The sequence below is a fragment of the Triticum aestivum genome, chromosome 5B, assembly GCF_018294505.1.
Source record: "Triticum aestivum cultivar Chinese Spring chromosome 5B, IWGSC CS RefSeq v2.1, whole genome shotgun sequence".
Classification (NCBI taxonomy): Eukaryota; Viridiplantae; Streptophyta; class Magnoliopsida; order Poales; family Poaceae; genus Triticum; species Triticum aestivum.
This window is the reverse complement of record NC_057807.1, coordinates 522,140,171-522,212,259: the sequence shown is the minus strand read 5'-3', so window position 1 is coordinate 522,212,259 and position 72,089 is coordinate 522,140,171. Positions and strand designations below refer to the sequence as shown.

Genomic DNA, 72,089 nt, shown 5'->3' with positions numbered 1-72,089 from the left:
AAGTTTGCACCAACTCTCAAGGTGAGAAAGGGCAATGCACGGTACCGAAGAGGCTAGCAATGGCGGAAAGGTGAGAGTGCGTATAATCCATGGAATCAACATTAGTCAAAAGAACTCATATACTTATTGCAAAGATTTAGAAGTCATCAAAAACCAAGTACTACGTGCATGCTCCTAGGGGGATAGATTGGTAGGAAAAGACCATCGCTCGTCCCCGACCGCCACTCATAAGTATGCCCAAGCCAGGTACACTTCATGTTTCAAATTTGTTACACAACTTTAACCATACGTGCATGCTACGGGACTTGCAAACTTCAACACAAGCATTTCTAAAATTCATAATCACCCAACTAGCATGACTTTGATATTATGACCTCCATATCTCAAAACAATTATCAAGCATCAAACTTATCTTAGTATTCAATTCACTCAAAATAAAGTTTCACATATCTTGAATACCAAGTATATTATCATTAAGCAAATTACCATGCTATTAACGACTCTCAAAATAATCTAAGTGAAGCATGAGAGATCAAATAGTTTCTTTAAAACAAATCCACCACCGTGCTCTAAAAGATATAAGTGAAGCACTAGAGCAAAAACAAAAACTACTCCGAAAGATATAAGTGAAGATCAATGAGTAGTCGAATAATTATGCAACTATGTGAATACTCTCTCTCATTAAAGAAATTCAGATCTTGATACTTTATTCAAACAGCAAGCAAAGATAAATAAAACTACAATGCAAGGATAGCACAACTCATGTGAAGAAGCAAAAACTTAAGCTCAACCGATACTAACCGATAGTTGTTGAAGAAGAAAGGTGGGATGCCTACTGGGGCATCCCCAAGCTTAGATGCTTGAGACTTCTTGAAATATTATATTGGCGTGCCTTGGGCATCCCCAAGCTTGAACTTTTGTGTCTCCTTAATTCCTCTCATATCATGGTTTCTCTTCTTTTTATCAAAAGCTTCATTCACAACAAACTCAACAAGAACTCGTGAGATAGGTTAGTATAAACCAATGCAAAACCTTATCATACTCTACTGTAAAAAATCACTTAAATTATTATTCAACATTGCATACTAAATGACTCTGTATATTTAATACTCCTATCCATCAAATAGAATCATTGAACAAGCAAACATATGCAAACGATGCAACCATAACAGCAATCTGCCAAAACAGTATATTTTGTAAAGAATGCAAGAGTATCAATACTTCCCTGACTCCAAAAATTATGAAATAAAATTCCCACTGCAATAAATTTATCAGATCTCAATATGCAAAAATATTCAACATTATACCACTCTCTGACTTTTCTAGGGAATTTTTGCAACAGCGGTAAACTTTCTGTTTTCAAACAGCAACATGTAAACTAGCAAAATAAGCATGGCAAAGGCTATCCTTGACTTTTTTATTAAAACTAAAGAAGAAAAACATTATTCTAACTAACAGAAATCAAAAACTAACAAAAGAAATTGATGCTCCAAGCAAAACACATATCATCTGGTGAATAAAAATATAGTTCAAAGTAAAGTTACCGATGAACGAAGACGAAAGAGGGGATGCCTTCCGGGGCATCCCCAAGCTTAGGCTATTGGTTGTCCTTGAATATTACCTTGGGATTACTTGGGCATCCCCAAGTTTAGGCTCTTGCCACTCCTTATTCCATAGTCCATCGAATCTTTACCCAAAACTTGAAAACTTCAACCACACAAAACTCAAAACAAAACTCGTAACCTCCGTTAGTATAAGAAAATAAAACAACCACTTAGGTACTGTAATGAACTCATTCTAAATTCATATTGGTGTAAAATCTACTGTATTATAACTTCTCTATGGTTCATACCACTTAATACTAGCCATAGATTCATCAAAATAAGCAAACAACACATAGAAAACAGAATCTGTCAAAAACAGAACAGTCTGTAGTAATCTGTATAAAACGTATACTTCTGGAAACCCAAGAATTATGAAATAAATTGCTGGACCTGAGAAATTTGTCTATTAATCATATTCAAAAACAATCAACCTAAAAGCACTCTCCAGTAAAAAATGGAAGCTAATCTCGTAAGCGCTAAAGTTTCTGTTTTTCACAGCAAGATCACATAAACTTCACCCAAGTCTTCCCAAAGGTTCTACTTGGCACTTTATTGAAACAAAAGCTATAAAACATGATTAATACAGTAGCATAATCATGTGGACACACAAAAACAGTAAGGATTAATATTGGGTTGTCTCCCAACAAGCGCTTTTCTTTAATGCCTTTTTAGCTAGGCGTGATGATGACAATGATGCTCACAAAAAAGATAAGAATTGGAACATAAAGGGAGCATCATGAAGCATATGACTAGCACATTTAAGCCTAACCCACTTCCTATGCATAGGGATTTTGTGATCAAACAACTTATGGAAACAATAATCAACTAGCATAGGATGGCACAACAAGCATAGCTTCAAGAATTTAAGGACATAGAGAGGAAACTTGACATTATTGCAATTCCTACAAGCATATGTTCCTCCCTCATAATAATTTTGTCACATCCCTGGTCCTGTTATGCACTAGGCTAGACCCTCATGTGAGCATCATGTTTTAATTCAAGTGAAATTTGAATTGAGGAATTTTCAAAGCCTCAGAAGACCTCTAAAAATAACCAACATTTAAATTTCATCAAATGAGTCCAAAGAAACGTTCCTGTTACTCTGTGAAAATATTGGTAAGAGGTAAAATTCAAACCAATATTTTTGGAATCACAGAATTATTTATTTTTGGGCCTTTGACTTAAACCAATGACATATTTGAGTTGAATTTATTTCTATTATATAAGAAATAAAGTTCAAATATTTTTGTAAGTTGCCTGTGACCTTGGACTAGTTCCTGAGCTCACATCCAATTTACAGAAAGTTTTAGAAAAATGATTTGATATTTTAAATCAAATCAAAACCAATTGCAGAAAATAGAAAAGAGAAAGAAAGAGAGAGAGAATCTTACCTGGCGCTCACCTGGTAGCCCAACCGGCCCAGCACTGCAGCTGGCCGGCCCAGCCCACCACTGCAACCCCTCCGTCGTCTTCCTCCCCTCGCCCCGAAGCAGCTGCGTGCCCGGCGCGCAGGCGAGCCGCGCCAGCTCCTCCCTGCCTGCCTGGCTACCCCCTCGTCGCCCTGGTCGCCTCCCGCGACGCCACGCAACCCCCCCGACGCTCTCTCACTCTCTCTGGATCTCTTCCCTTCCTTTGTTCTCCCCACCGAGAGCCACCACCGACGTCGCTCGCAACCACCGCGGCCACAGCCACTTCCTCGCTCCCTCTCTGCGTACCCGAGCTCAGCCCGGACCCCAAGCCCCTCTACGTCGACCCACTGAAGCCCGGATGCCCCAAGACGATGCCGCGGCGCTTCTTCCCCGACCACGGCCGCCGGATGCCGCCGTCCGATTCATCCTCTCCGCCGTCTCCCCGAGCACGCTGACCTGCTCTTCAAACTCACCGTGAGCCCCTGTCCATTTCCCCTCTCTCCCCGTGCCCGTCCACGCCTTCTAACCACCGTGGCTATCGGAGCCGACAGCTCCTCGCCGCCGGCCATGGCGCTGCCGTGGCCAGAGGCCGAACCAGCCGCTTCCGCATGCGTCATCGTTCTCCTCACCTCACCAGGAGCACGCCGAACACACCAGCGCCTCTCCTAGTGCACTTCCACGTCGAAACGCCCGACGCCCGAACTCCGGCCGCCGCCAGGAGCTCGTTTCCGGCGAACCCCGGCCTCCCTGTGCCCAGCTGTGTGCGCCCCTAGATGCGCGGGAGCACGGGCTCCCTCTTGGTGCCCTCAGCGCGACCAGCCGCGGGCTATAGCGCCATCCCGAGCAACTCCGGCGAGGTCTCGCCGTCGCCGTGGTCGCCGGCGTCACTTGCTGACGTGGCTGGCTTAATTAGCCACTAAACACCGCACCGTGTCACTGGCACTGGGCCCCACGCTTTAATTAATCTTAGTTTATTTTCTGTTTAGTTTAATCTAATTGCAGTGGCCCCACGCGTCAGTTTTGACCGTGCTGACGTGGCCGTTGACTCGGCCCACACGTCAGCGGCACTAACCAGCCCCAGTCACTGACCAGTGGACCCCACTGGTCAGGTTTGACCAGCAGCAGCGTCTGTTGACCTGCTGACGTCATAGTGACGCAATGCTGACGCAATAAGTATTTTCTGGATTTATTTTTATACAGGAAATTCCAGAAAATGCCTAAAACTTCTAAAATTCATAGTAATTCAACCGTAGCTCCAAATCAAACAAGTTATATATGAAAAATTATCAAAAAAATTCAAGGAATCCATCTGTACCATTTTCATGCATGTTTGAACAATGTTTGCCCTCTGTTTTGGACAAAACAAATAAAGGGCATTTAAATAACCATATATGGAGTCGGAATTTGAATCATGTATTCAAACCAACTTCATTTAAATCTTAGCTAGGTGCATTAGCCCAAAACACATTCATATTGCCATGTCATAGCATGCATCATATTGTGCATTGCATTGATCGTGTTTCTTCTGTGTTTGCCGGTGTTGTTCCCCCTTGATAGACGTTGTACCGATGATGTGATCGTTGACACTGATGAAGACTCAATGCTATCTTCAGAAGTGCCAGGCAAGCAAAACCCCCTTGTTCATTCCGATACAATCCCACTCTCTCGCTCCTGCTCTCTTTTACTGCATTAGGACAACAACGATTCAACTGTTACTTGCTGCGGTAGCTGAACCCCTTTATCCTCTGCATGACCTGTCATTGCCACAGTAAATAGATGAAACCCACTAGCATGAGTAGGAGTTGTTTGAGCCCTGTTGTGCCTACTCATTCATGCTTGTTTGTCATGCCTGCTATTGCTTAGAGTTGTGTCAGGTCTGATTCATCGGGAATGAATCAGAGGTGTATGAACACGTCCTACTGTGTGTGAGCTAAGTGTGTGAACACGATTTGGTAAAGGTAGCGGTGAGAGGCCATGTAGGAGTACATGGTGGGTTGTCTCATTGCAGCCGTCCTCAGGAACTGAGTTCTGTGTTTGTGATCCATGATTCAGCTACTACCACGCATTGGGCCCGAAACCAATGGACCCTCTCGGCTTCTTAATCACCCTTGTCCTCTGTCCAAGAGTTGCAAGTAGTTTCTGGTGTTTGTAGTATGCTGGAGGCCGTGGGCAGCGCTGACCGGAGGGGTGGGCTGTGATGCGGTAGGCACGTGGCCGGGTATACCGGGCGCCCGTTTGGTGTCACGGAACCCTGTTCACATCGTTTGGGGCTGTGAGCGAAACTCCGGCCGGATCTCCTCATGGATGGAACCCGAATAGGCGATAAACCTGGACTAGAGACTTGAGTGTTTAGGTAGGCCGTGGCCGACACCCACGTTGGGCTTCCGCTTGAAGGTTGCCGAGTACATGTCGTGTAAACGGCGGTAAGTGGTGAGAGCGTGTGTGAAGAAGTACACCCCTGCAGGGTTAACATCATCTATTCGAATAGCCGTGTCCGCGGAAAAGGACTTCTGGGTTGCTTATATCAGTTCATAGACAAGTGAAAGTGGATACTCTAAAATACGCAAGATAAGCGTGAGTGCTATGGATGGCGTTCTCGTAGGGAGACGGGAGCGGATCCATAGTGGTGTACTGATATGGTGAATATGTGGACTCGTGTGCGCCACCTCAAAAGAGTTACTTGCAGTCGTAGTTCAGGATAGCCACCGAGTCAAAGCTGGCTTGCTGCAGTTAAACCCCCACCATCCCTTTGTTGATAATGATGCATATGTAGTTAGTTCTGATGTAAGTCTTGCTGGGTACATTTGTACTCACGTTTGCCTATTTTATGTTTTTGCAGAGAGACTTTAGTCTCACTAGTAGTTCCGCGTGGACTTCGACGTTTAGCTTGTTACCTCAGCTACGATCTTGTGCCTCGGCAGGATCTGGTAGATAGTCAGGCTTCTCAGCCTTTTTCATTTGTAGATGTCTGTACTCAGACATGTTAAGCTTCCGGTCGTGCTTGACTTGTTTGCTCTGAATGTTGGGTCATGAGACCCCTGTTTGTAATATCTCGCTCCTCGGAGCCTAATGATTAAATACTTGAGTTGTAGAGTCATGTTGTGATGCCATGTTGTATTTGCACATATCGAGCATATTGTGTGTATGTTATTGAAATGCTTGGTATGTGTGGGATCTGACTATCTAGTTGTTTATTCTTAGTAGCCTCTCTTACCGGGAAATGTCTCCTAGTGTTTCCACTGAGCCATGGTAGCTTGCTACTGCTCCGGAACACTTAGGCTGGCCGGCATGTGTCCTTCTTCGTTCCTGTGTCTGTCCCTTCGGGGAAATGTCACGCGATGAATACCGGAGTCCTGTTAGCCCGCTACAGCCCGGTTCACCGGAGTCCTGCTAGCCTAGTGCTACAGCCTGGATTCACCCACTGATGACCGACACGTTCGATGCTGGGTCGTGGATGCCTGTCCCTGTAAGTTTGTGCCACTTTGGGTTTACGACTAGCCATGTCAGCCCGGGCTCCTTATCATATGGATGCTAGCGACACTATCATATATGTGTGCCAAAAGGCGCAAACGGTCTCGGAAAAAGGTAAGGCGACACCCGTGGGAATACCGTGCGTGAGGCCGCAAAGTGATATGAGGTGTTACATGCTAGATCGATGTGGCATTGAGTCGGGGTCCTGACAAATTTTCAGTAGCATCATGAATGAATTCAACAATATAACCAGCACCTAAAGCATTCTTTCCATGATCTACAAGCATAGAAAATTTTCTACTCTCCACATAAGCAAACTTCTTCTTTATAGCATACGTATCATCACAATAATCATCATGAATAGGAGGCATGCTTTGATCATAGTAAATTTGCTCATCAAAGCTTGGGGGACAAAAAATATCATCTCCATCAAACATAGCTTCCCCAAGCTTGTGGCTTTGCATATCATTAGCATCATGGATATTCAAGGAATTCATACTAACAACATTGCAATCATGCTCATCATTCAAAGATTTAGTGCCAAACATTTTAAAGATTTCTTCTTCTAGCACTTGAACACAATTATCCTTTCCATCATACTCACGAAAGATATTAAAAAGGTGAAGTGTATGAGTGCTAAAACAAGAAACAAAAAGATTCGATTACAAGATCTAAAGATATACCTTCAAGCACTCACCTCCCCGGCAACGATGCCAGAAACTGCTTAGTTGACGGGGTGTGAGTGAGTGCCCTTTACCTAGCCTCCTTGGCAACGGTGCCAGAAACTGCTTGATGTCTACTACACAACCTTCTTCTTGTAGGCGTTGTTGGGCCTGCAAGTGCACAGGTTTGTAGGACAGTAGCAAATTTCCCTCAAGTGGATGACCTAAGGTTTATCAATCCGTAGGAGGCGTAGGATGAAGATGGTCTCTCTCAAACAACCCTGCAACCAAATAACAAAGAGTCTCTTGTGTCCCCAACAAACCCAATACAATGGCAATTTGTATAGGTGCACTAGTTCGGCGAAGAGATGGTGATACAAGTGCAAAATAGATAGTAGATAAAGGTTTTTGTAATCTGAAATTATAAAAACAGCAAGGTAACAAGTGGTAAAAGTGAGCGTAAACGGTATTGCAATGATAGGAAACAAGGCCTAGGGTTCATACTTTCACTAGTGCAAGTTCTCTCAACAATAATAACATAGATAGAACATATGACAAGCCCTCAACATGCAACAAAGAGTCACTCCAAAGCCACTAATAGCGAAGAACAAACATAGAGATTATGGTCGGGTACGAAACCACCACAAAGTTATTCTTTCGGATCGATCTATAAAAGAGTTCGCACTAGAATAACATCTTAAGACACAAATCAACCAAAACCCTAATGTCACCTAGATACTCCATTGTCACCTCAAGTATCCGTGGGCATGATTATACGATATGCATCACACAATCTCAGGTTCATCCAACCAACATAAAAGTACTTCAAAGAGTGCCCCAAATCTACTACCGGAGAGTCAAGAACGTGTGCCAACCCCTATGCATAGGTTCCCAAGTGTCACGAAACCCGCAAGTTTATCACCAAAACATACATCAAGTGGATCAATAGAATAACCCATTGTCGCCACGGTTATCCCATGCAAGACATACATCAAGTGTTCTCATAAAAGACTCAATCCGATAAGATAACTTCAAAGGGGAAACTCAATTCATCACAAGAGAGTAGAGGGGGAGAAACATCATAAGATCCAACTACAATAGCAAAGCTCGGGATACATCAAGATCGTGCCATAGAGGGAACACGAGAGAGAGAGAGAGAGAGATCAAACACATAGTTGCTGGTACATACCCTCAGCCCCGAGGGTGAACTACTCCCTCCTCGTCATGGATAGCGCCGGGATGATGAAGATGGCCTCCAGTGGGATCCCCCTCCGGCAGGGTGCCGGAACAGGGTCCCGATTGGTTTTTGGTGGCTACAGAGGCTTGCGGTGGCGGAACTCCCCATCTATCTTCTGTTCTGGAAGTTTTAGGGTACAAGAGTATATATGGGTGCAGGGGGTACGTCGGAGGAGCTACGGGGGCCCCATGAGGCAGGGGGCACGCCTAGGGGGGTGGGCACGCCCCCCACCCTCGTGGGCACCCCGTATCTCCCCTGACGTGCACTCCAAGTTCCCTGGGTTGCTTTCCTTCCAAAAATAACTTCTCCAGTTGATTTCGTTCCGTTTTGACTCCGTCTGATATTCCTTTTCCTCGAAACACTGAAATAGGCATAAAACAACAAATCTGGGCTGGGCCTCCGGTTAATAGGTAGTCCCAAAAATAATATAAAAGTGGATAATAAAGCCCAATATTTCCTAAAACAGAAGATAAAGTAGCATGGAGCAATCAAAAATTATAGATATGTTGGAGACGTATCAGCTCCGCCCCGCCAACAACGAGGCAAAGGACATCACCGGCTCAGCTGAGGCCCCACCCTGCCGGCAATGAGGGGGAGGATTTCCACCGCTTCGCCGAGGTGCTGCCCACCGGCAATGACATAGAGGACATCGCCGGCTCCGCCGAGGCCCTGCCTCGCTGCCAACGAGGCCGCACCACACAAAAAACGAGGAAGAGTAGAACACGGTAGGTCGCCGTAGCTTGGGTCCAAGTAAGGCCACCGCTGCTACCCTCCGGTTGAAGCCAAGCTAGGCGGGTTGACCATTGACGACTGGTTAGCTTCTTGGCAGCTACGTGGAGTCAGAGAGTTGTGTTGGAGAAGAACGCTGCTTCTACTTAACTGCTGGTGTAGTTGGCTGACTGAACGTGGGCCCAACAGGCCACATGTCAGTTACGCAACAGCACCTGCAGTTAAGTCACTGAAGCTTCTGTTCAGCTCAGCGGGACACAGGTGGGTAGCTTCGGTTAATTAATTATACCTCCAGCGCACCCCTTTTTAGTTGAAGAATGTATGAAATGTAATGAAATCCGGGATGTTTATATGAATTTATTTCGATTAGTTCGAATTCCTGTATCACTGGCATTGGATGAACATGCAAAACAATACGTACTAGCATTATTCCCAGGGTGATCACCTCGTTTGCAGCAGTTTCACATGTACTCCCTCCGATCCTTTCTAGTCTGCATACAAGTTTTGTCTGCAGTCAAAGTATCTCTACTTTGACCAATCTGATAGAAAAAAGTATGCACTTCCACAATGTGCGGAGTAAAAAGGAACAGAAGGAGTACAAAGATTTTGAGCAACTTTTTAGCGTTTTTGTACATTGCAATCAAACAGACAGGGTTCATAGAGAACATTCAAAACAATCGATGATTATGCATTGATAACCCACAAGTGAGGGGATTGCAACAGCTTTCGAGGGTGAAGTACAACCCAAATTTATTGATTCGACACAAGGGGAGCCAAAGAATATTCTTGAGTATTAGCAGTTGAGTTGTCAATTCAACCACACATGGATAACTTAGTATCTGCAACAAAGTATTTAGTAGCAAAGGTGGTATGATAATAAAGGTAACGGTAGCAAAAGTAAAGATAAATGTTTTTGGGGTTTTGTAGTAGTTGTAACAGTAGCAACGGAAAAGTAAATAAGCGAAGAACAATATATGAAAAGCTCGTAGGCAATGGATCAGTGATGGATAATTATGTCGAATGCGATTCCTCGTGTAATAGCTATAACATAGGGTGACACAGAACTAGCTCCAGTTAATCAATGTAATGTAGGCATGTATTCTGTAAATAGTCATACGTGCTTATGGAAAAGAACTTGCATGACATCTTTTGTCCTACCCTCCCGTGGCAGCGGGGTCCTAGCGGAAACTAAGGGATATTAAGGCCTCCTTTTAATAGAGAACCGGAACAAAGCATTAGCACATAGTGAATACATGAACTCCTCAAACTACGGTCATCACCGAGAAGTATCCCGATTATTGTCACTTCGGGGTTGTCGGATCATAACACATAATAGGTGACTATAGACTTGCAAGATAGGATCAACAACACACATATATTCATGAAAACATAATAGGTTCAGATCTGAAATCATGGCACTCGGGCCCTAGTGACAAGCATTAAGCATAGCAAAGTCATAGCAACATCAATCTCAAAACATAGTGGATACTAGGGATCAAACCCTAACAAAACTAACTTGATTACATGGTAAATCTCGTCCAACCCATCACCGTCCAGCAAGCCTACGATGGAATTACTCACGCACTGCGGTGAGCATCATGGAATTGGTGATGGAGGATGCTTGATAATGACGACGGCGACGAATCCCCCTCTCCGGAGCCCCGAACGGACTCCAGATCAGCCCTCCCGAGAGAGATTAGGGCTTGGCGGCGGCTCTGTGTCGTAAAACGCGATGAAACTTTCTCTCTGATTTTTTTCTCCCCAAGACGAAATATATGGAGTTGGAGTTGAGGTCGGTGGAGGTCCAGGGGGCCCACGAGATAGGGGGCGCGCCCTACAGGGGGGGCGCCCCCCTGTCTCGTTGATAGGCCCTGGGCCCCCTGGTGTATTTCTTTCGCCCAGAAATTCTTATTAATTCCAAAAAGTGCCTCCATGGATTTTCAGGACATTCCGAGAACTTTTCTTTTCTACACATAAAACAACAACATGGCAGTTCTGCTGAAAACAGCGTCAGTCCGGGTTAGTTTCATTAAAATCATGCAAGTTAGAGTCCAAAACAAGGGCAAAAGTGTTTGGAAAAGTAGATACGTTGGAGACGTATCATGCATCTCAGTGACTCACATGTCAGAGGCAATATTTACTTCACAACTAAAGAATAAAGAAAAAATTGATCGACGCTGCTAACAGTAAAGGGCGTCCCATTCGAAAATATCAAACGCATGTCTTGCTAAAATCAATGAGCAAAATTTTACAAGGTTGTCCCATTCCAAAATATTAAATGCCTATGAAAATCAATGAGCAAAATTTGACAAGGTTGTCCCATTCCAAAATATCAAATGCCTACAATTGTGGAATGGGCAGGGTTTGCCATCAGTTCGGACATTGACATGGCACCTCGTGCTAAATAAAACAGCTGTTCTTTTTGTGCAGTTCCACCAAAATCAACCAAATTCACGCGTAGCTTGTATGATTTCGCCCTTATATGTTGCAATGCCTTGAACTTATCGGCACCTCCTTTCTTATGGTGGAAATGAATGATTCGATGTATTCATGAACATTTTGTGCAGTTCCCATTGAAATCAAGCTAAGCACCCTTGTTTGCACAAATACAAAAAAAGTGATTAGTATAAAGCAAACTGTACTGTGAATTGACAGTTTAAACAGGCACCTACATGGTCCATGTAGAGCACACTTTTAGAAAATGGAACTCACCAGAAAGAATCCTAGAACAACATTGTACTCACGCATCAAAACAAAAAAAATGGAGATTTGTCAGTCCTTCTGAGCTGAAGTTAGTTTGGTCTTGTGGGGAGTAATGTAACCATCCTTCAACTGCTCCTTCTGATGATAAGATAGACATGGCTTCTTCATACTGGCATAATCGGAACTAGTCACTTCACGTAGTCCATATTCTTCTTCAGAGGAAGATGATCCTGTTGTGCAAAGACAAGAGGACAACTAAATGCTAGCATCCATGTTTGCTCAAAAAAAGGAAAGGAAATATTTAAAACAACTCAGATGAAGCACTTCTCAAGGACAATACCACTTTTTCACGACAGTATATAAACAGTAGAACAACACCAATAGAGATGACAAAGCTCAAATCATATGGATGAAATCAGTGGGCGAGTACCAACCTTTCTCAGGAGGCTTATTGTGTAGAGCATACAGATGAAGCACTTCTCCGGAACCATCTGTTGCTATCTACAGTGGTGGCCATCCTTACTATAATCTCACGGGTATAGAAGGTTGCGGCGGTGGAAAAGTGGTTGAGTGGCTCTCCTGAATGTTTTTAGGGTATAAGGGTATATATAGGCGAAGGAACTAGGTCAGGGGAGCCACGAGGGGCCCATGAGGGTGGGGGCGCGCCTACCCCTTGAGCGCGCCCTCCTACCTTGTGGCTTCCTCATTGTGTCTCCGACTTCATCTCCAAGTCTTCTGGTTTGCTTTCGGTCCAAGAAAAATCATCACAAAGGTTTCATTCCATTTGGACTCCGTTTGGTATTCCTTTTCTGCAAAACTCTAAAATAGGCAAAAAAACATAAACTGGCACTGGGCCCCCGGTTAATAGGTTAGTCCCAAAAATAATATGAAAGAGCATATTAAAGCCCATTAAACATTGAAAACAGATAATATAATAGCATGGAACAATAAAAAGTTATAGATATGTTGGAGACATATCAAGCATCCCCAAGCTTAATTCCTGCTCGTCCTTGAGTAGGTAAATGATAAAAACAGAATTTTTGATGTGGAATGCTACCTAACATATTTATCAATGTAATTTTCTTTATTGTGGCATGAATGTTGGGATCCGAAAGATTCAAGACAAAAGTTTAATATTGACATAAAAACAATAATACTTCAAGCATACTAACAAAGTAATCATGTCTTCTCAAAATAACATGGCCAAAGAAAGCTATCCCTACAAAATCATATAATCTGGCTATGCTCTATCTTCATCACACAAAATATTTAATCATGCACAACCCCAATGACACCAAGCAATTTGTTTCATACTTTTGATGTTCTCAAACTTTTTCAATCTTCACCCAATACATGAGCGTGAGCCATGGATATAGCACTATAGGTGGAATATAATGGTGGTTGTGGAGAAGACAAAAAGGAGAAGATAGTCTCACATCAACTAGGCGTATCAACAGGCTATGGAGATGCCCATCAATAGATATCAATGTGATTGAGTAGGGATTGCCATGCAACGGATGCACTAGAGCTATAAGTTTATGAAAGCTCAAAAAGAAACTAAGTGGGTGTGCATCCAACTAGCTTGCTCACGAAGACCTAGGGCACTTTGAGGAAGCCCATCATTGGAATATACAACCCAAGTTCTATAATGAAAAGTCCCACTAGTATATGGAAGTGACAACATAGGAGACTCTCTATCATGATGATCATGGTTCTACTTTGAAGCACAAGTGTGGAAAAAGGATAGTAACATAGTCCACTCTCTCTTTTTCTCTCATTTTTTTATTTGGGCCTTCTCTTTTTTTATGGCCTCTTTTTTTCGTCCGAGTCTCGTCCTGACTTGTGGGGGAATCATAGTCTCCATCATCCTTTCCTCACATGGGACAATGATCAAATAATGAAGATCATCATACTTTTATTTACTTACAACTTAATACTTAGAACATAATATGACTCTATGTGAATGCCTCCGGTGGTGTACCGGGATGTTCAATTATTCAAGAGTGACAAGTATGAAAAAATTATGAATGGTGGCTTTGCCACAAATACAATGTCAACTACATGATATTCAAGCAATTCATACTAACAACATTGCAATCATGCTCATCATTCAAAGATTTAGTGCCAAACATTTTAGAGATTTCTTCTTCAGCACTTGAGCACAATTATCCTTTCCATCATACTCACGAAAGATATTAAAAAGGTGAAGCGTATGTGACAAACTCAACTCCATTTTTTGGTAGTTTTCTTTTATAAAATAAACTAGTGCTAAAACAAGAAACAAAAAGATTCGATTACAAGATCTAAAGATATACCTTCAAGCACTCACCTCCCCGGCAACGGCGCCAGAAATGAGATTAGTTGACGGGGTGTGAGTGAGTGCCCTTTACCTAGCCTCCCCGGCAACGGCGCCAGAAATGAGCTTGATGTCTACTACACAACCTTCTTCCTGTAGATGTTGTTGGGCCTGCAAGTGCACATGTTTGTAGGACAGTAGCAAATTTCCCTCAACTGGATGACCTAAGGTTTATCAATCTGTAGGAGGCGTAGGATGAAGATGGTCTCTCTCAAACAACCCTGCAACCAAATAACAAAGAGTCTCTTGTGTCCCCAACACACCCAATACAATGGTAAATTGTATAGGTGCACTAGTTCGGCGAAGAGATGAAGATACAAGTGCAAAATAGATAGTAGATAAAGGTTTTTGTAATCTGAAATAATAAAAACAGCAAGGTAACAAGCGGTAAAAGTGAGCATAAACGGTATTGCAATGATAGGAAACAAGGCCTAGGGTTCATACTTTCACTAGTGCAAGTTCTCTCAACAATAATAACATAGATAGAACATATGACAAGCCCTCAACATGCAACAAAGAGTCACTCCAAAGCCACTAATAGCGGAGAACAAACATAGAGATTATGGTCGGGTACGAAACCACCACAAAGTTATTCTTTCGGATCAATCTATAAAAGAGTTCGTACTAGAATAACACCTTAAGACACAAATCAACCAAAACCCTAATGTCACCTAGATACTCCATTGTCACCTCAAGTATCCATGGGCATGATTATATGATATGCATCACACAATCTCAGATTCATCCAACCAACATAAAAGTACTTCAAAGAGTGCCCCAAAGCTACTACTGGAGAGTCAAGAACGTGTGCCAACCCCTATGCATAGGTTCCCAAGTGTCACGAAACCCGCAAGTTGATCACCAAAACATACATCAAGTGGATCAATAGAATAACCCATTGGCACCACGGTTATCCCACGCAAGACATACATCAAGTGTTCTCATAAAAGACTCAATCCGATAAGATAACTTCAAAGGGGAAACTCAATTCATCACAAGAGAGTAGAGGGGGAGAAACATCATAAGATCCAACTACAATAGCAAAGCTCGGGATACATCAAGATCGTGCCATAGAGGAACACGAGAGAGAACACGAGAGAGAGAGAGAGAGAGAGAGATCAAACACATAGCTACTAGTACATACCCTCAGCCCCGAGGGTGAACTACTCCCTCCTCGTCATGGATAGCCCCGGGATGATGGAGATGGACTCCGGTGATGGGATCCCCCTCCGGCAGGGTGCCAGAATAGGGTCCCGATTGGTTTTTGGTGGCTACAGAGGCTTGCGGCGGCGGAACTCCCGATCTATCTTCTGTTCTGGAAGTTTTAGGGTACATAGGTATATATGGGTGCATGGGGTATGTTGGCGGACCTCCAGGGTGCTCACGAGGTAGGGGGGCACGCCCAGGGGGCGGGGGCGCGCCCCCCACCCTCGTGGGAAGCCCGGGACTCCCCTGACGTGCACTCCAAGCCCATCAGGTTGTTTCCTTCCAAAATTAACTTCTCCAGTTGATTTCGTTCCGTTTTGACTCCGTCTGATATTCCTTTTCCTCGAAACACTAAAATAGGCATAAAACAGCAAATCTGGGTTGGGCCTCCGGTTAATAGGTTAGTCCCAAAAATAATATAAAAGTGGATAATAAAGCCCAATATTGCCTAAAACACTAGATAAAGTAGCATGGAGCAATCAAAAATTATAGATACATTGGAGACGTATCAAGCATCCCCAAGCTTAATTCCTGCTCGTCCTCGAGTAGGTAAATGATAAAAAAGAATTTTTGATGTGGAGTGATACTTTGGCATAATTTCAATGTAAATCTTCTTAATTGTGGTATGAATATTCAGATCCGAAAGATTCAAGACAAAAGTTCATATTGACATAATAAATAATAATACTTCAAGCATACTAATCAAAGCAATCATGTCTTCTCAAAATAACATGGCAAAAGAAAGTTCATCCCTACAAAATCATATAGTTAGGCTATGCTTCATTTTTGTCACACAAAGATGTTCCCAACTTCTATACCCCCGATGACAAGCCAAGCAATTGTTTCATACTTAAATAATCTCAAACTTTTTCAACCTTCACGCAATACATGAGCGTGAGCCATGGATATAGTACTATGGGTGGAATAGAATATGATGATGGGGATTGTGTGGAGAAGACAAAAAAGGAGAAAGTCTCACGTTGACGAGGCTAATCAACGGGCTATGGAGATGCCCATCAATTGATGTCAACATGAGGAGTAGGGATTGCCATGCAACGGATGCACTAGAGCTATGAATGCTCAACAAAAGAAAACTAGTGGGTGTGCACCCCACTTGCTTGCTCATGAAGACCTAGGGCATTTGAGGAAGCCCATCATAGGAATATAAAAGCCAAGTTCTATAATGAAAAGTTCCCACTAGTATATGAAAGTGATAACACATGAGACTCTCTACATGAAAAGCATGGTCCTACTTTGAAGCACAATATATGAGACTCACTACATGAAGAACAAGGTGATACTTTGAAGTACAAGTGTGGAAAAAGAGATAGTAGCATTGCCCTTTTTATTTTCTCTTTCTTTTGGGCCTTTCTTTTTTTTACTTTTTTTGGCCTTTCTCTTTTTTTTCTTTTTTTTTCTTTGGGCAATGCTCTAATAGTGATGATCATCACACTTCTATTGATTACAACATAAGGATTACAACTCGAAACTTAGAACAAGATATGACTCTATATGAATGCCTCCGGCGGTGTACCGGGATGGTGCAATGAATCAAGAGTGACATGTATGAAAAATAATGCAAGGTGGATTTTCCACAAATACGATGTCAACTACATGATCATGCAATGGCAATATGACAAAAGTAATGTATGTCATGATGATGATGGTGGAAGTTGCATGGCAATATATCTCGGAATGGCTATGGAAATGCCATAATAGGTAGGTATGGTGGCTGTTTTGAGGAAGATATAAGGAGGTTTATGTGTGATAGAGTGTATCATATCACGGGGTTTGGATGCACCGGCGAAGTTTGCACCAACTCTCAAGGTGAGAAAGGGCAATGCAAGGTACCGAAGAGGCTAGCAATGGCGGAAAGGTAAAAGTGCGTATAATCTATGGACTCAACATTAGTCAAAAGAACTCATATATTTATTGCAAAAATTTAGAAGTCATCAAAAATCAATTACTACGCGCATGATCCTAGGTGGATAGATTGGTAGGAAAAGACCATCGCTCGTCCCCGACCGCCACTCATAAGGATGCACAAGCCAGGTACACTTCATGTTTCAAATTTGTTACACAACTTTAACCATACGTGCATACTACGGGACTTGCTAACTTCAACACAAGCATTCTTTAAATTCATAATCACCCAACTAGCATGACTTTGATATTATCACCTCCATATCTCAAAACAATTATCAAGCATCAAACTTATCTTAGTATTCAACGCACTCATAAGAAAGTTTCACATATCTTGAATACCAAGTATATTAATATTAAGAAAATTACCATGCTATTAACGACTCTCAAAATAATCTAAGTGAAGCATGAGAGATCAAATATTTCTTCAAAATAAAACCACCATTGTGCTCTAAAAGATATAAGTGAAGTACTAGAGCAAACGACAAACTACTCCGAAAGATATAAGTGAAGATCACTGAGTAGTCGAATAATTATGCAAATATGTGAGGACTCTCCCAATTAATAATTTCAGATCTTGATACTTTATTCAAACAGCAAGCAAAGCTAAAGAAAACTACATTGCAAGGATAGCACAACTCATGTGTAGAAGCAAAAACTTAGGCTCAACCGATACTAACTGATAGTTGTTGAAGAAGAAAGGTGGGATGCCTACCGGGGCATCCCCAAGCTTAGATGCTTAAGACTTCTTGAAATATTATCTTGGGGTGCCTTGGGCATCCCCAATATTGGACTTTTGTGTCTCCTTAATTCCTCTCATATCATGGTTTCTCTTTTTATCAAAAGCTTCATTCACAACAAACTCAACAAGAACTCGTGAGATAGGTTAGTATAAACCAATGCAAAACCTTATCATTTTCTACTATAACAAATCACTAAAATTATTATTTCACATTGAATACTAAATGCCTCTATATATTTAATACTCCTATCCTCAAATAGAATCATTAAACAAGCAAACATATGCAAACAATGCAACCATAACAGCAATCTGCCAAAATAGTACAGTCTGTAAAGAATGCAAGAGTATCAATACTTCCCTGACTCCAAAAATTATGAACTAAAATTCCCACTGTAATAAATTTATCATATCTCAATATGCAAAAAGATTCAACGTTATACCATGCTCTTACCTTTCTAGGGAATTTCTGCAACAGCGGTAAACTTTCTGTTTTCAAACAGCAACATGTATACTAGCAAAATAAGCATGGCAAAGGCTATCCTTGACTTTTTTTATTGAAACTAAAGAGGCAAAACATTATTCTAACTAACAGCAAGCAAATACTAACAAAAGAAAATGATGCTTCAAGCAAAACACATATCATGTGGCGAATAAAAATATAGCTCCAAGTAAAGTTACCGATGAACGAAGACGAAAGAGGGGATGCCTTCCGGGGCATCCCCAAACTTAGGCTCTTAGTTGTCCTTGGATATTACCTTGGGGTGCCTTGGGCATCCCCAAGCTTAGGCTCTTGTCACTCCTTATTCCATAGTCCATCGAATCCTTACCCAAAACTTGAAAACTTCAACCACACAAAACTCGTAAGCTCCGTTAGTATAAGAAAATAAAACCACCACTTAGGTACTGTAATGAACTCATTCTAAATTCATAATGGTGTAAAACCTACTGTATTCTAACATCTCTATGGTTCATACCACTTAATACTAGCCATAGATGCATCAAAATAAGCAAACAACACATAGAAAACAGAATCTGTCAAAAACAGAACAGTCTGTAGTAATCTGTATAAAACGTATACTTCTGGAACCCCAAAAATTATGAAATAAATTGCTGGACCTGAGCAATTTGTCTATTAATCATCTTTAAAAGTAATCAACCTAAAATCACTCTCCGGTAAAAAAAAGGGCAGCTAATCTCGTGAGCGCTAAAGTTTCTGTTTTTCACAGCAAGATCATATAAACTTCACCCAAGTCTTCCCAAAGGTTCCACTTGGCACTTTATTGAAACAAAAACTATAAAACATGATTACTACAGTAGCATAATCATCTGGACACACAAAAATAGTAAAGATAAATATTGGGTTGTCTCCCAACAAGCGCTTTTCTTTAATGCCTTTCTAGCTAGGCATGATGATGACAATGATGCTCACATAAAAGATAAGGATTGAAACATAACGGGAGCATCATGAAGCATATAACTAGCACATTTAAGTCTAACCCACTTCCTATGCATAGGTATTTTGTGAGCAAACAACTTATGAGAACAATAATCAACTAGCATAGGAAGGTAACACAAGCATAGCTTCAAGATTTTAAGCACATAGAGAGGAAAGTTGACATTATTGCAATTCCTACAAGCATATGTTCCTCTCTCATAATAATTTTCAGTAGCATCATGAATGAATTCTACAATATAACCAGCACCTAAAGCATTCTTTTCATGATCTACAAGCATAGAAAATTTACTACTCTCAACATAAGCAAATTTCTTCTTATGAGTAGTAGTGGGAGCAAACTCAACAAAATAACTATCATGTGATTGAAAATTAAGATCAAGATGGCACGTTTCATGGTTATCATCATTCTTTAAAGCATACATGTCATCACAATAATCATCATAGATAGGAGGCATGCTTTCATCATAGTAAATTTGCTCATCAACGCTTGGGGGACAAAAAATATCATCTTCATCAAACATAGCTTCCCCAAGCTTGTGGCTTTGCATATTATTAGCATCATGGATATTCAAGTAATTCATACTAACAACATTGCAATCATGCTCATCATTCAAAGATTTAGTGCCAAACATTTTATAGATTTCTTCTTCTAGCACTTGAGCACAATTATCCTTTCCATCATACTCACGAAAGATATTAAAAAGGTGAAGCGTATGTGACAAACTCAACTCCATTTTTTGGTAGTTTTCTTTTATAAAATAAACTAGTGCTAAAACAAGAAACAAAAAGATTCGATTGCAAGATCTAAAGATATACCTTCAAGCACTCACCTCCCTGGCAACGGCGCCAGAAATGAGCTTAGTTGACGGGGTGTGAGTGAGTGCCCTTTACCTAGCCTCCCCGGCAACGGCGCCAGAAATGAGCTTGATGTCTACTACACAACCTTCTTCTTGTATACGTTGTTGGGCCCGCAAGTGCACAGGTTTGTACGACAGTAACAAATTTCCTTCAAGTGGATGACCTAAGGTTTATCAATTCGTAGGAGGCGTAGGATGAAGATGGTCTCTCTCAAACAACCCTGCAACCAAATAACAAAGAGTCTCTTGTGTCCCCAACACACCCAATACAATGGTAAATTGTATAGGTGCACTAGTTCGGCGAAGAGATGAAGATACAAGTGCAAAATAGATAGTAGATAAAGGTTTTTGTAATCTGAAATAATAAAAACAGCAAGGTAACGAGCGGTAAAAGTGAGTGTAAACGGTATTGCAATGATAGGAAACAAGGCCTAGGGTTCATACTTTCACTAGTGCAAGTTCTCTCAACAATAATAACATAGATAGAACATATGACAAGACCTCAACATGCAACAAAGAGTCACTCCAAAGCCACTAATAGCAGAGAACAAACGTAGAGATTATGGTCGGGTACGAAACCACCACAAAGTTATTCTTTCAGATCGATCTATTAAAGAGTTCATACTAGAATAACACCTTAAGACACAAATCAACCAAAACCCTAATGTCACCTAGATACTCCATTGTCACCTCAAGTATCAGTGGGCATGATTATACGATATGCATCACACAATCTCATATTCATCCAACCAACATAAAAGTACTTCAAAGAGTGTCCCAAAGCTACTACCGGAGAGTCAAGAATGTACCCCTATGCATAGGTTCCCAAGTGTCACCAAACCCGCAAGTTTATCACCAAAACATACATTAAGTGGATCAATAGAATAACCCATTGTCACCACGGTTATCCCACGCAAGACATACATCAAGTGTTCTCATAAAAGACTCAATCCGATAAGATAACTTCAAAGGGGAAACTCAATTCATCACAAGAGAGTATAGGGGGAGAAACATCATAAGATCCAACTACAATAGCAAAGCTCGAGATACATCAAGATCGTGCCATAGAGGAACACGAGAGAGAACATGAGAGAGAGAGAGAGAGATCAAACACATAGCTACTCGTGCATACCCTCAGCCCCGAGGGTGAACTACTCCCTCCTCGTCATGGATAGCACCGGGATGATGAAGATGGACTCCGATGATGGGATCCCCCTCCGGCAGGGTGCCGAAACAGGGTCCCGATTGGTTTTTGGTGACTACAGAGGCTTGCGGCGGCGGAACTCCCGATCTATCTTCTGTTCTGGAAGTTTTAGGGTACGTAGGTATATATGGGTGCAAGGGGTACGTCGGTGGACCTCCGAGGTGCTCACGAGGTAGGGGGACACGCCCAGGGGGCGGGGGCGCCCCCCCCCCCCACCCTCGTGGGCAGCCCGGGACTCCCCTAATGTGCACTCCAAGCCCATCAGGTTGATTTCCTTCCAAAATTAACTTCTCCAGTTGATTTCGTTCCGTTTTGACTCCGTCTGATATTTCTTTTCCTCGAAACACTGAAATAGGCATAAAACAGCAAATCTGGGCTGGGCCTACGGTTAATAGGTTAGTCCCAAAAATGATACAAAAGTGGATAATAAAGCCCAATATTGCCTAAAACAGTAGATAAAGTAGCATGGAGCAATCAAAAATTATAGATACGTTGGAGACGTATCAATAATCCATGGACTCAACATTAGTCATAAAGAACTCACATACTTATTGAAAAAAAATATTAGTTGTCGAAACAAAGTACTACACGCATGCTCCTAGGGGGATAGATTGTTATGAAAAGACCATCGCTCGTCCCCGACCACCACTCGTAAGGAAGACAATCAATAAATAAATCATGCTCCAACTTCATCACATAACGGTTCACCATACATGCATGCTACGGGAATCACAAACTTTAACACAAGTATCTCTCAAATTCACAACTACTCTACTAGCATGACTCTAATATCACCATCTTCATATCTCAAAACAATCATAAAGAATCAAACTTCTCATAGTATTCATGCACTTTATATGAAAGTTTTTATTATACCCATCTTGGATGCCCATCATATTAGGACTAATTTAATAACCAAAGCAAATTACCATGATGTTCTAAAAGACTCTCAAAATAATATAAGTGAGGCTTGAGAGTTCATCAATTTCTATAAAATAAAGCCACCGCCATGCTCTAAAAAGATATAAGTGAAGCGCTAGAGCAATATTGTCTAGCTCAAAAGATATAAGTGAAGCACTAGAGCAATATTGTCTAGCTCAAAAGATATAAGTGAAGCACATAGAGTATTCTAATAAATCACAATTCATGTGTGTCTCTACCAAAAGGTGTGTAAAGCAAGGATGATTGTGGGAAACTAAAAAGCAAAGACTCAAATCATACAAGACGCTCCAAGAAAAATACATATCATGTGGTGAATAAAAATATAACCTCAAGTAAAGTTACCGATAGACGAAGACGAAAGAGGGGATGCCTTCTGGGGCATCCCCAATCTTAGGCTTTTGGTTATCCTTAAAATTTACCTTGGGGTGCCTTGGGCATACCCAAGCTTAGGCTCTTGCCACTCCTTATTCCAAAGTCCATCAAATCCTTACCCGAATCTTGAAAACTTCATAACACAAAACTTCAACAGAAAATCTCATGAGCTCCGTTAGTATGAGAAAATAAATCACCACTTTAAGGTACTGTTGTGAACTCATTCTTTATTTATATTGGTGTAAAACCTACAGTATTCCAACTTCTCTATGGTTCATACCCCCCCATACTACTCATAGATTCATCAAAATAAGCCAACAACACACGAAAAAAAGAATCTGTAAAAAACAGAACAATCTGTAGTAATCTATAACTTTAGAATACTTCTGTAACTCCAAAAATTCTGAAATAAATTTGTGGGGTTGAGTAATTTTTGTATTAATCTTATGCAAAAATAATCAACCTAAAAGTACTCTTCTGTAAAAAAAATACATCTATTCTCGTGAGCGCAAAAGTTTCAGTTTTTTACAGCAAGATCGCATTGACTTCACCCAAGTCTTCCCAAAGGTTCTACTTGGAACAAACACTAATTAAAACATAAAACCTCATCTAACCAGAGGCTAGATGAATTAATTATAACTAAATAGGAGCAAAAAGCAAAGAACAATAATAAAATTGGGTTGCCTCCCAACAAGCGCTATCGTTTAACGCCCTTAGCTAGGCATTGATAATTTTAATGATGCTCACATGAAAGATAGCAATTGAAACACAAGGAGAGAATCATGTAGCATGTTAAAAACAGATCTAAGTCTAACATACTTCCTATGCATAGGATTTTATAGGAAAACAAATTAGCAAGACAAGCAAGATCTAGCATATGCAAAGAAAAAGAAAGAGACGATAACAATCTTAACATGAAGAGAGGTAATTTAGTAACATGAAAATTTCTACAACCATATTTTCCTCTCTCATAATAATTACATGTAGGACCATAAGCAAATTCAACAAAATAGCTATCACATAACATATTCTCAACATGATCCACATGCATGGGAAGTTGACACTCTTCCAAAATAGTGGGATTAACATTAACTAAAGTCATGACCTCTCCAAACCCACTTTTATCAAAAATTTCATAAGATCGAACATTCTCCAAATATGTGGGATCTAAAGTTGACGCTCTTCCAAACCCACTTTCAATATTATTGCAAACATTATTATCAATCTCATATTCATCATGGGGCTTTAATAAATTTTCCATATCATAAGAAGAATCACCCCAATCATGATCATTGCAACAAGTAGTGGACATAGCAAAACTAGCATCACCAAGCTTAGGGTTTTGCATATTTTTAGCATAATTGACATCAATATAATTTATATTAAAGTCATTGCAATCATGCTTTTTATTCAAGGAGCTCTCGTGAATCTCTTCATAAAATTCTTCATCACAATTTTCAGATTCACGAATTTCAAGCAAAACTTCATAAAGATAATCTAGTGCACAAAACTCACTAGCAATCTTGTTCATAAATCCACAATTCATCGGATATCAGCAAACACACCACAAAAGAGTATTACATCGAATAGATCTCCAAGAACATCGAGGAGAACTTGGTATTGAGAATCCAAGAGAGAGAAGAAGCCATCTAGCTAATAACTATGGACCCAAAGGTCTGTGGTAAACTACTCACGCTTCATCGGAGAGGTGATGGTGTTAATGTAGAGGCCCTCCGCGATCGAATCCTCCTCCGGCAGGACGCCGGAAAAGGCCCCAAGATGGGATCTCACAGGAACAGAAGGTTGCGGCGGTGGAAAAGTGGTTTCGTGGCTCTCCTGGATGTTTTTAGGGTATAAGAGTATATATAGGCGAAGGAACTAGGTCAGGGGAGCCACGAGGGTGGGGGCACACCTACCCCCCTAGGCGTGCCTTCCTACCTCGTGGCTTCCTCATTGCGTCTCTGGCTTCATCTCCAAGTCCTCTGGTTTGCTTTTGGTCCAAGAAAGATCATCGCGAAGGTTTCATTCCGTTTGGACTCCGTTTGGTATTCCTTTTCTGCAAAACTCTAAAATAGTCACACAAAAAAAGAAACTGGCACTGGGCCCTCAGTTAATAGGTTAGTCCCAAAAATAATATAAAATAGCATATTAAAGCCCATTAAACATCCAAAACAGATAATATAATAGCATGGAACAATCAAAAATTATAGATACGTTGGAGACGTATCAGGCGGCAAGAGTGGTCAGCTCACCGCGTGGGAACCCTATCATGATGAGGGCCTGCTGCGTGGCCTTGGCAACGAGGGCCTTGTTTTCTGCAACGTAACGGTGACCTGCTGTTGCGTAATGGCGGTGGCGGCTGCTTTTTTTCTCCACCTCTTTGGCCCTCTGGCCAACCCTCTTGGATGTCTCCTTGGTCGTCTCCTCCGGCGTGCGTACCTTCCTGGGCTTCTTTGCACGCACAGGTGCGGCGCCCACTATGTCAACCGTGGCAACCGTAAGGCGGTGGTGGGGACTGGCGCGTCCGCCATGGCGAATGGGCGGGGGGAGGGGCAGGAGGGTTTTGGGAGAAGAGGGTGGATGTTCCACTATCGGGTGGGGCAGGGGGAGGACAAGGGTGGGCGACGCGTGCGTCTGTGCCTACACAAACCCGGCCCGAATTTGGGCCGAAAATGGGTCGCAGGCGGACGAAAAACAGACACTCCTCTGTTTGTGTCGACGCGTTGGGCCGCGATTTCTGACCGTTTCGACCCAAATAGACGCTCGAGAAGCAAATGGGTTGGTGCTAGGCCACCTACAACGCCCCAACCTTTTGTCCACCTGCCATTCGTATGCAGCCCGTCGGACAAAAAACATGGCCCAACACGCCGACACAAACGGACGAATGTCCATTTTCGTTTGTTTAGACCCATTTCGGAACCAAATTTGGGTCGAGTTTTCTTTCGCGCGAACACGCAAAAGGCGTCCATGGCGTCCTCCCACCGGTCTGTCCATCTGTGGCACAGGTAGGCACCATTCCATCCACTCTCTTACAAAACCCTCCCGCCTTCCCGCCATGGCCGACACTCCCAACCCCGTCGTCGCCCCCTTCGCGGCGGCCACTGTCCACGGCGTGGTTGCCTGAGTTGTGCGCCCAAAGAACTCGAAGAAGGTGCGCACCTTGTAGGTGACGGCCGCCGAGACGATGAAAAGGCCTGCCCGGAGGAAGGAGGCGGAGAAAAAGGAAGCCGATGAGGTCGCCGCCCTAGCCGTAGCTGCTAAATGCCAGGTCGTCGTTCCGGAGCGTGATGCCCTCGTTGCCAAGGCCGTGCTAGGGTTCCGCAGCGAGCCGAGCATTCTTGTTGTCGCCACTTCGGCCGAGGCGAGCACGGGCTCGTCGGCTGCCCGCCCACCGCGCCCAGAGTTGCCGCATAGCTTGACAACATATGGGTTCCTTTCTCAACACAACCCGTCTGCGACCCGCTTTGCCACGTCGTCTCGGGATGGCTCGCTAGAAATGGGTGAATTCATGTCGGCAGTGCCCGTGGTGGCAGAAGATCCCCCACGAGCAATTTTCCAAATGCCCGCACCTTTTTGCTGATGACGGACGACACGGCCCACTACAATGAATACATGGAGGAGTTTATTTTAAAGGGTGACCAAGCATATGATCCCGAAGAGAGTTGATCTTCGAAGGTGGCCAAGCATACGATCCCGAAGAGAGTTGATCTTCGAGGGGTGACTAGCCACGATTTTTTGTATGCTGACATGTATGCCAACATGAACTCTGGCCGACAAACGATCTTTTTTTTTTAACACGACAAACGATTTTTTGTATGTTGGCATGTATGGCGACGTGAACTGTGGCTGGGAGGCGTTTATTTGGCGTGAAATGCTAAAATCCTGCCGACTGGCAGATTGCAACAGATCCGCACGACCCGAGCTTCGTCGGATCCTGATCGCGTGGCTGTGTTTGTTCTCTCGATTTCGCATTGATAGCTCGTGACGTTCTCTTTCCCGCGGCAGAGAAAAATAAATACCCACTACGTTGCCAGGATTCAAACTCTGGTCGCTCTAGCTACAGGACATCTTGCTGACCAACTGAGCTATTTTGCTATTGTTGTCACGTACAGCAAGTTTAACAATTTGACCTTCTCTTTCTACTGCACTAACAAACATATGTCTGTTTTTTCTCCTGCCTTGCACTGTACCATTTTTGGTTCTTATTCACCATACAAAACCATTTGCTCCAAGTTTTTAAATCCAGATTAACTGGTATTTCTACCTAAGTAAATGAGAGCGAGAAAGAAAGACCACAACGCCTTTAACGAGGAGACAAAACCATTTGCTCCAAGTATCTAAAATGACCGATGCAACGTGTTTTATACTCCACTTGTCTCTTTGTTGTATTGATGAATTTTTTCTAGAGAAATAAATGTTTCATCCTATAGAATTTGAACAACGGTCTTTCTCTCGTTTGTCATACCTCGGTAAATTCTCCCTAATGAGCCTGATAATTATACGCACCACAAACCTGATAGCTTACGTACAAATATCGTAGTAGCTTTTTTGACCCAAAAAAACTAATGTAAACATACACTTATGAATAGCATGGTAACTCACACATCGGATACCTGATGACTTATGCACCAAGGTCCTGGTAACTTCAGCGACCGGGTGGGGGGGGGGGAGTTGATCAAATATCCCCCGATAACTTTTCTATGAATAGCATGATAACTCACACATTACAGACTTGATAACTTATGTACCCCAGCCCTTATAACTTTGGCGATCGAGGGGGGGGGGGGGGGAGTTGATGAACTTTTGTGTGAATAGCATGATAACTCACACATCGCAGACCTCATAACTTATGAACCCCATCCTGGTAACTTTGGCGGGGGGGGGGGGGGGGGGGGGTAAGTTGATGAAATATCCCCTCGGTAGATTTTGTGTCAATATCATGATAACTCACAAATCTAGACCTGATAACTTATGGGCCCCGGTCCTGATAACTTTGGCACGGGGGGTGGCGGGGAGTTGATGAAACATCCCCTCGATAGCTTTTGTGTGAATAGCATGGTAACTCACACATCGCACAAAACCATTTGTTCCAAGTTTTTAAAAGAGAAGGTCAGCGCAAGGGAGGAAATAACTTTGGCACGGGGGGAGATAACTTTTTCTCCCACAAATAAAAAATAATTTTTTCTCTGGGCCCAAAGTTACCGCAGTGTTTGTGAGTGAGTTATCAGGTTCGTGGCGTATATATTACCATGCTCTTTATAGAGAGTTATTGGCGTGTGTTACAAAAAAAATCCTATGGTCAAAAACATTACCGCGGTGTTTGTGCGTGAGTTATCTGATTCATAGCGTATAAATTACCATGCTCTTTTTACAGATAAGTTTTCGGGATGTGTTACAACAACATTTTTTTCTTCGGGTCAATAGTTACCACGGTGTTTATGAGTGAGTTGTCAGGTTCTTGACGTATAATTACCCCACTCTTTTATAGATAAGCTATCGGGGTGTATTACAACAATTTTTACCTACGATCAAAATGTTACAGCGGTGCATGAATTATCAGGTCTATGATGCACGAATTATTGTGTACAAAAGGGAAGAAAAATTGGTAAAAAGAAATAAAAGGAAAATGGCTTGTTCTTCTAGTCGCGTATGTACCAGTATAAATATTTATATCTTCTTTGTAATCACAAGTTGAAATTAGACCAGGTGGATATGACAAGTGACGATGGACCAAGAGGTAGTGAGTTTGACTCCCACTCCTACAATATTTTTATCACGTTTTTTCTACCACACCAGAAAATAAAAGGAATGGGAGAAGTGGTGGGATCGCCAGAAAAAACAGACGTGAGGCGAAAGAAGTACGTTAGCTAACGTCCAGTCGACCGGACGTGTGGATCTTTTTTTAACACGACAAACGATTTTTTGTATGTTGGCATGTATGGCGACGTGAACTATGGCTGGGAGGCGTTTATTTGGCATGATGTCATGATGCCGGCGTGAATTCTAGCTTCATTTGCGCAATCTAAAAAGCTATGGTAGATGGTGCAAATATATTTGTTGAGAAAAATCCGATCATGCCGATCAAATGGGTCGATCGGTTGGGGGCACTGGCATCATTGGCGCGGACAAGGACGGGCGCCACTCGTAAGTCTCGGGATGTCCGCTGCATCTCATCTTCACGCGTTCAGTAAACCGGCCGGTTTGTTGTTTAAGCCGTCGTCAGGCTGTCAGTTTTACACCACCGGTTCTGACGCCAGGCTGGGCGAAATGGGGCGCACGACGCAGAATGACCATTTCAGAGCGCCCTACAACCCACCTGGGCACGAGAGTACAGCGACGCCAGGTTAGGCCAACTCCACCGCGTGACCTCATCCTGTCCGGCCCCGTCCGTTTGAGGTAAAAGGAACAAGCCGGACGACCCAGCGCGCGGAAGCAAACAGACTTTTGTCCGTTTTGTGTCCGCTTTTGACCCATCCGCGGCCCAAGTTTTCCGCTTTTGGGGTGAAACAGACACCACGCGGACGCGGCGGCCGTCTGCGCATGTCCTCCCTTGGCCCGCCCGTCGGTGGCACAGGCGGGCCTTTTTCTATCCGTCCCCCTCCCTCCCTCCGGTCGCATCCCACTCCACTCTTCTGCACTCTTTCCCTCGCCGTCGCCGCCGCCGCCGCTGCCATTGCGGTCGTGCAGCTTGGACGCGCGCTCGCCCAGCCCCTTCCCCTCGGCGCCGCCGAGCTACCCAACCACGGCCACCTGGTTTGCGCATCCGCCAGCCGGATTTGGGGCGGATCCGGTCGGTCTTGAGCTTGCCCGGCTGTGGAAGGCCGGGTCGCGCCATGGACTGGCCGGGCACCTCGCCGAAAGGGCCTGGTAGGGCCGCAAGGCCACATGCAGACAGTGGCTCGTCCTCTAGCCGCTCGAATCTGCACCGTCGGTGGTCCGCCGGCAGATACACGAATGGCGGTCAGCCGGGCTCGGTGCTTGCCCAAAAGCTCGTCGGCGCACCGTTGCCACTCATTAAGTGCGACCATTGCCCAAGGATGGTCGTGCGCCGCGTGTCTACAACGCCGGAACATCCCGGATGGTTGTTCATCAAGTGCTTAAACGATGGGGTATGTGTTCTTTTTAGTTCGGTTTGTGCTCTTGGATTAGACTAGTTGTGATAACTTCAAATTTTATTGTGTAGAATGGATGCAAGTTTTGGTATTGGGAAGAAGAGTACATCGATATATCGATAGAGCGAAATTTAGTACATGTTCGTGCAATTTTAGCTAGCATAGGGGCTGTAGGTGAGACAAGTGCACTTGTTGCTAGATTAGAGGCCAGACACGAAACTAGGTGTGAGGAAGCAACATCGACTTCTGGCTTGAAGAAGAAAGGAGGATGCAACGTCGAGCCTCCTCCACATATCAATAATGAGTGCATCGAGAAGTCCCTAACCAACTCAAGGGAGCAGTTATGGAAGTTGGGTATCTTCTTAAATGTTTTCTTGTGGTTCTTGTTTTCTTTGGCCTTACTTTACTAGTCAAAATGTATAATGTATTATCATGTACCAAAAAAAATGATGAAAAAAGTTAACGACTTGCAAGGAAATATGCACACGGACAAGATGCGTTCGCGCGCTGGGCGCGCAGCCACCGCATCCCGAAAACTGCCCGGACACGACCCCATTGCCCTATCCAAACGGACAGAATCCGGGCAAAACGGACGTCCATTTGGGGTCGCGCGGTGGAGTTGGCCTTAGACACGAGCAAACGATTCAGGCCAGCTCATTTTTGCTGCTATTATACTACTCACTAAAATACCATATGATGTAGCCGTAGGTCAACTACATGGAAGATTCAATGCAAAAAACAAACTACATGGGAGATACTGTACTGTACGACGCACCAAGTAATCGAGCAGGAGCCAGGTGTACGGGGAGCGGACTAAACTAAGCCGAGCGATCTCCTGGCCAGCGCCGGGACACGATCCGCCCTTTGCTGCCGCCGAGCAAAGCGACCTGCCCCACCCATCTTCGTCATTAATCAATTTAACACTTTACGCGGCACGGTAGCCTCCCTTCCAAGCGCCGAGCCAAGCCTAATGATACAATGACCAACTTTCAAGTACAAATCTCCGATGCGCCCCGCCATTATTCATTCGCCTCAACTTTTTCCTTGCTGCTGCTGCTGCAGCGCATTGGACGACATGAATCGTCTTTTTCTTTCACGTGGCCAGAAATTTAGAATAGCGCTGAAAAAGTATATGAAAACAAATTAGACAGACCGTATTCTTCTGCCCCGGCCGGTGGTCAGGCTCAGGCCACTGCGATTGGCTCCTGTCCTGAGAGTAGTCGTCCGTGAAAAGCAAGCGAGCCTTTTCGTCTTGTTTTTGTGAGATCTTGTCTTGGCTTGGCTGATAGTCGGTCAAACGTGCTTGTGTTTCACGCCACGGAATGCCCGTTACGTCGAGTGACAAAACCGCCAGAGTAGACTGTGCTGTTTTTTTTAGGGAAGACTGTGCTGTTGTTTCACGCCGAGCCAGGACGGTGGTCTGGCCCACTGACATCTGAGCAGGCCGGCATGGAGAACAAATCCCACTGTACTCCCCTGCAGGTTCCAGGCATGCCTTGCTGTCTTGTCCTCTCCGTCAAAAAATTCAGATAACACAAAGACAGCACGGGCCATGGATTTGTCGGCACAGGCGTGTGGTACGCCGTTGATCGATATGTGTAATCTATCTTCACGGACGGAACACTCGTAGGATCTGAGGTGCACCCAACGTCTGAATCAAGCTGGTGGTACGTTTCTGTCTCTCTCTGTATCTGTAGCACTCCTACCTTGGGGGAGGCAGGCTCCACTCCACAGCGAAGGGAGCCGGCGACGGCGACGGCGACAGTGCCGGCCGTCAGCATCGTCGATCGAGTGCTCAGCTCAGCCCCCACGTACACGCCGGAGCGGTCGCACTCTCTTTGTCTGGCAAACAGCGACGCTCGCCCTCCTCTCCTGTCATGTCGGCGGACCACGGTAGATAGACGATGAATGGATCTGTCTCCAAGCGTGCTTAATTTGGCGCCAGAGCAAGCAGACGTGCCACCATCACTACGCACAATGCTTTACCCGTTTGCCAAATTTTAGCAAGTTTTTGGGAGTACGAGATCAAACATGTACAACATGGCTATTCGGGACTGCAAGCCGAACTCCCAGTCCCTTTCGTGCCTGCTATGCACTGCGGTCCAGAAGAATTGTTTTTTTAGATCCTCCAAGAATTGTAGGGTCATGGATTTTGGTCTGAGAACAGAGCGTAGCCCAGATGACAAGGCGCGGGAGTTCGCAGCTAGCCCACTTGTGTTCGAGTCTTGACTCAGGTGCTCACGGAGTTTTCTTCTATAAAATAATACCAACAGGCCCGGGTTGGTCTCTTTTTTTATGGAGTTTGGTCCACATCGCACTTTCGCCACGTTTCCACATTGCCTCGAGCGAGCACTCAACCAATTGTCTTGCTAATGGCTAGAAACCGGCCCATGGCCGTGCAAGTTTGACCAATTGCACGTCGATAGCTCCTATAGCTCATCGTTTTTAAAAACAGTTGTTGATTTTGAAAAAAGTTCATTCAATTGAAAAAAAATCAATTTTGAGAAAAGTTCATGGAATTTTAAAAACTTCATCGATTTTGATTTTTTATCAAAATTTTAAAAAGTTCATCAAATTTGAATAAAAAATCATCTATTTTGAAAAAGTACAAAAATGAAAAAAGTTCAGCGATTTGAGAACAAGTTCATTGAATTGAAAAAGGTTGTGCATTTTCAGAAAATAAGAGAATAAATAAAGGGAAAATGATTAGCGATTAAAGAAAAGAAATAGAAAAAAAAGATCCAAGAAACAACAATGAAAAGAATGAAAAACGGTCTATGAGCTCCGAGAAGCTTCCCAAACAGACTGTGAAGCTTCTAGAAGTTTCCCCAAAACAGAGCAGAAATCACATTACGCTCTTAAAATGGGTCGGCACATCTCGTGCAATGCGCATGGAAGGGGGTGTGCATCATTTCTGATTAACGTTGTACGTGGCGCTTTGGGCGCCGTATAGGAAATGGATTGAACGTTATATTACCAAAAGATGCGCGTGAATCCTATTTGGCACTTACGACACTACGAATACACCAGGAATATATCTCGCTCAACGCTTGTCGAAAGATAGTCTTGCCTGAAGCATTTCGCTTCCTGCTTATCACTCGGCCAGCCCATCTTCAGCAATCGTTCCCGCTCCCTCGCGCACTCGTGTTTTTTTTTTCGTATTCCTTCCGGGTTTTTACTTCCTCATGGGTTTCTTCAGGAAAGCGATCGTTACCGCTCCCTCGCACGCTCGTGCTTTTTTGTTTTCATTTTCCTTCTGGTATTTTGCTTCGTCATGGGTTTATTCACGTTTTTTTCGTTGTTTCTTCATTTTCTTCTGGTATTTTTACTATTTTTTCCTTTGGTTTATTTTGGTCCTTTCTCCATTTTACTAGGGTTCTCCTATTTTACTTAATTTCCTTCAGTTTCTTTATTTCTTTGTTTTTTAATTTTCTTTGGTTTTCTAATTTTCCTTGTGGTTTTCTTTGGGTTTTTAGTTCTCTTTGTTTCTAAAGTGTTTCTTTTGCTTCGGTTTTCACTGCTTTTATTCATTTTTTTCTTTTTGTTTCAACACATGTCCACGTTTTTCATACATATTTGTATATTTTATGTATACAACAGGACCTTTTTAAAAACAAGTGTAACATTAAAAGAAAGTTTGTTGATTACTTCTTTCATACACTTTGTTAATTTTTGGTATATATCAAGAAATCTATTTAGTACATGTTTAACATTTTTAAAATATATGATTGATATTTTTATATAAATGATCAGAAAATTGATCTATTTTATGTTTAAATATTTTAATACTGCTCTGCATTTTTCTTGTACATCACAAACATTTTTATATGTTTAATCTTCTAAGAAGATGATTTTCTTTTAAAATATTTGTGTTTAGTGCCTACTTGTTTCATACACATAATACATTTTTGATATATATTAGTACAGAGTTTTATACATGTTTAATATATGATTGAAATTTTCGGTTACACGATCGATATTTTTAAAATTTTATGTTCTCATGCTCAATTTTTTAATACACGTTCTACATCTTTCTATACATCAGCAATACACATTTAACAGTTTTTTAAATTTATGATTAACTTTTTTCCAAATATTTGTCTTTTAATATATTTTCATGCATTTTACAATTTTATTATATAGCATGATTTTTTGTTAAAGAGTACTTGGTTAACTTTTTTTCAAATGCTTCATTTTTTAAAATACATATTGAACTTTTTTTATACACATTGTATATTTATTGTATATACTTTTCGTGGACATGAGAAACATTTTTATACACATTTTAAACATTCTTCAAATGTTAGATTAACATTTTCTAAATGTTTAACGTATAGTAATTTTGTTATATATATATATATATATATATATATATATATATATATATATATATATATATATATATATATATATATATATATGTACAGACGGTCTATTCTGCTAATATTAGCAGAATAACTATTCCGCACACCACTTCGGCACTGCACGTTCAATAGAAGCGCACTGCATCATTTTGACGACGAGCACTGCAATAGAGACTAGTGAACTTCTCGTCGGAAAAAACTTTACGTGTTATTTTTTCGGTGCTGTTTTCGCTTTAATTTTTTAACCGTTTATCGGAATGAGGCGTGTAATATACCATTGAAAAGCTATGGATTAGACGCAACTTCGACATGTTGAATACTTTTCGAGATTCCACACGGTTTAAGAGCAGTTTTGAAAATAGTGCGGCGGATGACGAGTGGCAGCGAGCGTTTTTTCGCGTTTTTTTCTAAACCGCTTGTCGGAATGAAGCAAATGATACGCCGTTGGATAGATATCGTCGAGGCGCATCTTTTTTATATATAAATCTTTCTCTAATTTATTACGGTTTAAGAGCAGTTTCAAATTTATTAAATCACGGAACTTTGTTTTTCAAGTTTTTTCAAATTTTCGGTACTGTTTTCGCTCCAGTTTTTGAATCGTTTGTCGAAATGAGGCATGTGATACGCCGTTGGAAAGCTATGAACGACGCGCAACTTTCATATATTGAATTATTTTTTAGATTTCTTACGGTTTTAAGCGAATATTGAAAATCGTGCGGCGGATGACGAGTGGCAGCGGCTGTTTTTTCGTGAAATTTTTGCAAACCACTGGTCGTAATGATTCAAACAATACGCCGTTGGAAAGATATCGACGAGACGCAACTCTTTCATGTAGAACACTCTCTCTAATTCTTTACGGTTTAAAAGGAATTTCGAATTTACCGAAATGCGGACACTCTGTTTTTCGCGACACCCAAATCTACGTGGGTACTTCATCCGACTGAAAACCACACTGCATCGGACGAAACACCGCACTGCATCAGACGGGTAAGAGAACTGCATGATTTCTCTTTTGTGGGACGTAAATTTTTCCCAAACGAGGTAGAGTGCACTCCATGTCGAGTGTTGCTGAACCGCAATACTATGAAAAGTGAACCTCGAGACTACCGTAAAAGGGCCACGACACCGCACTTCCTCAGACGAACAAGTGCACTGCTTTGTTTTCTTTTTTGTGGGACGTAAATTTTCCCAAACGGGGTTGAGTGCACTTCATGTCAAGCGTTGATGAACCGTAATACTATGAAAAATGAACCTCGAGGCTACCGTAAACGGGCATGACACTACCGAAAGTAAACCGCGTGTGTTTTTTCCAAACTCAATTTTGTGTGTGTGTGCGTAGACCGTGCGAGTGGACCGCACGGACTGAGCGAGTGAACTACATATAATGAAAAACAAGCTTCATTTGACATGTTTTTGTTTCTGGCTTACCAAGTAAATCGCGAGGAGTTTTTTAGTGAACTACATGAGAGGACAAATTGAGCGTCAAAAACATATGTATCCAACTAATTGAAGCGCACTGCACTGCATGTGTGCACGTCGCATATTGCACACACTCACTGAAATAACCAAAACTGAAGCAAAACTGCACTGCACTGACAAGTGACACACATACACACACACTGCCGTCCACTACACCAAATTTAGCAATTTTTTGCATCGGAAAAACTCAGTCAAACTGAACTTCACGGCAATTCTGAAGACACAAAAAACTGCAAACTGCACTGCATATCTGAATCTGAAATTTCTAGAAACTCCAACAATGATACAGAGCCAGCGGAGGCCACCAGCGATGGCGTCAACAACCCTCCTTGCCGCACCGCCATCAGCTTCTCTGCTCCCGTACCTACGCGTCGCGAGACACGCAAGCGAGCTGCAAACAAATTTGTCATGGGAGGAGGCCGGTGGACTGCATCACCTATCTTTTTCTGCAAAAAAGAGAGTAAAATGAACCTCAATAGCTGGCAGTAGTTAAAGGACTGCATTTGCACTTTTATTTGCCTTCAGTAGAACACAAAAAACGCAAATCTCATCGACGGGAATAGCAAACTGCAGTGCAGTTGACTTTCCTCCAAAAAATCAAAAAAGTGAACTGCAACAACCTCAAACGCTGGCGTGGTTGGCTATTCGTCGGTGGGGAGAAGAAGCAGGGGAGCCCCGTGCGCCAGCACCAGCACTGAACCGCATCACGCATGACACCGAGCTGCACGGCGACGGTCGCCGAACTGTAGAGGGGAGAGACGGTGTTGTTGAAACAAATCAGTCCAAAGGAAGAGATCACGGGGTAGGAATTGGATCCGAGGCGAAGATGCTCATCGAAGGCCTCACCGGATAGGAGATGGAGGCTGCCTGGTCTCCTCCTTAGTGCCTGGAGGCGGATAGGTGCGCGACGGGGCATCGATGGTGGTGCGGATCCGGGCGGTGATGCGCCTAAGACGAGGACGACGATGATGTGGCCGCCGCCAGGCTGCATCCTCGGGTGGCCCGATAGTAGACGCGGGGCCCGACAAGGACGACGACGCAGAGGCGCAGGAGGAAGGGAGGACGGAGATGCGGATCCGGCGACTGGCGGGGGGAGTGGCTCGCGTTGTGGTCATGCAGGGGGGCCAACTGACGGATGGATCCTGCGGCGGGGGTTGGTCGTGGCTGTGCAGGGGACGGTTGCTGGCCCGGATCCATTGCCGGGAGGCGCGCTGGAGACGGTTGCTGGCCCGTTAGCAGTGGTGCCCTGGAGAGGGGCGGCACGGCCGTGGTTTGGGGAGGGCGGCCGCGGCAGATTGGCGAGTTCGCTAACGCGGGATCCCATGGGCGTGGTGAGCGTGGATCTCGCTAACGGATCCAGGGAGGGGGGAGATGGTTGCGCATCGGCCCTTGGGTAGCCGATCACTGGAGAGAAGGGAGGCGGCTGTGGGGGATGCTGCCGCGCGCCGTTGGTGGAGGCATCGGGGGACTACGGCGCGTCGGTCGTGGAAGGTAGTGGGGGCGAGGGAGGGTGGAACGGGGCAGGAGGTGGTGGCCCGGCGATTGTGGAGGCACCTTTTTGCGGCGCCGGGGAAGGCGGGTGGATCCGATGCCGGTTCCGTTGGCACCTGGGGGAGGGGTGCGGGAAGAAGGTGGAGGTGAAGTGGGGCTGTGCTAGTGCGGGGGGTGGGTGGTGGGTAGTTTTGTTCGATGGGGGGCTGAGGGTGGGATGTTGGTGTTAGCAGAATAAGAAAGTGAGGTGCAGAATAAGGTCTTAAGGGGTGTTATCATAATAGACCCACCCTATATATATATATATATATATATATATATATATATATATATATATATATTCAATCAAACAACAAAAATAATAAAATAAAATAAACAAGGCTATGGCCTCCCGCAAACTGGGTTGCCCTAGTCTCATGTTCCCTCGGGCAAGGCTGCCTACGTCTCACGTCAAGCGAGACATAGGCGCACCCGCCGATCACTTCCGAAGAATTGGCATCTTGCATATGCACCGCCCACAACGACCTCAGACCGCTTCCTACTGGTCGACCCATTTGGGTGTTTTTCACTGGTTTCGGTTCTTTTGTAGTTTTTCATGGGGCGGTTTTATTTCCCAGGATCAGTTTTGTTTCCTTTTTCCTTTTTATTTCTTTTCCTTTTTCCTTTTTCATCTTTGATCAGCAAACATTTATGAAGTTCATGAACATTTTTCAAATTTGTGAACTATTTTTTCCAAATAGATTTACTTTTTAAAATCTAGGAATATTTTTAAAGTAGACGAAAAATTCTCAAATTTTAGAACTTTTTTGAAATCCAAAAACATTTTTTGTAAAAAAAATTAAGTTTGTGTTTTTTTTAAATTCAGGAACATTTTTTGAATTTTCTTCAAATTCATGAACATTTTTCAAATATGTGGACTTTTTTCAGAAGCATTAACTTCTTTTGAATTCATGAACAATTTTTCAAAAAAAATTTGCTGCTATGAAAGTTTTTCAAAATGAAATAAATAGGACCAACACAAAGTAAATTGGAATCTTGAAGCACCACCACGAATGCTACCGCACGTGCGCGTGCGGTGCGGTAAGGCACCACCCTGCCAGTAGCCAACTCTGGCATGTTAGCTTAGTTATCCTCATCAAGCCACAACCTTGATGTCTAGCTTCCCTACTGGTGGATGGTTCCCTTTCCCCTAGATCAATGAAGAAGGGAAAGTCGGTTGATTCTTTCAAAAAACGAAACTGAAGCGCCATGCCAGGGTGAGGGGATGGGAAAAGAAACTACTCCCAAGAAAGATATTGGTGTTCCCAATGCTTCACCACACCCAATGGGCTGCGCCAACCTCGAGATGCTTTACCATGATGTTTTTGAGATGGAGCTTAACATGAGTCTCGATTAAGAACTGCGACGATCTACATGTCACCTGGTGCACGATTTCATGGATAGTTTCATTTGAGATCATGATGGAGGACACAACTTATGATCATCGGCTTTGATCATGCCACTAGGCATTTTATTAGGACATTGCACAATGATCTGAACACTTTGTCGCGTCTCTTCGATACGAATACAATAATGATCACATGGATCTCCTCTGGTACCTACTAGTACGTCAAGATCTGATTGGTCATGAACATCATAAGGTGCTCCTCTTTGCGAATCCCAGCATACCCCAGGTTAGGATGGGTAGGCCCATCGCTTCACTTTTACGCACCTAGGCCTGGGCCAAGTTAGTGGGGGGACACCACCGGGCTCCCCCCAAAAAAACTATACGTGGGAGTGTCCCTTCATACGGCCGGAATCATTCTCCGATGCTCCGGAAGGCATTTTTCGTTATGATCTGGTGGTTCAGACATGCGCAAACGAGCACCAGCCGCAACAGCAAGGAACTATGGCCAATAGAGTCAGACACATAGTGTCATACTTCTCTATATTGTGATGGTTGAGGAGTTTTTTTCTCAAGGGTGAGAGACACTTGCGGAGCCGTGATAACCCACAAGTATAGGGGATTGCAACAATTTTCGAGGGTAGAGTATTCAACCCAAATTTATTGATTCGACACAAGGGGAGCCAAACAATATTTGCAAGTATTAGCAGTTGAGTTGTCAATTCAACCACACCTGGAGACTAAATATCTGCAGCAAAGTGATCAGTAGCACAATAGTATGATACTTTGATAGTAGTGGTAACAAAAGTAGTAGTAACGATAACAGTAGCAGTAGCAGTTTTTGTAGTGATTGTAACATCATCAATAGCAGTAATAACTTAGCAACGATCAATATGTGAAAAGCTCGTGGGCATTGGATTGGTGATGGATAATTATGTTGGGTGATATTCGTCATGTAACAGTTATAACCTAGGGCGACACAGAACTATCTTCAGTTCATCAATGTAATGTAGGCATGTATTATGTATCTAGTCATGCGTGCTTATAATAAGAACTTGCATGCCATCTTTTGTCCTACCCTCCCGTGGCAGCGGGGTCCTATTGGAAACTAAGGGATATTAAGGTCTCCTTTCACTATAAAAAAATACACTTCCGTGATGATACGTGTTTGTCACAGTAGGTCGCGTTTTCTGTCATGCATGTACATCCATGACGATTTTATGACAGAATCAAGATAGTCATACCTGTGCTGTCGTAGAAGTGTTCCATGACATTACCAAAATTATCATCACGGAAGTGTCCACTTCCATGATGATAAATCGCGCATCACAGAAATGCTTTCGTCAAGGGTGACCGACAAGTGGCATCCACCGTAACGGAACACCGTTAAGTTATCGGGTCCGGTTTTGGATCCGATAACCCGTTAACAACCCCGACCAATGGGGATTTTGCTCGTGTAAAATCATCATTGGCTGGAGGAAACACGTGTCGGCTCACCGTTGAGACAGATGTCATCCACTCATTGGATCCAAAGCGCCTATGATACGTCGACACGTGGCACGGCCCAACAAAGGCCCATTCCTGTGAAAAGGCCGACCCGTTTGACTTGGTTAAAAGGTGGCGGATCGGCCCATGGAAAGCCTGTTAACGACCTATTTGCATATAGCCCATTTACAGCCCGCTAACCCAGGGCCCGTTACGACCTCTTTGAATTAGGCCCAGTAGCGTTATGTGGGCCGTCTAATATGATTCCAGCCCGTTTTAACTTCTGGCACATGTATGGCCCATGACTTCTTTCGGCCCATATTAGGCCCTTTGTAACTCTCGACCCATTAATGGTCCATGGTGAAACTGGCCCGTAATGAACAGTGTATCACTTTATACCCATTAACGGCTCATTATTCCATTGGGCCGTTTCCAGCCCATGTTATCTTTCGGCCTTCTCAGGGCCCATTTATTCTTGGGCTCATTTCCAGCATTCGGTTACTTACGGCCCGTTACTATCATTTTCTGCTTGTGAGCCAAATGAGCCTGTCGTTACAGTCAGCCCGTTTGTGGCCCGTTAATACGTTGGGCCGTTTTCATGTCAAAAATACCCGTTGGGCTGTTTTCATAGAGTTATCAAATACGACCTATTAACGGCCCGTTATGGTCCATAAATAGTACGGCCCATGATTGGCGAAATGATGATACGCCCCGTAGAAGGCCCATGGATCCTACGGCCCGTATAAGGCCCATGGATCGTACGGCCGGTAAAAGGCCCATGGATCGTACGGCCCGTAGAAGGCCCATGGATCCTACGGCCCGTAGAAGGCCCATGGATCCTACGGCCCGTGTAGAAGGCCAATGGATCCTATGGCCCGTAGAAGGCCCATGGATCATACAGCCCGTAGGAGGCCCATGGTTACAACAGTCCATGTGTTGCCATGATTATTTAGGCCTAGTTACCAAAAATAGGCTATTGTGGCCACTAAAAAAACACAGAAAAAGAACTGCAGTGACTACAAGCAAACAACTAAACAAGATAATAAGGAAATAAATAAGCAAGCAATTAATGTTAGCCTATTACCGCTATTACACATATTACATCCACTGGGCATCAAAATTCGCCACCAGTGCAAATATAGGGAACAAAGCAGCATATTACATACATTGGCCGTCAAAATTGGCCACCAGTGCAAATAAACGCGGCAGCAACACAAGAGCATAACTAAAACAACTTCAGAAGAGCTCAAGAAACGTTATCCAGGGTATCCACCATGCTGGCAATAATCTTAGCAAGCTTATTAGCTTTGTCCTATTTGGCGCTAAAATCCTCCAACGCTTGTTGTTGTAACAGATGAGTTTTCGTCCGAAACCCTGATACTTCGAAAGAGATTGTCCAGTTTGTACACGAGGTGCATCCAGTTTTTGCCGTAAACCTCTCTACTTTTTCGCACATGCTATGTGGGTGAAATGATGATACCATGCCAAGTTCCAACCTTTTCAGAGTTCATTTGTAGTGCTTTTCAATTTCAGGGTCATTTAGCTCAAAACAAATCTGTAAATGGATGAAAAATAGCAAATGATGTCAGAAAGCGTTGAAAGTTTATGACATGACTTTGAATGGTGCATTTTGAATGCAAAAAAAGTATGGAGTTGTAATAAGTTTAAAAAAATGAAGTGCCGGTGTAATAGATGAGTTTTCGTTCGAAACCGTGATACTTAAGAGATTGTCCAGTTTGTACACGAGGTGCATCCAGTTTTTGCCGTAACCCTCTCTAATTTTTGGCACATGCTATGTGGGTGAAATGATGATACCATGCCAAGTTCCAACCTTTTCAGAGTTCATTTGTAGTGCTTTTCAATTTTAGGGTCATTTAGCTCAAAACAAATCTGTAAATGCATGAAAAATAGCAAATGATGTCAGAAAGGGTTGAAAGTTTATGACGTGTCTTTGAATGGTGCATCCTGAACGCAAAAAAAACTTGGAATTGTAATAAGTTTAAAAAATGAAGTGTTGGTGTAACAGATGAGTTTTCGTCCGAAACCCTCATACTTCAAAAGAGATTGTCCAGTTTATACACGAGGTTCATCCAGTTTTTGCCATAACCCTCTCTACTTTTTCGCACATGATATGTGGGTGAAATGATGATACCATGCCAAGTTCCAACCTTTTTAGAGTTCATTTGTAGCGCTTTTCAATTTCAGGGTCATTTAGCTCAAAACAAATTTGTAAATGCATGAAAAATAGAAAATGATGTCAAAAAGGGTTGAAAGTTTATGACGTGGCTTTGAATGTTGCATACTGAACGCAGAGAAAGTCTGGAGTTGTAGTAAGTTTTAAAAAATGAAGTGCTGGTGTAACAGATGAGTTTTCGTCCAAAACCCTGATACTTCGAAAGAGATTGTCCAGTTTATACACGAAGTGCATCCAATTTTTGCCGTAACCCTCTCTACTTTTTCGCACATGCTATGTGGGTGAAATGATGATACCATGCCAAGTTCCAACCTTTTCAGAGTTCATTTATAGTGCTTTTCAATTTCAGGGTCATTGAGCTCAAAACAAATTTGTAAATGCATGAAAAATAGCAAATGATGTCAGAAAGGGTTAAAAGTTTATGACGTGGCTTTGAATGGTTCATATTGAACGCAAAAAAGTCTGGAGTTGTAATAAGTTTAAAAAAATAAAGTGTCGATGTAACAGATGAGTTTTCATCTGAAACCCTGATACTTCGAAAGAGATTGTCCAGTTTGTACACGAGGTGCATCCAGTTTTTGCCGTAACCCTCTCTACTTTTTCGCACATGCTATGTGGGTGAAAATGATGATACCATGCCAAGTTTCAACCTTTTCAGAGTTCATTTGTAGTGCTTTTCAATTTCAGGGTCATTTAGCTCAAAACAAATCTGTAAATGCATGAAAATAGCAAATGATGTCAGAAAGGATTGAAAGTTTATGACCGGCGTAACTGATGAGTTTTCGTCCATGTAAATATAAAAATATACATAAAAAATACATTGATCATCAATGATCTTTTTGTGTAGAATCTAAATTGTCAATAGAAATTTACCCTGGTTTAAGAACCGGCTAAGACTCCTATTGCAGCCACAAATCCTACACATAGAGTTCACTGAAGACCAAGTGGTTGTGATAGTTTGAGAAGTAACATATTTAAGGTGGTAATAACATTGTTAGTCGAGCGAGGTGGGACTAAAAAACCGCTGCAACTAAATAACTTTAGCACCGGTTTGTGGCATGAACCGGTGCTATCTGTGCTAGATGGGCCCCAGCCTGACAACAGCCTGCCACAGCCTCTTTAGTACCGGTTCGTGGCATGAACCGGTACTAAAGGTTCTCCATGAACCGATACTAATGATCGACGCCCGCCTAGCCGTTTGAACCGGCACTAATGTGCTGAACATTAGACCCTTTTTCTACTAGTGACCCCGATGAACTCATGCAGTTTTGACGTGCCCAGAAGCCAGAGACGAATCCATTCACAGCCCGTAGGACCAACAACATTTGAAGGTTGATGGCCCACCCCGCCTAGAATAGGAAACTTTGACGTGGCTTACACACATTCGCTCCGTTACGCTGTCCCCTTCAGCTGACCCTAGCCCCGGGCATGTCGTCTCTAAGGCTTCACACAAATCTTCACTGACAACATATGCATGCTTTTGTAGGGTTAGGCTGAACCTTTGTTTCCTGAAGGGAACTCCCCCATATGGCTATCAGTATCTTCATGTCGCGCGACCTCTTAACATTACACCACTGAATCCCCAATCCTTTGCTTGCTGCGCAGTGACGGTACCAATATCCATTAATCGTTGTTTCCAGATACGGTTGTCGGTTGACATCTCTTCCAATTCATCGATGCAAGAAGAAAATTGTTGTGTGGAGGAATTAATATCTCGACATAAGCCAAGAGGCGGATCTTGTGCCACTCCACTAGGTCGTATGAAACTGGCATGCATACTAGCTCCCGGGACTCTTTCATAAAATTTCAACAATTTCTCCCACTCCTCAAAAGCCCAAAGGAACAGAGTTGATGCTCCCACGTCCATAGCATGAGTAGTTGAAACAAGTGAATGATTTGAAATTTGAGTTATTTCATAGAATAACTCTCTTATATATTGAGCTTGTAAAGGTACCTCACAATTCAAAAGTCTCTCTATGGCTGAAGAATGAGCGTGTTCTTGGGCCATCATAGAAACATAGATAGGGCCAACGATGGGACAAACAACGAAACTTTATGAGAGCTTTTTCGTACACGTTCACTTGCATCACATACACAAGTGCTCTCTGAACTGTGCAATAAGTTCACCCGTAGCACAACTCTCCCACTTGAGTTACCTTAGCCCTGGGCCATGCTATTCCATGATACTGGAAAAAGTTTACTAATGATTATCGTCGTCTTGAAAGCTGGGCGTCTTTTGAATATGAGTGGCGCTCCTAGTCTAGGCGGCGCCTTCGTGGATCCAAACCGAATGAGAGCAAAAGGGCGAGGCCACACCCGGCTTCAAATAGGAGGGGGCTTAGCTCTGGATCCCGCCTGCTTCCATAAATGAAATGATTAGAAAGGGGGTTGGGTTCTATTTCCGGGCCCAGGAGGTGAAGGCTAGAAGAAGAAGAGAAGTGCGCTTTCCCGGTAAGGAAGAGGACAAAAAAGGTGTTGTCATCTATCTCGACCTGTTTTCTAAGGCATTGGAAATGAAGACTGACTCGGAGAATCACTGGCGTGCTCTCTCTCCCCCATCGTTTCGCCAACATAGAAGTCATCCTTGACTTGATGATTGACCATTCCATCCCTACCGATCCGCCTCTTCGAAGTATTTACATCTGCCTTTCTTTTTTTAGAACATACCCTTCAAATCAAAAAGGGCGGAAGAAAGAAAAGTTCCTCGTGTGTGATTTAATCGGCCCTAAGGGAGTCTACTCGATCCATTCTCCGGTCGATCTCCCGCACTGCTCAAGACAACTTTATCAGGGAATACGGTTTTGAATGTAATTTTTATTATTTATGGTGTTCGTTGTCGTACCATGATTGAAGATGAATAGACTGAAAAAAAGAACCATGCTAGTTTCTCACGTGTAAAACACCTCACGAATCAACAATATAATGCATGTTGTCTTGATCAACTGGGTGCATATATATGACCATTTTTCTCGAACAGTTTGGATTGCTTAGCACATGTGCCATATGGCCCATGTGAAGATCATTAGCTAGATCATTTGAATAGTAGTATGTCCATTAACGAGAGTCAGTCCCGCGTTCGGCTAACATATGATGGTCTGGCCGACATCCAAGTCTACAGTGGTAACTTGTGTTGACCAAAATTCTGAGACCGAAAACACTCCACGCTCATAATTAACCGGGGTTTTTTAGTTTTCTAGACGAAACGTGCATCGACACAAAACTGCTGTGAACATGACATGATGATCGATCGGGCCCATGGTATGGACGGAAGGCGCCATCGTCTTGAGGCTGGTCACAATGGGGAGGAACTTGGGAGTAACATCACACACTCCAATACAACTTTGCTTATGTGGCACATATTTAATAAAGAGAGAGGTGCTTGTGGTAACTAGCTAAGTTACCGGAACATCACACACTTCAAAAAACAATGAGTCTATAACCTAATAAATACATCGTTGCATGACACTACATAGATGTTTCTACCCACTATGGAGGTAGTAACATAGTCTAGAAATATGTGTAAGTTACTTGCTTATGTTCTTGTCCATTATGACGACTGTTTCGACCATGACACCGATCGGAACCATTAATTATGTCAAAATCCTTCTCAAAATCGGAGGCTGAAGTGTAGCTAGCGTATAAAATATGTTTCTCATCTTGGAAAAGAGGACAACGACCAAGCCTCTCTTTGGAGAGGATATGCTCGCCGCCGACGCTCGCAAGCTTGTTCGACCAACCAAAGCAAGCAAGGATGCGTGTGTGCGAAATTATGCTCGTTCGTCGACTTTGCAAAATTATGCTTTCACTCCTGCTGATTTTTTTAAAAAAAAACTTCTTCAATTCCTTCCAGAATAGGGATCATCACGCGTTTACAAAATCAAATCGATACTACCTACTTTGTATGAGCATCACGTAGAAGTATACCACTACTGTACAAACTCTAGGGATGAAAGAACAGACGATCGACACGTTTGGCATGGCCTGCATGCGCGCATGCAGGCCTGCTAGCTGCTGCTAGCTGCTGCGGCGACCGCTCTCAGGGGAGCTCCAGCGGAGTGGGAGGGGACATGGGGCGGCGCCGCCACAGGTTCACCTCCTTCCTGGGCTCCGACGCCACCACCCCGCCGCCGAGCACCAGTGGCGCCGAGAACGCCACGAACCCGTCGTCCGCGTAATCGTCGTCCACGTCGACGTCGGACCCCCTCCTCTCGGCCTCCCTCCAGTCGAAGTCCTGGAACGCCCCGCGCCCGCTCGTGAACCGCTTCATCTGTCCCAGCCCTGCCATCCCCGGCCCCGACACCGGCGCAGCAGCCACGGCGGCGCTGCTCCCCGGCCTCCCCTTGAAAAGATCGGCAGCGCCGCTCGACTTGTGGGACGACGAGGAGGACGAAGGCCGAGACCTGCTCCGTCGGGAGAACATCCGCCTGACGAGCGACCTCTTCGGCCTGCTGTGGGCCGGCGGCCGCGGCGGCATCGGGCAGGCACCGCCGTCCATCCCGCAGGCCGCCGCGGGGGCGACGTTCTTTGCCGCCTTCCTGGCCTTGCTGGTCTTGGACTTGCTCCGCTTGATCTGCCCGATGCACGACACCTTGGGCGACGAGGCCTCCGGCGTCCGGTACCCGCTGCCGTCCCCCTGCTTACTACCGCCCCGCCTCCTGCCGCCGCCGCGCGCCTCGGGCGGCACGATGGAGACCATGGGGCCGGAGAAGGCGTTGCGGTGGTTGAAGGACGCCTTGCCGCCGCCGGCGGGGCGGGAGCCGAAGGTGGTGGCCGTGGAGGAGGAGAAGGAGGCCGCCGTGGACCTGAGGAAGGACGCCAGGGCGCCGCTCCTGGTCCTCGCGTGCTTCTTCGGCTTCCTCTCCATCGCCTGCTTCTGCCGAGACCTGGACGCGCTAGCTAGCTATAGATTCTTGGTTGATCAGCTCGATGGATGTTTGCCTTTTCAGCCTTGTCCCATGTACGGTGTACTGGTCCTGGTTATATACGAGGGGCGTTGGCCGGGCACGGGAGGAGGAGGCTGGTTGGTGACGGAGTAAAATAAGCCTGCGGGGTCGCGATGTGACGGCGCACCGCGCAGGCACTGGTGGAATGGCGTGTGCGGTGGTCAAAGGCCGGGAAACCGGCGGGGGCAGCAGGTTCGTTCCGGCCGCAGCAGCTAGCGTGGTACAGAACTACTCGTCATTAATCCCCGCGGCGAAACCGCGCTCGTTCCAGCTAGCTAGCCAGTGGGCGCCGACGAGGTCGTGGTCGGGACGTACGTACGTTCGTGGACCGGATCCGGCACGCGCGCCCCAGGATTATATTAGCGTTTCCCGCGCGACCTCGGCGCTCAGTACTGAGGCGACCCGGTTTCCCCGTGACATAATCCCACGGCCGCGTCGCGTCGACGTCGCCGCCGTTTGCCTCGTCACCCCCGCGCGCGCCGTCGTGGCGCCGGCGCCCGTGGCCGACGACGACGACGGCTCGCTGGCGCTGTAAGCTACGGTATACGTACGTCCGTAGTGATCGATCGATCGGCCAGGGCTCGGTCGGAGCCTCCCCGGCCGTGTGTACGCGAACGGGAGTAGGGCCAAATTCCGTCCCAGTCCCGGCCGGCCCGTCGCTGTGCGAATCAATTCGATCGTTGGCTTGCTCCGCCGCACGACCTGCATGTTGCGTTGTTGCTTAGCTAGCTAGCTCGGTACGCCATCAGGCATTACGCCGTGGAAAAAGGCTGCACGTAGTACTACGTACCAGTGAAGAAAGTTTCTCCCGTAATGAATGGTGGTTTTGACCTGTGGGTGGGGATCAGCTCTCGTCCTATTTTTCTTTCTTTCTTTCTTTAATTTTCTTTCTTGAGACTGTGGGCAATGAAAACGTGTAGTAGCTTTTTTTTTGTTGAGCTTGCTGTTTACACTGCCAGCCAGTCTCGGTGCCCCACCTGCATGTGTTATGTTATTCCACCAGACATGCCTTGGTTACCTTAAAAAACAACCACCAATGATTTATGGAGGATAGAGGTCAGTCATATGATACGCGTGATCTCATTCTCCCGGGCGGTTTGAACGTGCAGAGCGTACGCCCGGCAAAGTCGCGCACACACCCGGAGGCCGAGTCCAAGTATGAAGTATTTTACCATGGTTGATTATCAGCGTTAGATTAGTTTTTCGATGTCACGGCCGCCGGCACGGACGAACGGAATGGTCACCTACCACTGCCCTTCCTTCCCCAGCTTCTTGGGTTCCTCCATGTTGATAAGCTCACCGCGTCAGCTTGTCCGACTATATATACCGGCGTTCACGCGACCTCAAGCCGTCAAGCGTACCATGACGGGTCCACGTCAAGTTTTTTTATCAACCGCAAAAAAAAAGTTTTTTTATCAACCCTCATAAGTCCACGCCACGTATTGCGGCACCATATAAATATTTTCCAGAAACCTTATATGGAACTGATTTTCCCCGTTTTCTGAGGGATGCCGGGTGTGTTAGCGCTCACATGAATTTCAATTAGCGATACGTGGCAATCATGGTGGTACACTTGTTCGCTTCAATGCACCACTCTCAACGAATAAAAGACATAAAATAGGAAAATCAAGCAAAAGACCCACCCCCTATCTTGTCCTTCAAAATTATTGAGAAATAAAAATATGTGATCAATTGTATGGGAGGGATGCCTCACAGGAGGTGTCTGTTGGGGAAGAGGTGTCTCCCCAACACACCCCTTCATCATGTATATAAGTGGGTCTCCCACGTTGCAATGGAACAAGTGGATTTTTTGGACTCTTCATGTGTCTCTTTTACTTTCACTCTATAACACGTTATCAGCACCTAGACTGTACCAAGAGCAATTGACGACACGAGAAGAAGAAACCGTCGAGAGGCCGTCCTTTTGAACATCGGACCAGTATGCGCGGAGGCGCTCGGCCGCGACGCCGCTCCTCCAGGGGCGGCAGCATCACGCCAGTGCCTGAAGGCATCAATTGCGGCACTACGAGGCGACACCAACAACGGGGCTGCAGTGACAGCGCGATGGAGCATGCGTGCATCCGACATGAAAAGAATCAGGAGAATGTCAATTTTGTTGTCCTCTTGTGATTAACAAGAAGGCACTCTCTGATCCGTTGTGTTTTCTTCTTTGAGAATTCCTTCATCAAATCAACCAAGAAGAGACCGGCCGGCGGCAAGCATGGCATACATGCACGACAGCGCGGCTGCGGTTATGCACTGAAGACGGCGACACACCATGCCGTTTACGGAGAAAGACGCCCATACATGAATCAGTGCAAGAAATTAATCAGAAGAAAGCCAAATCGCTTGTCATTCTAATTAAGATCAAAGATCTAATTCCTAATTGCGTATTGTCTGTACGATACAAATGTAGGAATCACTGGAAGATGATCTTCACCCCAGGAACGGGGATTTTCATGGCGGGAGACGCTTGCGCTTGGCAAATTGCAGCCGCCGATGTGGTTTTCCAAGACCGTGCAGACTGCAAGGCGTACCGCCGCTACCCACTGCGATGTGCACCGGCGCGACTGTGGGAGAAGTGCGCACCAAGCCACTGCCACGGGCGTCCTCCTGGTGTGACGATCTCGAAGTGGCCGGCAACGCACTCTGGCGCAGAAGTGGGCGCTCGTGCCTGCGGCCTCCCAAAGGAGTCTAGTGGTTGGGGTTGGCACCCCGCCCGATCGGCGTCGAGGCGCAGCCGGCGGCGACGCATGGCGTGGTCTCGAACGCCCGAAGATGGCAGTTACAAAATCCCCTCTAGGGATGGAACCGACGGGAAAGGAAAAAAAATCCTATTTCTTTCGCGATTTTTTAAAATCAGCCCTCGTGTTCTATGGTAACAAGTCCATGGAATCTCTGATTCGGCCTCAGGCTTTTCAGATCTTGAAGTTTAGCTTTTGGACTTATGCAAAATCTATGATTCGGCCACCAGGCTCACTGTTTTTCAGCAATTTAACCACAAGGTTATTGTTATTTGCGGCTTATGCCTCAGGCTTCGGAGCAAATATACATGATAGACCATCGGGTCTTGCTAAATTGCATACTAATTGATTATGCATCATTTTACATCATGTAAAATGACCATTTGAGACCCCAAAAGTCCTCATATACGTTGTACAAGTATGTCTATACTTCTGCATTTATTTGTATTACATAAGTAATACTGTTGCAAAGCAATATGTTGGTTCCATTTTTCACATAGAATATGAAATTTGCTTGCAAATTTGGAAACATGAGGTAGTGAAGTGTATGACACTGCTGCCTGACTATGTCAAATTTACATTTGTCACAAGGAATCGACAAATGGTACTCACTGCTTAATTTCAGATTATGCAATGTTATTATGAGGTCTATATTATGTCATTTTGACATAATGACCACTTTCAATTTTGCACACAACTTATGGATTGCATTATGGCAACGAATTAATTTCGTTCACAATTGCGAGGACTACACCACACTATGTCGTGATTACCTTCAATGTGTTTTTAATTAACATAAGGTTGTGAGATGCTCCATAAGAGTGAGGTATGCACTACTTGGTAGTGATTATCTCCATTTATTCAAAGCAAAAGTGAAGGCACAAAATTTATGACATAGTAATTATGAGGCCTACACCGCTGGTGCCTACCTTCATGATATTTTTCCAAATACTTGTCAATTACACAACATTTGTCATTGGTTGTGACTATAGTGTCACATACTCCATCAGGAGATGAATCCAAGGCATTGGTGACTATGTTGCATATTATTCTATGAAGAGAATTATGCAAAACACTTGCATATTTTGGTGATTACCTTCCATGCATACACAACTTATGAGACGCCATCATAGCTATGAATTAAGTTTCATGCACAGCTGAGAGGTTTATGCCATTTTTTTTGGTGACTACCTTCATGTGTTATAAATAACATATGGTTGTGGGGACTATGATCAATGGGAACTATCCATAAGAGTGAGGCACCACTAGGTGGTCGGCTATCTCCATGTGTTTCAAGAAAATTAAAGGCTTGTCCCTTTTGAGGTGACTACCTTTAATTTGAAGATCTACACCACATTGTGGTGTTCTTCTGGAAGGCTTGCCCTATGAATCACTAAGAATCACCGTGACCATGATTATGCTTAGCCATAGCATTTTGATCCTACTTAATTTACTGAAGGTAAATTAATGCATGAGTATTTCATGCATCATATGGCTGACTTTTCGAAAGGTAATGCGATGCGATGACATTAGGTGGGAATAATTATTTGACATGGGTCATGGACATAGTGATCTTGTCGACCCATGGCCTTGTGGCCATAAAGACTCCACTTGCAGAGAATGTCATGGCTATTTATAAATAGCTAAAATGTGCATATTTGCGTTTATGTGACATCGCAATGACTCGGTTTATAAACTGAGTATGTAATGGATAATGAATATCCATTTTCCCTCTAAGGCTTCATTGAGGCGAGATATATTGTTATAAGCATCACACGAATGATTATTCATTCGTATTAAGGACTTCAAGTCTGTTGAGGCTTATTATTCTGCTGTCTATAAATCAATACTAAGTTGAGATTATGTGATAAGGCGGCTTCAGATACATATCTGACTATAAAACATTACTGCACTTTACATTCTCCTAGGATGGTAAACGGAAATATCATCTTTGTTTCAAGTTGCAATGCCTGAAATTCACGCTAGTACTCTTAGTACTAAGCAATAGTGGTTAGAGAACCACGAGGAGTTGAATGTAAAGTGAAGAGAAAAAAATGACAAGCAGAAATTGAGTGTATATCTCAAAAGGGAATGGATTATTTAATTTAAATGATCATAATGACAACTTTCAAGTTTGTCAAAATGGTGGTTTTACGAAATGTCGTACTAATAATTACCAATCGGTCAAGTATTGGGTTGAATCATACCACCGGCTCACTGGAGGCAAATGATTTTAATGGGATAAGTTTGAAGTTCTACTTCAAAAGGAAACAACCAGAGAACACTCTGGCATGATAAAAGGAGAATCGACTCCTCTATATTGATGATATGCTTGTGGAATGATATTCCAAAGATATTTTGGAGATCTCGTGTTCCTAGTTATCCTTAAATATCATTGGCCTATAATTGTACTACTACATATAGTATAAATTGCAACATCTTGTCCCTCAGACATGATAGTTGAGATAATTGAGTGTATGAATTAGTTTATACTCAATCTTGTTGCATATATAATAATTTTTTCTCCTTTGTCATTATGATATTGGACGATTAGAGAAATTGTTGACAATTCTGTTGGCTACAACTTGACAAGTTGCAATATTCCCAACAATCATCAGATTGTTTTGTGCACTGCATGTGACATTGGGGAATTAATAAGGCACTCTCACCTTAAAATTTGAAATGAGCCAGCCAATACTCTTGATTGCATTCAAGAATATGTTTGGATTATTCAACCATTATCTGGGTTATGTTGGTACTTCATGGTGTTCATAGACGCATCTAGAACATGGTCTTAGATGTGTATCATTCACACAAAACCATGTGTTTACTGAATTAATTGCTCAAATTGACGAATTTAGAGCAAATTATCCTCATGTGGGATAATTCCATTGGAATAGAAATGTCGTTGAACTTGATTCACGAGCATTCAATGGTTATATTCAGTATATAGTACATAACCAGAATGGTTTGGCTTGATCTCTTATGAAAGAGATTCAATTGCATAGCCAATGTTGCAGAATTGTGATTTACCAACATTTTGTTGATGGTAACATGCGGTCTCACACTCCACATATTTAATCTAAATAAGATCAAATGATACTGCACCCCCTTGCAGTTTGTACGTGAAAATAAGTGAAGTATTTCCCATCTACGGTAATTCGGTTGTATACCGATATCACCACCCCAGCGTACATCATGGGCCTTCACATATGGTTGGGATCTATGTGAGGAATAATTGTGGTATGTTTGTTAATCCGCTAAATATCTTAACCCTTATAGGGGAGTTATTTGCAGCCCATACGCTGATTGCTTTTGCAATAAGAACATTTTCTGGCATTAGGGGGAGATGAGTACCACAAAGAATGCCAGGAAATGGATAAGAAATGTCATAGACATTTTGTCCACGTACTTCAGAATCTGAAATGCAGGTTCAAGTTATGAAAAATTTGCAGCATATTGCAAATAATCTGCCAAGTATATTTACTGATGACAAAGGTGTCACTATGGTCAAGTACCAGAACGAGTGGAGGTACCTAATAAACCACTCGTCTCCCTAGATGAGAGCAAGAGGGGGGTAATTCTGGTCGCATGAGATTAAGTTCTCATATGTTTCAGTGAAAACAGAGGAGATTGACCCCTCGATCAGTAAATATGATTCAACCTCTGGTTGAATGACACCTGAGGGATGCGCGGCATCCAAAGTCCAACACATATGTGCACACAATTTTATGTGTTGGGACATCGAAACACCTTGACTCCGTTGTTGTGGGAAATCACAAGGAGTTAAGAGGCGTAATAAGAATTCCACAATGATATTGATTCATGAGAATCATATATGAGAAAGTCTACATATGTCGACATAAAATTCTTTCGAGAATTGCTAGAATCCTTTTGGGCCCTGAACCAAATCCATGGAGAGTGTTGTTGCACTTATATTGGTTCAAATGAAAGGAAGCAATTAAGGAAGATTGGCACTCGCTCATCAAAAGAGAGGTATTTACCATTGTAAAACCTGCTTCTCATAAGTATCTTCCAGAGGGAAGAGAAGTGAATTTTTGTTTGGAAACAAAAATAAATGAGATGGTGAGAATGCGAGGCTTGTAGCACAAGGGTTTTTTAACAGAGACCCGACATCGGTTACGATATAACATACCTTCTTGGTATGAGTGGAATTATGTGTCGATATTAAAAGTTAATGGCACTATAGATCCATACAGTTGATTTATGTAATGTCTACATACTACCGTGGGTCAATTAGTTTGGATGTATATATTGAAGTCATTGAATGACTTAATATTCTGAATTCAAAGGTAAAACGCAACATGCATGTGTGGAACTTCTGAAGTCATTCTATGACTTGAAGTAGTCGGAGAATTGTGTGGTGCAACCGACTAAGTGAGTTATTCCTTGACAAGGATTACTCTCATACTAATGATTGTTGTTGTATATTCATGAAGAAATCTTGGATTGGATTTTACATCACCTTATTTTGTGGTGTCAATGATTTTATCATCAAAGTCTATATAAGACATGAAATACACACAATCATGTTAAGACGAATATTTGGGTTAAATCAAATTATGCTAAGTTTATGACTTGAGCATATTCCCCTAAGGTATCAGTCTTCATATATCCGTAAATATTGGAGAAGTTCAATATGGATATATTATATCGAAGACACATATGGTCATATTATACCTAATATGGGATACCAATCCTTGAGACATAGGGGAGATGGTGAAGTGATAGTGGACATGAGTTGTCATATCTAAATACCATTGAACCACTCATATATCTTGCAAAATATGTCAGGTCTGACACTATAGTTTTTGGCAATTTATTGACAGTGCAATTCCCTGACAGGTATAAGGTTTGTGTAAGGAATATCCTTCTATATCCAGGGCACAAAGGGTCTTGATCAATTCCATCCGAAAAATCAAGATGGGACCATGGTTTGATATATTGATAGTGGCTAATTATCAGATCCCACAATGCTATATCAAAGACTGGGTTTGCTGGAAGAGTATTTTGAGGGAAGTCTTCAGAATAGACTCTAAACGAGTCCTTCCAGTGATCATTCTATTTTATTTGAAGCATCACAAAATGTAGATGACTTCATAGAATGATTAGCCACATGTGAAATCATGTGGATATTATCATTATCTACCAAGATAATGTCACTTTTATTGCTTATGGGTTATATTTATCCTTGTGAATTACAGAAATGTAAGAGGATATTATGCAAACAAATTATTGTGATATTCACAATGTCTCTATCAATGTTTATATTCCAGAACTAGGTTCGTGGAATCGGTATGAGATATTCTTGAGGTTTGCAAATTTCAGGGGGAGTAAAATCCCAAGTTATAACCCGTTGGTAATCTTGAGATCACTCATATTGTACTCTTTTTCCCTTTATGAGTTTTCCATGATGTTTCTCATATAAGGTTTTTAACGAGACAATAATATAAATACAAGTGCGGATATGTGCCATATTGGTTTCTCCTTATATTTTTCCCACTGGGTTTTAAAGGAGTTTTCGATGGCATATTATTATAAGGTTTCTCCTCAATTTTTCCCACGGGGTTTTTGGAGGAGTTTTCAGTTTGCAATATACATATGACGAATTGATCAAGGAGGAGTGTTGAGAAATAAAAATATGTGATCAATTGTATGGGAGGGATGCCTCCGAGGAGGTGTCTGTTGGGGAAGAGGTGTCTCCCCAACACACCCCTTCACCATGTATATAAGTGGGTCTCCCACGTTGCAATGGAACAAGTGGATCATTTGGACTCTTCATGTGTCTCTTTTACTTTCACTCTATAACAAAAATCACATCTGAATGGCAAATTATGTATCTAGAGCATGGCACTTTGTAACAATTCATCATCTTCTCCTAGCATGTCAATGCCTCAACAAGTAGGCAAATCTCTTTCATATAGCATGACAATTCTATGTTGTAGCATTGCAAGCCTACGTGTTGTAGCATAACAATTCAGACATGTATGACAACTTTCTCTCATGTGGCATGTCAATTATTCTATACTGTAGCATTTGTTATGTTCTTCATCTACAACATGGTGATTCTCCTATGCTGTAGTGTGGAAATGATTGAAACACATGGCACCTTTTCTGCTATAGTATGTCATTTTTTTCTACTGATAAACATTGTCATAGCATGGCAAAAGAGAATGCTGAAGATTGTTGTGGGGTGGGGTGGGGTGGGGGGGCAGTGGTGTGCAAGGGAGGGCTCTTTCGCTAGTTCCTTGGAGCGGTTTTTCCTGGGGAACTATATGTTCCCTCGCGAGAGCCGCCCAGAGCGCACACCGCTCAGGGAACTTTTCTCTGAGTGAACGTTCATTCACTATTAGGGTACTTTTTTTAAGAAACCTTGCGTGTAAAACCTCGTGGATGATTTAACTGTTATATGAGCAATAAAGATTATGATAGATTTATGTTAGAAAAAGAATACATTCTTTCAGAGCTTCGCACAATATACATTTTTTTAGCTAGCGCATCATATACACCTAAAAAAATTGCTTTATTAAACGGCGACTTTTAGTGGAACAATTACAAATTCATGGGGCACACTAAGCTAACATGACGGCCTGCATCAAGAGATAACGAAAACTTTGCTAAACTGTGAGCTTCATGATTATTGTTTCTTCATTCATAGGTGAACTTGCATTCTTCAAAGTCTCATGCTAGAGCATTGATCTCCACATGGTGACTCCTTGTCTAGCACCCAATTTATCAAAGATATCCTTCAAGACTGATAGGCAATCATAAGCGACGAAAAATCGCTGAGCAGCTATTTTGTTTTTGTTTTTTTAGTCTAAACATGCTTTACTTCATTCAGCCAACAAGTTCATAGGAATACAATTGAGGTCTGGTGGATCTATAAGCCACAGATGGCGTCCATGACCCAGACCCAAAGCATGTCTAGCAAGTCTATGTGCCTCTATATTAGTCTCTCTTCCTTCAAAGGTGAAGGTACAAAGTTGAAACAATAATGATGTTTCCAAAATTTCCCTAATGACCGAACCGTATTCTCCTCCAGTGTTGTTCTTGATGTCCTGGATAACCCTCTTGCAGTCGGATGCTATTAACGCATACGTAGCACCGAGGTCATTGGCCAGTGCCTGACCTTCGCGACATGCCAGAGCCTCAAGAACTGCCGGATCAGTTATGTCCTTGCACCGTATAGCTGAAACACCCAGAAACATACCGGATGAGTCCCTGCATACTGCACTGAAAGCGCCTCCGTTTCCCTGACGTGCCAAAGCCCCATCCACTTTTATCTTTACACACCCAGGTGGTGGTGGCCTCCAAGCCTCTCGCTAATGCTGCTGCTGCACAGGCCCTGTCCGCGGAGAAGATGTCTTGGGTTTGCAATCCTTCAACTCTCTCAGATACTTCATAATGAAATTATGTGTCGCTTGGGGACTCTGAAATATGTGCTCATACAATGCCTTTCTCTTTGCAAACCAGATCGACCAGAGGGTGACAATTGTCTGGGTGAACTCTTCACTTGTTAGCATGTCATGCAGTGCGAACACCCACCTTTTTGCGTCGGGCTCAACCGTACTGTTAAGTGCTTCGACCAGATCATGATCTTGGAGGGCCCAGACACATCTTGTGACGCTGCAATGGAGTACAGAGTGTTGCCAAGAATCTTCAGCACCGCAAAGGCCGCAACACGTAGTTGTGGACATGTTTCTCTCATGAAGAAGATCCGCAGTTGGGATGGATTGCTGGGCAAGCCTCCATAGAAAGATTTTGACCTTCGAGGGTATATCTAAGTTCCAGAGTTTCATCCACGCCTTGTGTTGACTTGCTGTATCCGACGAACCAGTCCTTCCCTCGAGCCAAGCCTCACGTCCCAGCTTTGTGTCAATGAGCATACGGTAGGCCGATCGAACTGAGAAGGTTCCGTTCTTTTCATGTACCCACGACCAGAAGTCCTCTATATGTCTTGTGCATAGGGGAATTGACAGAATGGTTTGAGCAAGAGCAGCTATTTTGCTAGTGGTTGAGCTTTTTTTTTGTGAGAAGAATTGCAAGAGGTTGGGCTTCTCTGCATGCAAGAGCTTCAATAGGTAGTGATACAGCCCGGCCCAACAGCTCACTTCACGGGCTACATGGGCCTTGAAATGACTACAGCCTGAACCCATCGAAAACGTAGTCCAGACCGAAACCCTGAACACTACCGCCCCCACGTCGCCGGCAACCGCGACAGAGCAGTCGCCGCCGCCACCATGGCTCTCCTCCTCAAGCGCAACCACCACCTCTCCACCACCTCCCGCCTCCTTCTCCGCCGCCTATGCACCACCGAGGCCACCACAGAGCCGGCGCCCGCCTCGCCTCCGCCACCGGCTCCCGACTCGCCTCCCCCCATGACGCCCTCGGAAGCCAAGCTCCTGGACTCGCTCCACGCGGCGATCCTCGACCACAGCCGCGCCCACCCGTCGACTACGCTCCCGGCCTCGCCGCCATTCGAGCCCCTCGCCGCGTTCTCTTCCACCCTCGACGGCCTCCTCCCTTCCCCGCCCGCTCCGCACCTCGCGCTCCAGCTCCTCGGCCGCCTCCTCGCGCTCCGCCGCGGCGTCCCGTTCCCGGAGGCCCTCACGTTCTTCCACCACGTCCTCCCGTCGCTTCCCGCCGACTCGCTCCCGGCGCTCTACGCCGCTATGATCGACCTGCTCGCGAAGCACCACCACTTCCCGCTCGCCCGACACCTGCTCGACGAAATGCGCGAGCGCTCCATCCCCGTCTCGTCGCAGGTCATCCTCGCCATAATCCGCCGGTACGTCCGGGCGGGGATGTCTGCCGAGGCTTCCGAGCTGTTCCGTCGCATGGAGGAGTATGGCGCCGGGGTCCCCGACCCTGCGGTGCTCGCCTCTCTCCTTGGAGCGCTGTCCAAGAAGCGCCTCGCCAGTGAGGCCCAGGCTCTGTTCGACAGCTACAAGTCGGTATTTCCTCCTGATGTAGTGCTCTACACGACCCTGGTGCATGCCTGGTGTCGGGCCGGGTGTCTCGACAAAGCAGAGCAGGTGTTCGCTGAGATGCAGCAGGCGGGGATCATGCCGAACGTGTACACCTACACTTCTGTGATTGATGCCATGTACCGCGCGGGGCAGGTGCCCCGTGCGCAGGAGCTCCTCTGCCAGATGATTGACACCGGGTGTCCGCCAAACACTGCGACCTTCAACGCCATCATGCGGGCTCATGTCAAGGCCGGGCGTTCTGAGCAGGTGCTGCAGGTGCACAACCAGATGCGGCAGCTTGGTTGTGATCCGGACATTATCACATACAATTTCTTGATGGAGACACATTGCGGGAAAGGGCAGAGCAACCTTGACGCAGCGATGAAAGTGCTTGCCAAGATGATTGCCAAGGGGTGTATTCCTGACTGCCACACGTTCAATCCCATGCTGAAGCTGGTCCTGGGGACCGGCAATGTAGAGGCTGCACGAAAGTTGTATGAACGGATGCAGGAGCTGCAGTGCAAGCCGAATGTGGTGACTTATAATCTGCTTATGAAGTTGTTCAATAAGGAGAAGTCGATGGACATGGTGCTGAGGATAAAGAAGGACATGGATGCACAAGGTGTGGAGCCAAACGTGAACACCTACGGAGCTTTAATCGAGTCATTCTGTGGGAGGGGAAACTGGAGGCGCGCTCATGCGACGCTGAGGGAAATGGTTGAGGAGAAATCTTTGAAACCCACGAAGCCAGTGTATGATATGGTGCTGATGCTGCTGAGGAAGGCCGGTCAGCTCAGGAAGCACGAAGAGCTTGTGGAAGCAATGGCTGACAGGGGCTTCATCAAGCGCCCATCAGAGGATGCGTTGTGGAATGCAGTAGCTGCTTCCTAAACATTTTTTCCCATATGATCCAAAAGGACCGGGAAGTTTCAGCTATCAGCATGATAATGGAACGACGTAGTATCAGCATCCAGTGCAGAAACAAAGAGAATATGAGGTTCTGCTGCCGCCTAATGCTAGCAGCAGCTAAGGAGCTAGAAGATTTGAGTAAACATAAATGACAGCATAAATTTGTAGAACAGCACTTACTGCTGCAAATAGAGGGCCAGGCACATCAGGCAAACAACATTGATCAGGCACATCAACTTCACCAGCAGCTACAGGCACCGTGTTTTCTGCTCGCTTCCTGAAGTTTATTTGCTAGACTGTTATTGATGTGCAATCTTATAGGAGTGGTATTTTTTTAAAAGCTGGTGTGTTGTATCCTAGTATCAGATAGAGTAATACTGTCTCCTTAGTAACACTGATAGAAATTGGTGTTTCGAATTCCTACACTGCAAAATTTGAAATATTTCTCGTCTTCAGTCAGACGATGACATTGCCTTTCGGCCGGCAGTATCTGCTTCCTGATGTTTACTAGTATGTCTTACTAGACTGTTATTGAAGTGCAATCTGGTAAGATTATTATTTGTTATATGTTGTATTCCCTCGTCGAGAAATAATGCTTCCTTGATTGATACTACAGGAGAGAGGGCTGCAGTTCTGAACTCTCAACAGTAGCCACAGATGTTTATAAACCTCTTGGTGTCAATCATCGACGGACCGTACCTGATTAATTAGCCGGTTCTTCCTTCTTCTGGCATGTTTTGGAAAGCTGTACTACACTGATTCGGCGAAGCAAATCATCCGCCCACTGTACCTGATCTGATTCTTCTTTCTTGGGTTGTGTCTTGGAAAGCTCAAAAGCTGTAGTACTACACTAATTTGGTGGAGCAAAGCAGTACCCTGTAGGCCAGTAGAGTAGGTACCATGCAATCTGTTTGACATTTGCACAGGGCTTTAGGTTAGGATGCATCAATCTCTGATCTGGGTTGTTAGATTCTGATGATTCACGGCTTGGCATTCATCATATGTTTGAATCGGCCGACGTGCTCTGAATCGCACCGTGTACTGGAAAGGGAGACAGTCGTCCTTTGGTTTACACAAGTCCTGAGCTGCTCTAAAATTAATGCCCAATTCAATTTTACCTGCCATATGGTGATGATTTAAAGTACTACAGGAAAATTTGAGTTATCTCCTGGATAGTAGAATTCTGAGCATCCATGCCATGCTCGGTGTGAACTCGTATTGCTTCTTGCGATCTCCACTACAGCAGCAACGGTTACCTTGTAGTTCGAATAGAAGGGGGACATAGACAGCGGTCCTTGGTTTCGTATAAATTCGAGCTGCTTTGAAATCAATGCCTGGGTCAATTATTTTTACCTGCCATGCGATTGTGATTCCCGTACAAGAAAATTAATCGATCTGTCAGTCTTTATTTACCTACGTGCGTTGTTAGTTGTTACTCCTTGTTGCAGTAAGTAGGCTCGGTTCAGGACGACATGTTTGTGGTTTCTGGATCCACTCTCGCAGTGTCCATGGATCGATCCGGTGCAGTGTATCTCTAGTACGTGACTCTGCCTCGAGAACCACTTGTTCATAGATTAACGAGCGAGTGCTGGAGCCGGAGCAGCTTTTCGTGCTGCTTGTTGCAGCGGTAAACTAGGCGCAACATGTTTCGTGTCCGTTTTGTTGCAAGGTAGCCACACTTGCGTCTGCCGGGCTGACGGCATGTCGGGCTCGTAGCGTAGAATCTATCGACCACCTTTACAACTCCTGCCTGTCAGTCAGTCAGCCAGTCAGTCACGGGCTTGCTCATCACATGACGCCAGGCTGTGCACATGCGGTATAATTAAAATCACGGTCACCCCCAGCCTTCTGGATTTCGTCTCCGGAACATCGACCACGGACACGAACGAGCAACGGAGCCATTGTCCGTGCACGGGACGACGATGACAAGTCCAAGCCACGGCACGCAGGAGTGTTAGACTATGTATAGCTTCTGTACCTATGTACGTATATGGTACATATTGTAACACAACCATTATATATAATGAGATAAGCCACCCCTAGAGGGTTGTGCTGGTTCCCCAAAACTTATTGTCTTACATGGTATCAACGCCGCCATCAAGGGTGGCAGCTCTTCTTCATCACCCCGGTCTCCCTTGGGGCTGCCACCGTCGCCCGCCTCGGCCCCCCCACCTAGTGCGACCTTACCGGGGGCTGGCGGTCCACGTGTGTGTCAGCTTTGTGGCCGCGATGGGCACTGGGCCTCTAAGTGTCATAAGCGCTTCCAGCGAAGCTTCCTTGGTCTTGGCAATGACGGCAAAGATACACGCAACAATGCCCGTCAGGTCGCCATGGCTGATCGTCCCGCGCCGCAGAAGCAACAGGGACACACTCAGTCCTACTCCATCGATCCACACTGGTACATGGACTCTGGGGCGACAGAGCATCTAACCAGCGAGATGGGGAAGCTTCACACTCGTGAACCCTATCATGGCTCCGACAAGATCCACACCGCCAATGGAGCAGGTATGCACATCTCTCATATTGGTCAAGCATCTCTTCTCACTAGACATGCCAATAGGAGTCTTCAGCTTCGCAATGTTCTTCGAGTTCCATCTGTGACCCGTAATCTTTTTTCAGTTCCTAAACTCACACGTGATAATAATGTGCTTTGTGAATTTCACCCTTTTGATCTTTTTATTAAGGATCGGGGCACCAGGGACATTCTTCTTAGTGGGCGGTTGTGCCAGGGCCTCTACCGTCTGGAGCATCCTGGTGTCGCTCGTGTTTTCAGTGGAGTTCGGGTCTCTCCGTCACAGTGGCATGCTCGTCTTGGTCACCCGGCCACACCTATTGTCCGTCATATTTTGCGTCGTCATGAGCTTCCTAGTTTGTCTAGTCATAAAGATGTAGCAGTGTGTGATGCTTGTCAGCAGGGGAAGAGTCATCAACTTCCTTTTTCGGAGTCCAGTCGTGAGGTGAAACATCCTTTAGAACTTGTGTTTTCAGATGTATGGGGTCCTGCTCAGACTTCTGTCAGTGGTCATAATTACTATATCAGTTTCGTTGATGCTTATAGTCGCTTTACCTGGCTTTACCTTATTAAACGCAAATCTGATGTGTTTGATATTTTTGTTCAGTTTCAAAAACATGTTGAACGTCTTCTCAAGCACAAAATTGTTCATGTCCAGTCAGACTGGGGGGGCGAGTATCGCAACCTCAACTCTTTCTTTAAGTCGCTTGGGATAGCTCATCGTTTAGCATGTCCACATACACATCAGCAGAATGGTTCAGTCGAACGTAAGCATCGTCATATTGTTGAAGCTGTTCTTACTCTTTTGGCCCATGCATCTGTTCCGTTTCGGTTTTGGAGTGATGCTTTCACCACTGCATGCTTTCTCATCAACCGTACTCCTACTCGTGTTTTAAACATGAAGACTCCCATTGAGGTTCTCCTTAATGAACAACCTGATTATACCTTTCTCAAGGTATTTGGGTGTGCTTGCTGGCCGCATCTTCGTCCATATAACAAGCGCAAGCTTGAGTTTCGTTCTAAGAAGTGTGTTTTTCTTGGCTATAGCTCTCTTCATAAAGGTTACAAATGTCTTCATGTTCCCACTAATCGTGTCTATATATCTCGGGACGTCGTGTTTGATGAGCATGTTTTTCCCTTTGCCAACCTTTCTGTGTCCACTGTCGAACCACCATCCCTGCATTCATCCTCTGTTGCTTCTGACCAATTTGATGATGTTGCATACTCTCCTTTGCTGTTACCTAACCATGGTGCAGGAACCGGACGTGGAGCTCGTTTGGAGCTGTTGGAGGATTCACCATCATCATCGTCGTCTTCTGGTGGGCACGTCGATCGCCCTATGTTGCATGGCATCGATTCGCGTGCCATGCATGGTCACCCGACGAGCCCGTCGCGCCGAGCATCTCCACTGCTCGGTCCGTTTCGCCAGCGGCCGCCGAGTCGCCCGCGGCTCGGCCCGTCACGCCGTCTTCGCCTGCGGCTCGGCCCGTCACGCCGTCTTCGCCCGCGGCTCGGGTCCTCATGTCGCCTTCATCAGCGGATCGGCCCGCGACACCGGCCGCGCCACGGCCCACTATGCCGAGCTCGCCATCGGCCCGGTCTGTGATGCCGGAGTCGCCAGCTGCTTCGTCTGCTCTGCCGGTTTCGCCGGTGGGTCGGCCTTCTTCGCCAACCGAGTCCGAGGCTACCGTGACTGGCTCCTCGTCACCGGCTGACTCGTCAACGTCGTCGTCCTCCAGCCCGTTGCAGGCTGCTCCGTCGACCTCGGTGGTTCCTGTGTCCCGACCACATACACGCAGTCGCAGTGGCATTTTCAAACCTAAGGAACGTAAGGATGGTACGGTTGCTTGGTTGGCTGCTTGTTTGGCTGCTGCTGTTGCGGATCCATCTTCTGAGCCTCGCTCATATCAGGCTGCCCTGCGCATTCCACATTGGCGAGAGGCTATGGAGCAGGAGTTTCATGCTCTTCTTCGTAACAAGACATGGACTCTCGTTTCTCCACCACCACGGGTAAATGTTATTGACTCAAAATGGGTATTCAAAGTGAAGAAGCATTCGAATGGATCTATTGAGCGTTACAAAGCGCGACTTGTTGCTCGTGGTTTTCGGCAGCGTCATGGTCTTGACTATGAGGACACCTTCAGTCCTGTCGTCAAGCCTACCACTATTCGGCTTCTTCTCTCCATTGCTGTTTCTCGTGGTTGGTCACTTCGTCAACTTGATGTGCAGAATGCTTTTCTACATGGATTTTTGGAGGAAGAGGTTTATATGAAACAGCCGCCTGGTTTCTCTGATCCTGATCGTCCTGACTATATCTGTCGTCTTTCCAAAGCACTATATGGTTTGAAGCAAGCTCCTCGTGCCTGGCATGCTCGCCTTGCCTCTGCCCTTCGTGCTCATGGGTTTGTGCCATCTACTGCTGACACTTCGTTATTTCTTCTACAGAAGCCAGAAGTCACTATGTATCTTTTGGTATATGTCGATGATATTATCCTTGTCAGCTCTTCTCAGTATGCTGTTGATGCTCTTGTCTGCTCTCTTGGTGCTGATTTTGCGGTCAAAGATCTTGGGAAGCTTCACTACTTTCTTGGAGTTGAGGTCACTTCTCGTGCTACTGGTCTTGTCCTTACGCAGAAGAAGTACTCCTTGGAGTTGTTACAGAGAGCTGGCATGCTGAAGTGCAAACCGACCACCACACCCATGTCGTCTACCGACAAGATAACAGCTGTTGATGGTGAGCTTTTGTCTCCTGCGGATGCCACAGAGTACAGGAGCATTGTTGGTGGACTTCAGTACTTGACGATCACGAGACCAGATATCTCTTATGCTGTTAACAGGGTTTGTCAGTATCTTCAGGCTCCCAGAGATACTCATTGGGCTGCTGTTAAACGCATTCTTCGTTATGTTCAGTTCACCCTGACATTTGGTATGCATATTCGGCCGACTTCCTCTCGGGTCCTTTCGGCCTTCTCTGATGCAGATTGGGCTGGTAGCCCAGATGACAGGCGATCCACGGGGGGTTATGCAGTATTCTTTGGCTCTAATTTGATCGCCTGGAGTGCTCGGAAACATGCTACTGTGTCACGTAGCAGTACTGAAGCTGAGTACAAGGCTGTGGCTAATGCTACTGCAGAGATTATTTGGGTGCAGTCTTTCCTTCAGGAGTTGGGTTTGTCTCAACCACAACCTCCTATTCTTTGGTGTGATAACATCGGTGCTACATACCTTTCTGCAAATCCAGTATTTCATACCCGAATGAAACACATTGAAGTTGACTATCACTTTGTACGGGAACGTGTATCACAGAAGCAACTCCAGATCAAGTTTATCTCATCTAAGGATCAACTTGCAGACATCTTCACTAAGCCTTTACCGCTGCCACAGTTTGAGGCTTGTAGGCGCAATCTTACCCTTCTCAGTTCTTTAGAAAGTGGCTAAGATTGAGGGAGGGTGTTAGACTATGTATAGCTTCTGTACCTATGTACGTATATGGTACATATTGTAACACAACCATTATATATAATGAGATAAGCCACCCCTAGAGGGTTGTGCTGGTTCCCCAAAATTTATTGTCTTACAAGGAGTACTCCACGTACGCATGCTTTCAGCTACCCCCCATTCATGCTCCTTGACGTACGCTTTGAATTGAAGCACGTCTAGTGATGTGCGCTTTCGGTTGGTCAGGGCAGGCGTGCATGGTTGATGGGTGTTGACCGGAGTGCAAAATGGTCGGTGCGTCACGTTGGATTCGGTGTGGTTTTCACCTGCCGCTGGCCGTTCCATGCGTAGGTAGTCCGGGCCGGGCTAATGACGAGGCTCGCTCGTCGCGAGAGGCATGCACATGGCGCCGCGGCGTGTTTTGGCCGGAGGCGCGCCCGTGCTCGCTCCGTGGATGTCGCCGCCTCCTCGCCGGGGGCCACACGGCATGCGCAACCGGACACCGGGAGAAATTTGTGAGCAGGATCCTTGGTTCCTTGTATGTATGCACATGATGGATGCCTTCATATATGAATGAATCTATCCGTCGCCAATCTGTGGGCAGCACGTGAACCCTTCTCCGGCTGGCCATGGTGTGAGAAGAAAAGAGGGGAGGGGTCACCGGCTAGTGGCTATGCGTGATTGGCTCACCTGTCTACATTATACTAGCCTTTTAGATGGCCTATTTGATTGGTACTGAACAATTCAATCATCTTTTTATATATGCATGTTCGCCACCATCCCCCGTACGTACACCGCTTTGTTTGATGATGGAGCGATCGGTCGAGGTGTCTAGCTAGCTAGGCCGAGCTAGGCATATGCAGCACACTCATAATGATGGACGATACCATTGGCACGCACTGGCCTTCCCTTGCCACGACAACATAATCAAGATGGGTCACCACAATGGCTCTTTCTCTTGTCTTTTCTTCTACCAATTTTGTTGCAACAACAAAAAACAATTTTGCTAAAGCACATCTAGATGTGCAATACTTATGGCACATCTAAATGTGCAATTCCTATATCATTGATCTTACGCGGAAATTCATGTGGTTTCTTTTTTCTTTTTCTTCTTATACTTGATTGAATTATTTAGATGTGCAATAATTAGGACACATCTAAATAGACCCCAACAAAAAGTACGAAAAGCAAAAGAGTGAGTTGGAGCACCGATAGCAAACCATTGCAAAATGGTCACCCTCCAAGTGAAAACCTGTTTGGCACTACCTGATTACCGAAAAAGATTTTTGCCTCGTTTTATATATAAAGCAAAGATCAACCATGGCCCAAGTACAAACGCATCCTACCACAACACATGCATATACCCAAAGCGAGATACATACGGTGAGCACAACAACACCATCCCTAGCACTATAGAGCAATCGGAGTCCTCCACCGTGAACACGCCACAACGAAGAGATGAAACCGCTTATGACAAACTGTGTGCTCCAAGGTGGCGCCTTCAAAAAGGTTACGACACCAACGCGCCGCCACCGCCCGACCTGACGATCAAAGTTTCCCCTGGAGCAACACAATGGGTGATGAGAGCCACGACGACACCTTCAAGAAGGGAACGAGTTACGCCGCCGCCGGTGCGCCCGAGGATACAACAGGTTTTTACCCCGGCCAACATTCACCGCCACTGAACGCCACACCCACGACGACCACGCCACCCCACACGATCATGGCCACCGGGCAGCACCGATCCACGGGCTCTGCCCAAGAGCACCGCGGAGCGACCACCAAGGCCGCCGCCCCGGCCTCCAAGACCTTGATACCACCTCACCTGAGGCCCGCCGCTACCCCAACCGAAGAAACGAGCGGAAAGGACCCACCTTTCGCACCCCTGTGTGGCCCCTAGCAGCAAGACCCCGGGCCAAAACTAGCCTCCATCGACCCGTCCAACGGCACCGGGCGCGAGACAAGGTCGGTCCTGCTGCCGGGCGTGAGACGGGGTCGGTCCTGCTGCCGGGTGCGAGACGGGCGATGGATCGCAACTAGGGGAGGACCTGCCCTTCAACGAAGGAAACATCCGGATGCCGAGGGAGAGGGATCGCAAGTCGAAACGGACCGCCTACAAATGAGTCGACGCTGAAAAACCAGCCGCCGCCGCAGCCGGCCCGCCGAACTGTCGTGATGCCACCATGGCGACAGGAAGCCGCCAAAGAGGGCCGAGCCACCTCGCCGCCGCAGCCCACAACCGGAGCGGCAGCCACGCAGGGCCGATGCCCCAACCCGTGCCACCCGCCGGAAACAAAGCGTCAGATCCGACCGGCACGCTCCACCACCACCGCCACCAAGTCGACAGCGTCGAGCTCCCACCATAGGCACGGGCGGATCTCGACCAGCCCCACAGCGGTTGACAACACCACCCAGCCACGCGAGCACTGCAGCCGAGCGAGAGGATGGAGCCACGCCGCCCACGGCCCGCGCCGTCAAAGATGACGCCCGTGAGAACTGGCCGAAGACCAGCCGCGCCGCCGCCACCTTCTCGCGCACCACCTGCCACTGCGCCGCCTGATGCACCGCAGCGCCCACCACGGCGGAAGCGTGCTGCCGTGTCGTGGCGCCCGTCGCCCTCACCGCGCCCAAGCCGGAGGAAGACACCCCGCATCGGCCCCGTCCTGGGAGAGGTCGAGGTCGCCCCGCCGCCGCCGGCTGCGGGCGGGCTTTGCCCGGCCGAGCCTAGGGCAACAGCGAGGGACGAGAGGGAGGAGGGTTGGGGAACCCGGCAGCGGCGGGCTAGGGTTTTCTCCCAGCCGCCGCGTGGGACAACCTGGGAGGAGGAGAGGGGGGGGACTAATGTTGTTTTTTGCACTACCTGATTTACCATAGAACGATTGTTCTACGGTGTGTGGATTAGAAAAAATTGTTGCACTGCCGATGATGAAGTTACTTTGATCCTGGATACTAGGTTATATGCATCGAAAGTGTGATGAATACGCGAACAAATGACCTCGCCGAACAACTTCAGCAGAACCGTAAAGAATAGACACATGAGATAACAACAGGTCGAAACTGCCTTCGATCTGGTCACATCGCCTGCTTCTGCCGTACTAAGAAGCCTGTCCACCAAGCTTCGCCGCCCCAATGTCATGCTCCACCGCCTCCATCCATCAGTGATGTCTCCATGACAGACGTGTAGTTCCAGTTTGTCTTGGCTCAGCAAGTCAAGTTGGCGGAGGAGACCGAGCTGCTTCGCACTGAGCTTCATGACTGCCTTGCGCGAGTTGGGAGTGTTTTTGGTAAGGGCAGAGGCCACTCTCGCCAAACTTGAGGTGGTGCCAAATGTGTCTTCGCTGCCTGAGCTTCAGATTGGGGTTGCCCCTGATTTATCCCCGTCGCCTGAGATCCTGGTTGGTTCTGTCGATGGGGAAGTAGGCATGTATGGAGATCTCTCCCCTCATGCTACAGCTTGTCGGTTGTCGTTACCTGTCGTGCCGATTGCTTCTGGGAGTGAAGCCGTTGTCGAGGTTGTGGCTCCGGTGCTGCAGATTATGCCTGAGTTGCAGAAGCTTTGTGGGGAGCCCACTTTGCCTATTTCGATGGTGCTTCCTAAGGAGATGGGGTCGCTCGGAGGGGACTTGGCGATGCCGACTGCCACCTCACCATTGTCGTTCGAGCCTAGTCAGCCAATCACCTCTATGGACCGTGGAGGTTTGGACGTTGCTATTTCTCTCTCACCAGAGGTTGTTGCCCAGGTGGAGTCTGTGGGTGCCGAGGTTGATGAGATAGGTGCTTTGGCAGCTAATTCTGAGGCGCGAAGCCTATTCGGTCGCCCATCTTTGACCGTGACGCTATATTGGCACGTATTGACGAGGTGGTCTTCGTGAAAAAGCTTGACCATTTGCTCGCCTCCTTGGAGGCAACTTGTCCTGGGTCTCGCAATGTGATTGCTTGCCTCCTAGTGGATGAGGTTTCTACAGGGAAAATAAAGAAGGTGAAGAAGGCTCTCAAGAGCATAGGCAAGAAGAGTGGCGCCATTGATAAGGTGTCTGTGGCTACTTAATGGAGGATACCTAGTCTCTTCGACCTCCATCTCCGACTGGCTCGTCTCCATGGATTTCTTGGTGTCTGATGTATTCAACATTGGTTTTGTTGAGGGTTTGTTTGCGACATATAAGCGCCAGGGTTCGTGGTTGTTGCATTTTATGTATGTTTGTCGGGTTGACCGTGAGGTCATGGAGTTTCTTTCTTAGCGAGTAGTCCGCTTGTGATCTATATGTATCGGTTTTCACCTAGTTTTCCGTTAATTAACCAGGCAATTCTATTCTTCTTAATTAATCGATGAGGCAAATCTTTTGCCTCCGTTTCAAAAAAAGGGAACTAACCTACCTGAGATAAAGAAAGCAATAGCGACGATTCTCGTCGGGATTTATTTGGTTTGCGTGTATCGTTTGCGATATGAGTTCAGTATATACTACGTCTCCTACTTGTACACAGATACACCATCATATGTACACTGCACATACATATACATATACGATAGTGGCACGTGTCATCGACAACTACGAAGTCTAGAGTTTACGCAGAGAGTGTGTAACAATTATTTGTAACAGCCCCGATCTAGACGATGATTAGGAGGGAAGAATTACAGGGAAAGGGATCTAGGAGGAAGGGGAAGGAGGCTGGTAGGAGAAGAACAACTTCTCGATCTGTTTAGATGATAGTTTATCGATGCCCCTCTCACACACAGCTGTGAGTCTTAAGTGTTGGGGAATGTAGTAATTTCAAAAAAAATCCTACGCACACGCAAGATCATGGTGATGCATAGCAACGAGAGGGGAGAGTATTGTCCCCGTACCCTCGTAGACCGAAAGCGGAAGCGTTAGCACAACGCGGTTGATGTAGTCGTACGTCTTCACGATCCGACCGATCCAAGTACCGAACGTACGACACCTCCGAGTTCAGCACACGTTCAGCTCGATGACGTCCCACAGACTCCGATCCAGCAGAGCATTGCGGGAGAGTTCCGTCAGCACGACGGCGTGATGACGGTGTTGATGATGCTACCGACGCAGGGCTTCGCCTAAGCACCGCTACGATATTACCGAGGTGAAATATGGTGGAGGGGGGCACCGCACACAACTAAGAGATCAATGATCAATTTTTGTGTCTAGAGGTGCTCCCCTGCCCCCGTATATAAAGGATCAAGGGGGAGGGGGCGGCCGGCCAGGAGGAGGCGTGCCAGGGAGGAGTCCTACTCCCACCGGGAGAAGGACTCCCTCTTTTCCTAGATGGAGTAGGAGGGGGAAAGGAAGGGAGAGAGGAGAGGAAGGAAAGGGGGGCGCCGCCCCCCTCCTTGTCCAATTCGGACTAGAGGGGGAGGGGGTGTGCGGCCTTCCCTGGCCTCCCCTCCTCTTCTCCACTAGGGCCCATGAGGCCCACTAAACCCCCCGGGGGGTTCCAGTAACCCCCCGGTACTCCGGTATATGCCCGAAACCTTCTGAAACCATTCCGGTGTCCGAACATAGTCATCCAATATATCGATCTTTACGTATCGACAATTTCGAGACTTCTCGTCATGTCTGTGATCATATCCGGGACTCCGAACTACCTTCAGTACATTAAAACACAAAAACTCATAATACCGATCGTCACCAAACTTTAAGTGTACGGACCCTACGGGTTCGAGAACTATGTAGACATGACCGAGACACGTTTCCGGTCAATAACCAATAGCGGAACCTGGATGCTCATATTGGCTCCTACATATTCTACGAAGATCTTTATCGGTCAAACCGCATAACAACATACGTTGTTCCCTTTGTCATCGGTATGTTACTTGCCCGAGATTCGATCGTCGGTATCTCAATACCTAGTTCAATCTCGTTACTGGCAAGTCTCTTTACTCGTTACGTAATGCATCATCCCGCAAATAACTCATTAGCTACATTGCTTGCAAGGCTTATGGTGATGTGCATTACCGAGAGGGCCCAGAGATACCTCTCCGACAACCGGAGTGACAAATCCTAATCTCAAAATACGCCAACTCAACATGTACCTTCGGAGACACCTATAGAGCTCCTTTATAATTACCCAGTTACGTTGTGACATTTGGTAGCACACAAAGTGTTCCTCCGGTAAACGGGAGTTGCATAATCTCATAGTCATAGGAACATGTATAAGTCA

General features: G+C 45.1%; 2 protein-coding genes and 1 long non-coding RNA gene across 3 annotated transcripts; 1 reads left to right on the top strand and 2 right to left on the bottom strand.

Moving 5' to 3' along the window:
• Window positions 1–35,852: 35,852 nt before the first annotated feature.
• Window positions 35,853–37,475, bottom strand: LOC123116722 (uncharacterized). Its single transcript, XR_006457158.1, has 3 exons — window positions 36,675–37,475; window positions 36,449–36,571; window positions 35,853–36,274 (listed from the first exon to the last, which is right to left on the bottom strand). It is a non-coding gene; the product is annotated as an uncharacterized lncRNA (long non-coding RNA).
• An 8,692-nt stretch (window positions 37,476–46,167) lies between these two features.
• Window positions 46,168–47,350, bottom strand: LOC123116721 (uncharacterized protein At1g76070). The gene has a single exon (XM_044537642.1). The coding sequence runs from the start codon at window positions 47,244–47,246 to the stop codon at window positions 46,419–46,421; it is 828 nt and encodes a 275-aa protein (XP_044393577.1). The 5' UTR covers window positions 47,247–47,350; the 3' UTR covers window positions 46,168–46,418.
• Window positions 47,351–58,257: 10,907 nt separating this feature from the next.
• On the top strand, window positions 58,258–60,475 carry LOC123112909 (pentatricopeptide repeat-containing protein At1g20300, mitochondrial). The gene has a single exon (XM_044534008.1). It carries the CDS (start codon window positions 58,331–58,333, stop codon window positions 59,948–59,950), a length of 1,620 nt encoding a protein of 539 aa, XP_044389943.1. The 5' UTR covers window positions 58,258–58,330; the 3' UTR covers window positions 59,951–60,475.
• Window positions 60,476–72,089: the final 11,614 nt, after the last annotated feature.

Coding starts and splice junctions, on each gene's coding strand:
- LOC123112909 (XM_044534008.1), top strand. CDS start 58,331: ATGGCTCTCCTCCTCAAGCGCAACCACCACCTCTCCACCACCTCCCGC.
- LOC123116721 (XM_044537642.1), bottom strand. CDS start 47,246: ATGGAGAGGAAGCCGAAGAAGCACGCGAGGACCAGGAGCGGCGCCCTG.